The sequence below is a fragment of the Battus philenor genome, unplaced genomic scaffold (assembly GCF_028537555.1).
Source record: "Battus philenor isolate CCGP_79_NKW_IND1 unplaced genomic scaffold, ilBatPhil1.0.hap1 SCAF_8, whole genome shotgun sequence".
Lineage (NCBI taxonomy): Eukaryota > Metazoa > Arthropoda > Insecta > Lepidoptera > Papilionidae > Battus > Battus philenor.
In genome coordinates, this window is record NW_027181748.1 from 10,186,587 (window position 1) to 10,258,675 (window position 72,089).

The 72,089-nt window shown below is 31.7% G+C and overlaps 2 protein-coding genes across 2 annotated transcripts; one reads left to right on the plus strand and one right to left on the minus strand.

The window, feature by feature from the left end:
- Positions 1-28,104: 28,104 nt before the first annotated feature.
- Positions 28,105-30,810, plus strand: LOC137931758 (uncharacterized). Its single transcript, XM_068775255.1, has 5 exons — positions 28,105-28,318; positions 28,942-29,136; positions 29,281-29,416; positions 30,005-30,137; positions 30,456-30,810. Exons 1-5 carry the CDS (start codon positions 28,181-28,183, stop codon positions 30,625-30,627), a joined length of 774 nt encoding a protein of 257 aa, XP_068631356.1. The 5' UTR covers positions 28,105-28,180; the 3' UTR covers positions 30,628-30,810.
- A 1,579-nt stretch (positions 30,811-32,389) lies between these two features.
- RabX4 (RAS oncogene family member RabX4) lies at positions 32,390-38,280 on the minus strand. Its single transcript, XM_068774972.1, has 5 exons — positions 38,109-38,280; positions 37,241-37,440; positions 35,283-35,375; positions 34,656-34,769; positions 32,390-34,108 (listed from the first exon to the last, which is right to left on the minus strand). The coding sequence occupies exons 1-5, from the start codon at positions 38,230-38,232 to the stop codon at positions 34,025-34,027; spliced, it is 615 nt and encodes a 204-aa protein (XP_068631073.1). The 5' UTR covers positions 38,233-38,280; the 3' UTR covers positions 32,390-34,024.
- Between the last annotated feature and the right edge of the window lie 33,809 nt (positions 38,281-72,089).

Sequence of the window (72,089 nt, forward strand, 5' to 3'; positions counted from 1 at the left end):
ACAAAAAACATAGTAGTAGGACTATTTTCAAATGCAATGTGGTGCTATACAGTTGTGGATGCTAACTCAACGACCAATACCAAGGCTCCTGTGAGAACACACGAATTTAATTACTAGTTTTAAACTTTTTTATTTATCTATCGCCTAATGAGGTCTACGACAGTACATGCATACCTAGAATAAACTTATTCACTCTAGTCTTGAAGACTTCTAAGTCATAGATGGCTGGAAACAATGAAGCCGGTACGTTGTTTCACTCTTTGGCTGATCGCACTACAAAATGTTACTTTTACTTTGCGAAACGCTTAGTGCAAGTTAAAGAGATTTCAACTGTGTACATATTTCAAACTGTACGCGTTAAGTGTTTCAAAGCTAGAACTGTAATTTGGTTATACCAACAGGCAATTAAGGTAAGTCAAGTAAAAAAGAACACAGGGTACTGTCATACGGAAATCCTATACAAAAACAAGTTTACAGATGCTAATCTAGTATCCCTCACTACTTAGTATCATGACCGTGTTTTTGGGAAAATTTTCGCGCGCTTTGTTACGCCATACAGGGTGATCTACAGCGATATTACTTCGGCTACTGAGGTATCCAGCGTTGTTCGGCCCCGACCAGACCAGTGTATGGACCTACGGCCTCGTGGTAATCGCCTATTCACTTTGAATTTGACAGAGAGTTTTTTTCTTATTTTATTACGTGAGCAGAGATAAATAGATTGTAATAACTACGGAACCCTTAATCCACAAGTAATGCGTAATTGAATCACTAACGTGAACCTGTTTTAAAGGCGTTGTTGGTAGTACATATGAGTCACAGTCATTTCTTCGGTCGTAACCGTTATAAAACATTATCAGAATAGATGACAAACTCACGTACCACCTTACCTCTTATATCTACCTTGACAATAATTAACAGAATCTAGTTTCACTATAATCAGAAAATATCTGGCTGTCTGATTTTCTGCTTGCAATGTGTCTTTCAGCCAACATAAACATATCGTGCAGAGCCTTGCCTTAATCTTCCGTAGGTCGAGAGGGTAAATAACACTTACGCGCACACAGCATCACATCTGTCAACGAAATGACTACTAATATTTTGGAGTACTTTAATTTTTTTAAAACAATATTGAAGACTATTTATTTTGCTAGCAGCAATACGTTGCATCACTACTTGATCGTCTACCGCAATAAAAATACATTGGAGCAGTGTAGCCAATAAACTAATCTTACTTACTTATGAGTCAAAGATTGTAAACATGTTAAATTTTTCCTAACGAAGTTCAATCCGCAACTTTAACAAAAACCAACAATTGCACTTGTAAATGAGGTTATATATCATAAATGAATCGTTAATTTATAAAGGTTCAAGATCCCGGCTAATTATCATTAATAATTCATGCCTTTATTACATCGCTTTCAGCGGTTGGCTTGCGTGATTGAGTGAAAATACAGCGACTTATAAAATATATAAGAAAATAGACGATTATTTATTTAGTATCATGAATTCAGTTATTTATCACAAAATAAGTTTTAAATGTTATTTCATCATTATTATAATGTCAGCTGATAGGTGTCCATTTTAAGGCACAGGCTTACCCTAAAAGTCACCACAATGATTGTGACCATGACTATATCTGTCCTACTGGATATACGAACGCTGTGTCTACCGGCTAATTGTCACTACTCAAAAACTATTTGTCCCCAATAGCCGTCGGTTGCACGAATGATATGCCCCGCCCCATGCCACTGCAAATGAGCAAGTCTTACAGCTACATTTGACTACGGTTTTTCTATGGGTCTCCTCAATTCTAAATCGATCTCGGAGCGAAGCTTCAAACATAGCCCTTTCCATAATATCACACAGTATTTCGATATTAATCTTGTACGATAAATAGTAAAAACAGCTTGGAATCTGATATTAATATTGCTGTAGAAGACTGTAGAGAGGGAGAAAAAAAGAGACTAGAAGCTGTCCAACCGCAGCCGGAGACATGGATACCCTGGGAGGTTAAACACCCCATCCTCCAACGCCCATAAGAACTTGGCGATCGTGATGATACAACTTTTAGCTACACACATGAGGGACTCCAGTTAAGACGTTGAGGCGTATAGAAGGACTTTGCCACGAGACAAAAAAGGTTTCGAACTTCATAAATTAACATGGTAAGTAAATTCTCTCTTACTTAGCTTTCTCAATAGACATAATTTATTCATATGTAATATTAATTTTAATTTAAGGGTCATTTTATTGCAATAATCTTTGTACTAAATGTTTTAAAACGATTTTCTAAAATATAAAGGAGTTAAGGTATGGCATCAGATTAAATTTCAATTTTGTCACGATAAAAGGTAATTTCGTAAGATTGATCAATTTGAGCGACTCGGAACATTTTATATTCACGCTTTAATAAAATTCTCGTTGAAACGGCAGGTTTGATCAAGTTTTTAGGGAAAAAATACGTTACAACCAGTCACAAAGTTAGGTTTTTATGCCGTAAATGCCTTGTACTCTATTTAATAACTATTCACCAGTCGGCAAAAATTTCTTAGAAAATATTATTTTTATGCCAAGATATGTGGTGAAGATGGATGGTAAATTTTAAACAATGCGACACAAAGAAAAATAATTTTAATAACTTCCTTTGAAATAAAACTGACATTTAAAATTATATTAAGTGATTAGATTGGGAAGACAACGCAATAATTTTTACAGCAACTAATTGAAATGCTTATTAGTTACACACATGAACACATGGACCAACATACATTGACATACATTTGTGTAAATGTACATATTATTTTCATTGTTTTAGGTTTTAATTTATTTTATTCTCGGTATCGGTATTATTTTTTTAAACATTTTTCATGTGTTTAATTTAAATACACAGATGAGATTCCGACCTCTGTTACACAAGTCTACGTAGCAAAAAAATCAAGAGACAGCACAAATTTCGTTCAAAAATATTTATAAAGGCTTTATGTATCAATAAATTATCGTTAATCATAACAGAGTCCACTTTGTAGACATCTCTTGCTATGGTATTGTTGTTTCCATGAAGACGCCGTAACATATATGCGGGTCATCAAACAATAAAGAAAGCGATTGAATGCACAGTCATTTACTTTGTTTTTCACAGCGAAGGTTACAGTTGCCTTTAATCTCCTTCTGGATCTCCTCTAACAGTTCAAACGTCTATATCATGACACATCGCATTAGCACAATGTTTTACAGATGATAATAAACTAAAACTGCTGCTAACTTTTAAGTTCATCCCACTTATATGCGGACCATAGACTTTTCATAAGCATTTTTTATAATATAACTTTATAATAAACAGTATAAATCACTCTTAATTATGATTTTTTTTTCTTAACAGAAGAAAAAGGACTTAATACAATAACAACCCATTAAACGGTTTGCCAAATTACCAAACAATAGGGCTTACAATGATATTGCATATTCATATTGAATATCTTCAATATCTGTTGAATAATTTTATTTATAACCGGTATTGAATATTTATCAGCGCAAACTTCGAGATATTTTCTATAAATCAGATACGTTTATTTAAAGACGGTATTGTATTCAAACGCAAAACAAAAATATACATATTTTGCTATAATTATTTAAAATATTAATGGCCTTTGAGGCCGAAGTTCTCGGGTTGCGACCACAAGTCGATAGAAGCGACGTGAATAGGCGCCTCCTCACCAAGTGAATGTACTTAATGAATAATGATGAATAACGTCAAAGATGTTTTGAAATTTCAAACGAATTATGCTATCTTAAATTGTTATTATCATCATATCAATCGATAGGCGCCCACTGCAAGGCAGAGGCCCTATCCAAAGATCGACACAATAACTAGTCTCAATCTACCAGCGTCCAGCGACTACCTGCGACCTTTTCCTATGTGGTCGTTCCATCTAGTGGGAGCCTACCCGCGTCGTGTCTACTGGCATGTGGTCACTACCGGAAAACCTTTCGACCCCAACGGCCATCGGTTTTTGCCACTTCAGAAGAGCGATTCTTCGAGCTACATCAGCGATCGTGAAACTACTACTAACTAACGTAAAACTTTACACATTTATCCACCTTAACTTTTATTTACTTTAACGACCACCTCATACCTCGGAGATACTATTATATGTAGCAAGATAATAGTGACATCATTAAATTGTGGCACGCTCCTTAGCAATATGTAATAAATATTGTTTTTTAAAATTCAGAGAAGACTCCTTCGTAGATTCTATAGGTAAGTGCCTTCAACTGGTTGATGTGAACACGGCTTTATCTTAACTTAACTATGATCTTATTGGTTAAAACATGCGACTAAGCTTAGTGAATTAATTTATCATTTAGGATAATTGAACATGATCGGAATTATGGAAACCTTCCTTTAGAGCAATGTAGGCGTGTATTTACGCTTTCTAGGTCGCGGGAAGTTGGTGGGTGTAAGTAGTGCACATCCAGGTATCGTGGCGATCTTTAAAGGTGATCTATACCTTGCAGTATGCGTCTATCTGCTGAGGTGATGATGATGAAGCTTAAAAAAATAATGAGTCAAAAATAATTATCTTAACATGGATTGATTTTAGTACAAATGCCTTACTTTACTCGTATTTTTAAGTTTCGCTTTGTTATACGTATTCTAACGCCATATCTTAGCATTACGTACGCCTCCTCTAATGTTCCTGATATTTTGTGGTATTAGAATATTATAATTCACAGACTACCGTTATTATTAAAGATCTTTCAGTCTATAAATAAATCTATGAAAAATAGGGCAATAATTCATATTTATAATACAATTGCAACGTATTCACATTATATATAGGAAAACATAATTTCATTGTTTAAACACAATTCCAACATCAATTATAATGTTAATTGTAAATTGTCCACATATTTTCAAACATTCTTTAATATGTACAGACCTAAAATATAGCATAATTCACAACAAATAATCAAAATTTATATACAGATAAGTTTTTTCTTGATCAATATATATAAATAAATATACAGGTCTTTAATGACCTAATTAGAAGCTTACACGTAAGATTTTTCTAATTGAGATTATGCTCAATAATCCTGAATGGTAAACTAATCTAATTAGTTTCGTAAGAGAGAAAAATAGTTCTATACATTTCGTAGTGATTGGTCTTTGTAAATGATATTTACTACGACATGTACTATTTTATTAATTACGATGTACTATTTAATTAATCGTAATTAAGATACAATGGAGTTAATGATACACTACTTTAACGTACTACGGCTAAAATTGTGATGATGAAATAATAGTTAATAGATGCGAAGTGTCAGCGAAATTGAGTTATATTTCTCGAAGACAACTAAATAAATTTTGAGGTTTTCTTCTTACGTTTCTGATGTTTTAAAGTCAAGAGTTTGTCATACCGGTATTTACAATACATTTTACATTTTCCTACATTTAAAATTTTCTTTGGTATGTACTGGAGGTTCAATTGCTCTTAAAGCCCGGTGATAGATGTACGTTAAATTGATATAGATACAGTGCCCGCCTGATCTGGTTCCTGCCTTGTAAGCCATGGTCTGGACACCCACGGTAAAGCTAAGAGGAACCTACATAGCCGACGCGAAATTAAGGGCTGACCTGTGGCCGCTGCTATATGTAAGCTTGAAAAGGCCACTTCGAAACCAAGCAGGAGAGTTACGGTGAGAGTTTCTATGCTTAGGTAGTGGAGGCGGAGTCCCGGAAGAAGAGCAATGTCGATGTTACTATGCGATGCACTCCCTACTCTCTGCGAATAAGTGAGGCGGGCTATAAACATCCTCCTTGACCCATTTGTCATTTGAAATGGAGACAAAAACCAAATTTTTCACAAAAGGGTTGAGAAAGGTACTTCTAAGAACTCGCTCTCTTTATCCCCTTGGCGTCTGTGTCTTCCACTCAAGGGAGTCCGTTCCCCACATTAAGTGGATGGGCAGAGAAGTAAGGTGCACTAAATTCCGGGACATTTTTACTTAGAAGGAATAAGACTTTTTCTCGCACAATTCGTGGCTTCGTAGTTGACCGTTGCTGGTGAAAGTAGTTCCCAGGGGATGGAGGAATATCGTACGGGTTTTAGTCGGTACAAGTCTCATGTAACCATTTTGTGTAATATTTATAGTTTATTTTTTCTCTCGTTCTCCCCTATCTCCTTTAGTGACATCATTCTTTTAATTTCTTTACGCCTTTTTCTGCCTTCTTAAGATCATTGATCCGATTTTCTAACATACTTCACATGATATTACATACTCGTTCATTTTTAGTTTCAACCTTTTCATCACCTTTCATCATTCACCTCACTTATCAAATATCATAAGTCATAATCTTTTTTATCATAATTTACTTAGTGTTTAAACTATTTTTACTAATTAAATTTACACACACACATGCATATATATATATATATATATATATATATATATATATATATATAAATACTTATCACAGTTGATATTAGATTTAATTTTATTTATTCTAATTGTTTTGTTTACAATTTTACTTTCTTTTTATCTTTTACAGTTACCATTTTTTATTTAATATTTATAGATTACAGGAATGTTGCAGACTGAAATTAGAAATATGAATAATGGAATGTTTGAATTAATCTCATAAATAGCTGCACACAGGGGAAGATTGAAAGCGAATTCACAATTACTTTGTATTGGTAAATAGGAGTTTTGATACCGCTTTGAAACTATTGCATCGAATGCTTTGATCAGCCGAGAACATTCGATTAATACTAGCCGCAATGAAAACAAATCTCTTCTTCATCGCCTTTGCATAAATTATTAACAAATGAAGAAATAGTAAAATGTATAATTTTGGCTCTGTTATATGGAAGCATTAACATTATTAATCGAATTCAAAGTATCTGCCAGCACTAACATAAAGATCTACACAGATAAACATTTGAATTTTAGAAATATATTACGGAATAACATGTCTAGGAACGGAAATAACCAATACAGAATTATTTGTGAAGCTACTGGAAAATATGGCTAAAATGGGCTACAGAGAGTGATTCGCATAGAAAAACATCTTATTTCCCTAGAGTAATTTTATCGCGCACCCAACTGAAAAGATTTATGTATATTTTTAGGCCACTAATATCTCCTTAAAACCATATTTCTTTCAGTGTAAATTTTTACGTTTGTTTTATTGTTATTACTCGTATTTTTGTATAGTTACAAAAACGACGTAGGTACAAAAGATTGTTTCTGTAGTTATAGGTGTAAAAGGTTTTAAGAGGTGAATGTGTCGCTTTTGCTAGCCCTGATTCCCTATCCAAAAATCTCAGTCTCAGAAATAATAAATAACTTATTTATAATAAAGTAAGAAAAAGCGTTTACAAATTTGTATTTGCTATTACTAATATTAAAATCAGTTATTGTTTGCTATCTGTCCTTCCAGACGTTGTACAGCCAGACGTTATTGGTCTGTCGCGTTCCAATATTTAATATCTTAGATATTTAAGACTTTTTGGTACATTATATTAATTTTTAGTTTTATATAATATATGTTATATTTATTTTTGTTACTTTGTTATTTTGGTATTTATGGGGAATATGCTTTGTTTGCATCGTATAATTTGAACTACTACACATCTAGAAGTTATTAAGTCTGAGTTTCAGATGACGTAAACAGTGACAAAGAGATCAATCGCCAAATCCTACCGACCGGGCAGCATTCGGGAAACTTCGAATCTTTTTGTCGTCTATGTGGTACGTTTGGTGGCTTAAGATAAAGGTCTACAACTAGTGTGCCAGTAAAACGTGATCTCTCACTTCGAGCCTCATTAGCAATTTCATAATCACTGGAGAAGACATAGAGAAAGTTATGCTCAGTATTTCTCTACGAAAATTCAGCAATGACCAGTAGACGAATTAAAGCAACCGAAATAGAACATCGGATCGGCATATTTTATAGGCAATGAGTAGGTCATATAGCGCGTAATTGGCAGCTGAAGCTTTACGGTTTTTTTGTTTTTTTGTTTTTTTTTATATATTTGTAACACAATAAAGTTTCATTACGGATAATGACTCTTTATTGTGTAGTACTATTTCTTAAAAAAAAAATAAGCGTTGGTTCTTTAAAATTTAATAAATATTCAAGGTCCGTGATTTTTTACTCTTGTGTCCTGTGAACCAAAATAATTAAGACATTAAAGAGATTTAATTTTTATTTTATTGTATTATAAGAAACCATTAAAGAATTTTAGGAGATTTAATTCGTTTGCATGACCTGAAAAAGCGTTATAAAATATCAATTAACACAATTATCTCCGAATGTAAAATACTAATAAATATTTTTAAGGTAAAACTTTAAATAAAATATACTAATAAAAAGAAATTTCCTTAAAAAAAGTCACGACACGAGTTTTGCGGAGAGACAAATTGCTTAGAATAAAGGTTAGGGTGGGTTTTCATATCCCGGAAATTACATTCGACCGCTTCCATCATCATTGAACAAGGTTTTTAAACGGCTTATTAACTGAAGAGGGATTTTCTTTTACATACGAATAAACACATTTTCTTAGGTAGGTAATCATAAAATATAAAAGTCCGTTTAATTAAATATCAAGAGAGTCGTATGACATAAAACCTAAAATGAATTCTAAAAATTTGTAATGAATATTTAAATAATATTTTCTGAGTAATATAAAGATAGTTTTTACAAGAATAAATTAATAATATAAGATATAAAATACAAAGATAGAAATACATTCTATAACAACATAAAATAAAACATTTCGTTTATAATTATCGACTACTTAACAATCTCCCACCCACAAATGATGGTAAATCTCTAATTACACAACTTTGTAAATTGTATTTTACTAACTGGCTTCATAAAAACATGAAATATATTTGTGTTATAAAAGGCATTAGTTCTTCAAAAAATTAAAGTTACTAAGAAAATATCATGAAGAACAGTAAAATAAATAAAAAAAAAACCACGAAGTAGACCAATGCGGTGCGCAGACCAAGTTTAGAGGCTCTAGACATGTCTCTTATCGAAGCACACCTGAATATCAGGAGACGAGGTCATGAGTAGTTGAGGTCAAGATCCTACTAACCTAACCGACTGAAAAGAAAGTAGATAAAATTAAAAATAGTATAGCATAATTAAAAACAAGAATACTAAATGAAACATAATTTTATTTTCCAGAATAAATTTAAAAACTCCATTAATTTTCGTCTGTAATTCCCACCTGGATTACGATCGTCGGTAACCGTACTTATGTAAATAATTTAGGTCGTAATAAATACACTGCAAAGCTGCAGGTAACTCGAAACCGTTACGCGTACAATAAGTATTTTGGATACAAGATGTTATAAAATAATTTATTTTTAACGTTGTTTATTTTTAATGTTTGCGACTTCCTTCTTTATATCAAAGATAATTATGATATTATTTAGTTTTGTAAAATACTGCCTGTCCACTATTTACAATTTATAATGAATATTAATGATGTTTTAAAAGGTCGTCAACCCGCTTGGGGTTGAATTTTGTGATTTCTATATGGCGAAAGAAATATTCTAACCAAATTACAAGTCTCTACGACTAGTAATTACAGAGATACCGTAAATATCCCGTATATAATTTAGAAAACTCTTATATATATTATATGATGTGAATATTCGTAAAAAAAAAATCGAATAAAAAAATTATTTAAAGCAAAAATTTTAATAAAATTCTTTTATGAATTTATACTTCATTTTAAAATTCTACATGAACCACCTCTGCAGGCAGATTCTATTGTTAAAAGCTTAAGGAGGCTGTAAAGCGAGAAGTCTTTTGTGATCACAGAGGATCCGTCGGCCACTCGTGACTTTAAATGACTAAGATCACCTTTACGATACAGAAAATATATTTATTTCCGTATATTGAAACTTATATTCTTCTTTAAGACTTTTACGAAGACTGGAGGATACACTTTTATATCCGTATGAAAATTGTACTTGGTTTCGACGAAGATTTATTTATTTCGAACTAATATTACAAATATTAATTGTAGATTCATCGTATATTTTCTTTAATTTGTTATGGAATATCAAAACACTGCCTTTAAATTTGTACCAAGTTTTAAAAACATATTTTTTAAAATAATCATCCGTTTACTAATCTCAAATGTAAAAATTTGATAACGGTTATCATAGTACACGGGGCCAGCTACCAAATTACAATCACGTGACGTTGTAGGACTAAAAGATGTTGAAGATAGGTGGTACCTTTCACCGAGCTATAGCACTACGTAGTGAGGAGGAGCAGTAGAATGTCACAAGGAATCCCCTGAAATAGGGAAGACTAACGAGGGGCCTGTAGGTATAAAAAACAATGTATCCACAGATTTTAATGAGTTTTGATGATTCATTAGTGATTTAATCTCAGATCGCCTTACTTGATACAACGGGGAAATGATATTTATTTTAAAAACCTTGCGTTCCCGACAAAGCTTTGTATATATATTATTAGTATAATAGAGTACTGAATAATCCCCGAAGTTTTTGTTAATTTTTTACGCATTTGCAGTCATCGTTTCAATCGAACGCTAAATTAGCTGTTTCATAAGTTTAATGATCGAGTCATAAATACAAAAACCTACTTGCTTGATAAAAAAGGCCTCTTGTACCATTACCAGGCGCGAAATTAAAATTACATTTGCCATGATATATTACGTCATCCTTTTGTTCATTATATGTATTTTGGTTCTTTAAGTACATATCACCGTCTTATTGTTCTAAAACACTAATTTTCACGCATTGGCATGGCAGCTGATATTGTAACCGCAGTGTTACTAAACCTAACAATCTTTCGTCCAAGAGACTGCCCGTCCATTTCATTCAATGAATTAAAATACATCCATTTCTTTAAAAACAAAACACAAGCAAAAAATTGTTGTAAATAAAAACACATTTCATATGTCAAATTGCATTTTCCTACGGCCCCGTAAATATTAATACAAATTTCTCATATTAAAACCTACAAATTTACTTTACTAATAATTAGTTAAATTTTATTCACGGATGCATAGTAGGACATTTAGAAGTATATTTTGATAAATGTATGGTCATTCTACAATAAAGATAGTACTTTCGATCGGGAACATCATTTAAATGTAGTAATGTGTCAACATTACGAATAATAACGGATGTCCGGTAGCAAAATTCTGATTTTAAATTCAATTTTTTTATAGTTGTTTACAAGCTTGGGATCAGAAAAAATAATAGCGTTAGTTTATAACTTCTGCGTGTTTTTTAATCATGATGTTGCATTGGATCGGAAAACAATAAACGTTTATAACCGAAGCGTATTTAAAAGTCAATGATTCGTATGCAAATGAGCGTCGACAGTTTTGTTCTCGATACAATATTCAACGGTAAAATCTGATTCTTTCATGAATTCGGGGGTTCAATAAATACAACAGCTATTATTGGTTGCCCTGAAGACAGAACCCGCGACTAAACATCTGCAGCAACTTCATAGTCCCAAAGTGCGGTCCGCTTTATTCAGCTATGGAATCATTCGGCCATAGTATTTTTGAAAATCGACTGATATTCCACGCCATTATTAAGAAAACATCCTGTCTTTAGCTTACGTACATGGTTTCGACAAGATGATGCCATACTTCACACGGCAAAAGAAATTATGGCGCTCCTTCGTGATTTCTTATCTAAAAAATTGATAAGTCATTTTGGTACATTTTGGTAGCCTCCTATGTCACCGATTCTCAAGCCCGTGGACTTTTTTTGTTGGGGTATCTGAAGGGTAAAGTCTACGAAATGAACCGAGCGACAATCTCGGCGCTTGAAGGAAATATTGTTTACAAGGTTAGTGCACAATCACTTCTGCAGCGAATGGCAAGTGATATTTGGGCCAGATTCCAAAATTCGCGCGCCCGTCGTGATGGTCAGAGTTTTGACGATATCATTTTTAGGAAATTAAAACCGCCGAATTTTTCTCAAGTTTTATTCAAATTAATGAAAATTTTAATTTGAAATCGCAACCAGCTTCCAAATACTCCTTACAATACTTGATATAGTAAAAACATGGAGGACCACCTAACAATGTGCGTTACGGTTTGTTTGAACAATTATCTATAGTTAAAACGCAATATTAACTCTACTAATACCCTAATCTGTTTAAATTAGCGATTTTGAGCATTTATGTATAATTGTCAAGATTTAATTAAGTACATTTCCAATCAATTAATTATTCAATAATTGTTTTCCCTCGGAGAATTTATCACTCCATTTTACGAGTATATACCGTTATAAATAAAGTATTAAAGTAAATTTTACAGATCAAGTTGCATTAAAAAATTTAATTAAAACATTTAACTAAGATTTCAATGTTTGCGTTGTTCTTTAATGTCAATGTTGAATATAAACTACGAATCATAATCATTATTTTAACTGTAGGATTTCCATTGCGAGACGTGGGCCTCTGGTTTAGATTTCCAATAATAACAACACATTGATATTTTAAGAATTCTGTTAAATCTTGTTAAATATAACCTTCCTAATTAAAATTTTTGTCATATAACAATGATGATATTAAGTAAATGCTATGAATATTTTATTGTAAAAAAGAAAACTCATAAAATTCATTCGCAATAAATATGAGGTAGAGGTTATTAGCTGCGAAGGTGTTTAGACGTTTCCTCTTAATGAACCCTGCGCTGAAAGATCGACGGTGACAAAGAATTTAATTTTGAGACAATATCCTTGTAACACGTTAAAACGCCTGGTGAGTATGATCGCTTCTATTGTCTTCTACAATTCCAGCACATTTATTTATTGCTGTAATGAAAATTAAATGACTTTTTAATGACTTATTAAAAAAAAACTTACATTATAACATAATAATCTCCGATCCAGGATTTTAAATCACTGTTGATGTTAATATTTTTTGTATTAAAAAGGAAGCAGAAAAAGAGCTCTTATATTTATACTAGTACATACAAGATGATTGATTATACTTTTGATGATTGGGTAAAAGGTTTTAAGAGGGTGAAGGTAAAACTTTTCTGGTGTAAATTAATATACTGTGTACCATCTCCAAAAATCAATGGTTTGCGAATTAAACAACGTAATGCTTAAAAGTTTCCAAAATCAAGATTACTACATATTAAAAACAAATACTGTTTATTATCTGTCCCTAAAGAATAAGAACTGCTACAAGAAGAAAAATAATAATAATGACTCATCAGATAAAGAGAATGTTAGAAAATCAATTGAAAGACTTAAGATATCAAGACAACAGCAAATACTTGAAGTGCTTCAGAGATTTTACCTCTTTTTAAATCTCTGTAAGTCACGGCTTTGCAGCAGCTATGTCAGACACTTTTGGAAACTGGATATGATGTCGGCTAGGTGTTTGTTCGTATTGTGTTATAACTTTTATGTTGCGCTTTAATTTTTTTTTAACTTTTAACGAATTTTGATATCTTTTACTATGAAAAATTCATATAGTTGAAGTCATGTAATCTTTTATGAAAAAAAATTAACTATTAGATCTTATAATTCATATAGGTACTGTAACAAAATGCAGTTAAATTATAGTTATAATATGCAGCAATATTTTTGAAAACCCACAACAGGTGAACAAGTAAAAAATATCTTTATTGATAATTCACTCTCTAAACGTAACATGTATATAAAATTGTTTAGTTTTTAAGTATTATCAGGCCGGTTTCCTAAGAAAGTCTTTATAGAAAATAAAGCTGTTGTTTGAAATAATAACATTTATTGATGAGAAATAACAATGTAATTATATGTTTATTAAAATATGTCTCACATAAATTATTGGCAAATGGGTTTGTCGTTGGTAATTATGTGAAACAGTATATTTTCAGTAAGAAGTTAAGCCTGTTATCGCATTTAGGAATATCGTAGCGCATAAAACGTTGGAGTAATGCCGAAGATTTAGAGAGGGTCATATATTTATCGAGGTAACGGCCTTTAAACAATACAAATAATCGAGAGGCGTGAAACAAAGATATTTTTATACTGTACTAAGATAAGTGTTTTGTAGAGATTTAGGTCTTATATGCCTTATTCTTCTAACAGTATTAATAAGCTAAAGTTAATATAAATTATAAAATTAATCTAAAGATTTTTTTAATAAAGATAGCACCAAAACGTCTTTCTCACTTCGGGCTTCATTGACTAATTCACATTCTCTCAACTAGCTATGAAGAGAGCTAGCCCGGGATTTCTCTAGATCATGGTTGTAGAGACTTATTAAGACTAGGGGCCATTCGGACAAATCATGAACTGATGGCAGGCCGGCCGCCAGAAGTATAGGTAATTAAAGTTTTTTGGTTTTATTCTGGAAGAGAATTCAATATTTTTCGAATGTACGAGAGTATTATTTTTGCTGTCGGCGGGCCACCAGTATTCGACCGACGGGCCGCGGTCTGTGCATCTATGCTCTAGAGGGTCGAATCAAGAATGAGAAGATTCTTCTACGAGTAGCCCGCATAGACCTGCGGATTAGCAAATTGAAATCGCAGTGAGCGGGCCACAAATGGGCACTGAAGCCTTAAAGTTCTGAAGAATCGACCTCGACTTAGCATGACATGCGTAGACCGTCCACGCATAGGGCGAACGATCGTTCTTGTTAAAATAGTCGTTAGACGCTGCATGCCGCTGCCAACTGGTCCTATGCGAAATCTAATTCAACGACTGGAATTATGAAAAATAATGATGATTACTTACGACCTATGCTTTTTCACTTATTTTTATAATACTTTATACTTACGAGTATTATATATAGATCATAAATTAGCGCTTACTCCTTGACCTTATAAACTGTGAAGTGAAATGGTCTGCTGTTTAGTATTACTATTAATTTCAATGGAGCATGGCCCATGCGGAATAATTTAAAAAAAATCTAATTTTAAATTATTTCCGAAGAATTGTAACAGCGGTTCGAATAAAAACAAATAGGTTTGTTCGCATAATGGACGTGGCTGGATCCTATATCTTTGGAATTACATCCGACCCCTTATACGATCGTTGGTTCTGTCCGATTAGTGAAAAGGGCGAACACTTTTTCACCGAATTCTTTGCGTAGGAAATGGATTAACATAAAACAGACGAAATACTTGATTCATTAAAATGTAATGTTAAGTGAAATGTTTGTCTAATAATTAAAAGTATAAGTAATTTATGTATTGGTTGTAAATTTTAATTTAGTAAATGAAAAGGGCACTATAACTTAAGCGGAAAGATTACCAATAATTTAAATATTTAACAGCAGAAATCTAAATAAATTCTGGAACAGAGATTTCGAATAGATGCGCATATCTATTTGCACAGCAGGATGTCCAATCACGAGGTGAACAGACAACTTTGTTCAGGTCGTCGGAAGACGCTTACATGATGAATGAGAGCTGCTCTCTGGTAATGCTCTTATTGGATATCTAAGGGAGAGGCCTATGTCCAGCGGTGGGAGTCCTAAGGTTGAAATGACGAAAATGATGATGTAATAAATCTTAGCGAACGCAATTTTAGTGCTGCGCGCTTCTTTAGCAACACGCATCTTATAATTCATACTGTTACTCATCAATATATTATAAAAGCTTTATTATAGTCAAACAGATAGATTTTTAAATTCTAACTTTTTCAAACCGATTGATAAAAATATATATGCAATAAAAAAAACTATACTTACGAAAGGAAATATATAGGTAAGCCTATTTCCAACAAAAAAAAAGTTAGCGTTGTGGATCTGTTATAGGTTCGTCGAACTAAGGGGAATGACGATGAAATCAATCAAGGCGTGAAGGCGTTCCATTGTATCATCCAAGTCATTTTAATTCAATATAAAATCTAAGTTCGATTTCATATAAAAATAAATATAAGTTAAAACAATTCTATTGTAGAAAGCAAACAATGGAACGCATTGAGCAACAGGATTATGTGATATAATTACACTTGCATCTGCATATACGGGTAGCATTTGCATGCGTTGTTTTCACGGTTGTTTTCATACGCTGCATACTAATGACTGCAAATGCATATGAGTTGCTAATACAACAGATGTACGTATTAATCTGATCACCATTAATAATTTGACAACACATATGTATTTACATATATACAAAGTAAACTGTGTCAATAACTCAAATTATAAGACAGAATAATACAATTTGTTTGGGAGCAGAAGTATAAACACCTATGTAAATTTAATTAAATATTAGTACACCAATACGCAAAACAAATGCTCGCGCCTGAATGATTTGACATAAAAGTATTGTGGCCGCAGTGAGCAGTAATATGAAGCATCAACGCTACAGAAACTTAATCTCCACATTTATTATTGTATATTTTTGAAAATCTCTACATATTTATCTGTCTATTCTAATTACTATCCACTTGTAATCATTTACAGTGAACGTCTGTAGATTAAGAAGTTAAGTTTGTGAAAAATGCCTAAAAGCCCAATTTGAAAGAAACTAGAATAATATTGAGCTCTCGTGTGATAATATCCTTCAAATTAAAGCTACTAAGGTTCCATGCGTGCCCCTGTCTGATAAGAGCTTACAAAAAACCCATCCAAGTTTTGTGGTCACACATATATATTATTTATTTTAGTAATTATTGGCTCTTCTGTTGTATTATTAATAAATATAAAATTAAATATTAATTCAATATTAGACTACAACATGTAGTCATAAGCGTAATAATTAAAACAAACTATATAAGAACCAAATAGCTGCACCGAATATAAATATCGCCGCACATAGCACATGGACAAGTTTCTTCACATTCTTTCCTGGCAACCATAAGTTGAACAGCGTTCATATTTATAAATGTTACACAACATTATAAGTAAATATACCGCAAAAAATAATTCAATATATATATGAAAGCGCAGGAGGGCAATCATCAGAATCCTTATCAGGTGAGTACCACGCTCACGTGGGAGTTTATGAGAATTTTAAAATTAAAGTCATCTTGCATATGATTAAAAATTATTGCTGTGTATTCTTTATAATCTCTCTCTTTGCACAATCAGATAATTATAAAGTAGGAAATCAGAATGACTTGTACGATATTGAGCTATTCTTCACTGGCGTGGTGCGCTGGCAACCCTTCGTTCAAAATATGTCCCGATCGAAGATGGCCGCCGCGCTACCATAGACACGACGTTTCGCTAGTGACTGATAAGTCACCCTTGACTTTGACTTTGACAGCACGACGTCGCGACTGCGCCGTGATATAAATAAATGGACTTTTGACAATGACATTTGTGATGTTCGTATTTTAAAATGGCTGCATAAACAAGCTGACAGCACATATATGGTCTGGGTCATCTTGGTGTAAAGTGAAGTAATATCTATTTCTACCATATATCGTGATAAAGGTGACTACATAAATATTTATCAACGAACTTACCTGAAACAAAAATATACTTTTTCCAAATCAGCGGTATACCTAAATTTGTACAATTCGGAAATGTTTTAATATGCATTAATTTAAACAACAAGTCCCAATATTGTTGTTTGATTAGCACATAACAAAGTTATGATTTTCTGAATTATCAAGAGAATCGATACGACCCTTCGGATTTTATAGGCAATCTAGCCCACAATCCCGTACAACTTTAAAGGATTATATAGTCTGTTGAATTATTACATACAACTAACCCTTGCCGCGTAAATGTCTAAGGAATACGTCAATGACGCATTGATTTATTGTTGGATCTGTGCAAATTTACAATCGCTGAAACAGACATTACTATTTTCATCGGGATTCAATTTAGGGCAAGTAGGTAGTTAGAAGATATAAAAAAAAAACTTTTTTTATTGGAGAAAATTTTTACTAGAGGAACAAAGGTGGAGAGGAATCATGTTTATATAGGATATTACATTGAAATGTAACAGGCCAATGAATATTGACAGTGCTAAGTCTGCAGGGACAGACAGTCAAAAATAAATAATTTGAATATCAAACCGAATTTTGAAGACACTTTTTCTTACTACCTTATCATTTCGCCATTTATTATTTTTGAAACCATTTATTTATGATAGCATATACATTAATTGACTCTAAGTGTGCAACAATCGTCTCTAAAGATTTTACATCAGTAACAAATCACCCTACATGTTATAATACTATTTTCTGCTGTCTGACATTAATCACTCGAAACCTATCCTTAACAGATAGGTCAAGTATAGAAAGTCAGTGAAACGTTTAAATAACAATGATTTTATATGGCAAAAAAATATTCAAATGAGTAAGCACATTTGATATATTTGGTTTTACCGCGTAAATTATTTTATCATGTAGCACTAATAAATATTTAATCTATATAATGACAACTTTTAAAATTTTAATAATTTCAGAGTTCGGTTAGCAAATACACAGAAGTGATTACGAATTCGTAATTTAGTATGAGATATTTTTTAACAAAAACATTAAGAACAGCGCAGTTACAGTTACGAATAATATATTAAAGGTTTACAATCTACGCCAAATCAAATAATGAGAAGTCGACATTAAAATTAAGGATAAAAATCAAGGTTTGTATCACTTGCAAATAATAAAACAAAAAGAATTAATTTAAGAGAAACAATTTCCTTTTCACTCCCTAAGGAATTCATATTGATTCAGGTTACAACAGTAAGAGAACCGTGAAATTATTGGCTGTCTATTTGTTCAGGAAAAATAAAACGCTTTAAATCGGAGAAGAAACCTTTAACTTTATCATACTTAGAGTATAATGTTATTAGAAAATAATGTCTTTAAATTAATTATTAACACTGGGAAACCAGCCTTGCTGCTTAATTAGTTAATATTATTAATTTACTTCACTCGACCTCATCTACGTAAAAGTCTAATAAAAAAATCACTAAGGTAAGTGTTTCATAGTCACTAATATTATCATTCATCGTCATTATTTCAGACTTACGACGTCCACTATAGGACATAAACATAAACTTAGCCTCGCAGATCTTAAAGTTGTCTAAAATAAAATATATACATAAACTTAGGAATATTCATTGCATTTATTAATAATCTTTAGGTAATTTGCGATATTAAAAATAATGGAAAACAATTCCGTACTGAAACGAAGCAGAAAAGTCATTGGTCGGTGTTATTTTATTTTCCTTCAACAGATTATACGTAAATAATTTATACAAATTATTATAAATACAATAATAATTTGTCGACTATACCTAAGTTGTTTTCATAAACAAATAATAAAATTAAAATCTAAGTATAATCTGTTGTTCAGTAAATTACAACGTCATGTTGAGAATGCTCAATAAAAAACGAAATTACTTATAACTTACAAAAATTACTACTTTTTTCTGTTTGGACGTCCTACGGATGAAATGATAATGATGATGATGATTGCAATTAAATTTTGATGACAAAATGAGAAAGTTAGGTGATGCGAATTAATAAAACTTTTTAATAACAAACACGACAATGCCGCAATGTGGCATTACGATTCTTGGACCTTGGCATCCAGGATATTTGGAAATTTGTGAGAGGTTGCTATGTCGTACAATTATGAGCGCTACGAATCTTATTATACATTAACGGATGACGTTAAGACAAAACTTCTTAATTTCCCCAGAATAAATAAACGATAAAAAAACTCAAAGAAATCTTTCTTCAAGAAAACATTTATATCTGATTGTAATTTATTTAAAAAATAATAATAATATGTCTTGAAATTATGCCGCCATATTGTATTTCATTTCCAGATAATTTTTAATAAATACAACAATGAAACATTTACATAGCCGTATTTTAAATTCCAAATTTAAATACTCAATACAGCGCAAGAGCGATCGTCATGGCGATCAATAAAGGAAGCCTATACCTTGCAGTGGAGATCTATCATAACATGATGATAATTTTAAACTTCTAAAATTAATAAGTTTAAAATAACCGCTATTACAATTAGTAAAAAATGGTATCACGTATTTGTATTCTTAATATTGCTTTTTGATAAAAGAACAGCGTTCACAACTTGTGTATGACCAGTAACGCATATTTAAAAATAAAATCCTCATTGTATATGAAATAATGTGTTTTATTCATAAAATTATGTCACATTTATAACTCAAATAAACATCATTTAAAAAGTATTTTAAAGCTAATGTCACTCTTAATGAAATCACGATGGAGTGCTAATTAAAAGAGATTAACAAACTTAAAAAAAGCTTTATTTCATTAAGTACCTGATAATATCAAATTTCAATTTTCTTCTAAAGGAAAAAGGTCATCGTTAAATTTTGTAGCTTCAAGACTTGGGTGAGGACCGCATATTATCGATATTTCCACGATAAAACTCTCGTTAAGGCGGTTGGTTTGAGTAAAACTTTGTATCTAGGATATTCAATTAGGTAGATTATTTGGCAATCATGCTTACTCGATTAGCTATTAGATAAAAAAGTTAAAGTTATCCACAACAAAGCCTGCTCTAATAAACTTATTTTTAAAAATAAATTATTCATGAAACCTTTTTTGTAGCAAAGCTTGTATTTCTGATGACAAAGAGAAATAAGAAATATTGTATTATAATTGAAGTGGCGCCACAGATACATAGCGTCTATGAAGGCAGGGAGAGCATCTCGGTATTGCTTTAGTAACCAGTGCTAGAATGCGAGCGTATTTTTATTAATATTTTTAAACTGTAATATACAAATATCGTACCAAAAAAAATGAATAAATTACATTAGAAAAATATATAAATGTCTTTTTACATTCTTCTGTAATTGTACAATGCAATATAATAGTTTAACTACAACACAAAAATAAAAATGTATTTTTTTTTCAAAAATTACAAAATAAAACCTGTTAGTATCATAAAAAATTTACATAATAAAAATTAGTTTTTACTAGCAGAGGCCGATGAACCAGAGAATTAGTTCTTTACCATACGTGCAAATATCGTTTATATTACAACTTTAAATTTCTAAGATTGTTCTAGAATAAAGTATTTTTTTAAAACCTCAGACTACTAACGACGAATTTTAGATTAAACAAAACTTTAAGATTAAATTCTTCTCATACCTTTGAAATGCAATGCAAATTCCATAATCCTTTTGATTTCTTGTTAGAAGCATTTTGATTGTTGCTATACTAGCTGATCTTGCAAACGTTGTTTTGCCATGTATGTTATTTCTAGGAAACATTAGAAAACAAATAAAAAATAAGGGTTGATCGTAGAGTGATGAAAATTTGGGGTTGTATGTATTTTTGTATGCTGTATGATAAAAAATTTAAAAAAAAAATGTCTAAAAAATAGAAAAAAAATTTAGGGGTGGACCACCCTTAACATTTAGGGGGATGAAAAATAGATGTTGTCCGATTCTTCACCCTGACCGATACGCACGCTAAGATTGACGAAAATCGGTCTAGCCGTTTCGGAGGAGTTCAATCAGGCACACCGTGACACGGGAATTTTATATATTAGATTTGGCTAAAGATGGAATACAATTTCAAAATAAATGGATTAGTATTTGCAGAAACATTGTGTGTAAAATCTCTGTTTATATACATATACAGGTTATGAATACCACTGAAGTGACACTGAATAAAACCAAATCTTTCAATCAACTATTAATAACTAAGTGATATAATTGATCTAGTTTGTTATTTTATAATCTTTAATCTCTTTAGTTAATGAATTTCGGAATAAAGTGTAAATATAATTAATATAATAAAGAATTGTCGTGTCTGCCCATAGACACCGATTGCAAGGTTTAGTCCTTCCCCAAAAATATTTATAGGGAGATATACCATAATCACCACGCTTGGCAGCCGGGTTGGAGATCGCAATGCGGTATAATTGTATGCTCCTGCTCACCCTCAGGAAACTTGTTAGTGAGCAGTGGCAACGATATATACAATTAATGCATATAAATTATAATTTTTTATCTAAGATCTTATCCCATGAATCGAACCCGCGACCTACGATCGTGAACTTCAGTCTGCTACCGCTGGGCTACCATTGCTTAGAAAGCTTAAAAAGATTAAATCCACATTATTCCAAAAAAAAGTTTTTGGATCACCATTGCCAATAAATCAGCACGTGGAGTATAGTGATCGATACATGTCATTCACATGATTGTGAGTCCCATTACACTCGGCTTCAGTTCCAAAGCCCTAAAGTGCAATGAGATTTCATTATCTCGTCCATATAAGCCACAAGTCACAATTTTAAAGAAAACTATTTTATATATTTCACTTGACTTATTTTACATGTATTTTTGTTAAATATAAATAGGCGCAATAAGTGGGTTTTATATTTAAAGGGATTGAGATTTGATATTTTGTAAGGCAAAATATGAACCCGCTCTTTGTAAAATTTAAGGAAAAATCATTTCAAGTTCACATTGGACCCACTTGACAAACTATATTTTATTACCCTCTCAAAAGTAAGTGGACCCTTGTGTCCAGTTAAAAGACATATATTTCTTCCACATTATTTTATCTTGAGAAAAATGCTTTACTTATTAGATAAAAAAATATATTTTAGATATTTTTGTCAGAGTCAAGCAATTAACTTAATTTAAAATTATAATTTTTTAAATACTAGTCGATCTGAAGTGTTTGTAAATTATTGGTATGACACATTAGACACAGCCAAGTAAGAAGTTTTAAATTTTAATACATTCAATTTAAAATTCAATATAAAAAATTTAATAAGCGAAAGAGTGTTCTTCGTCAAATGTCAAGAAACACTGTTCCTAAGTCATCGACAGACGCTTCCATTATCACTTCTCGTGATTAAAATGAAACCATCGTCAGTAATTGGATTTCTGACTTTCTATGCTCTCCACTCTCGCCCATATCCCCTCGACAGGTAGTAAGAGCGACTGCCTAATGAAGAGACGTTATTACAAAAATTTAAGGGTCAGCTAAAATTATTTCTACGGAATATGAAGAATTATTAATATTATAGACAACAAATTTAATAAGTAATTATAAATTTGTTGTCTATATTATTTTATAAGTATAATTTTTTAAGTTAGGAAAACTATAAAAATTGGCTACAGGTTTACATGTTGCTTGGTTGGCTTAAAGAAGTTAATGCGTTATGTATTTATCATTTGCTGTCGATTAATGTATGGTACACTTTATTCTAAAATCAACGGTTTCCGAAATAATAAATAACGTAATGATAACACAAAAAAAGCGTTTTTAAAATTCTGCTCACTACATATGAACGTTTATTTCATTTACTAGTTATCCCAGCAGACTGCACTGACAAAAGCTATGGGCCTATCGCATTCCAGTAGTTTCAAAGTGATTGCCTTATAAACAGAATTAAGAATAGGTATGAAAACTTTGAAGCTTTTTGCTTACAAATGATCTGTACATTTACTCATTTAATAACCAATTATCTTGTGTAGATAACCATAGTGTAGTATGTACCATAGTGTACGAAATAAAGACTTAAACATTCAGTGATTAGTTACTGTTAACTTACGAAGCATTTTAATTCATACATAAAGACGTTAACTATTTTTCAATAGCCTTAAATCCATAAACAATAACCCTGTACAGTATCTAACGTAACTCTTAGGCAAAAGTTTCACTCGATTTGAGAAATGGTAGTTTCCCTTATATTTCACATATGCCACTATAAAGCTCTACCGTAAACATGTCATGTTAAGTCGGTGTCAGTGCTGAAACAATAGAAATCTACCTAACAACTTATGTGAGCAAACTGACATCCATTCGACTAACCTATTGTTTTACTTCGCTATGATTTATCCTACGAACAACTTGTATTCAATTGTTCTTCAGTTTCTATTGAGTTCACAGTATGTTTGTTAATGCGATTAAAATAAAATGTAAAACGCTTTTGTCTTTTCGTATGTATTTAGAACTAGACATAGTTACCTTTTGTTTGAAATAGAAAGCGACAAAAATTATATACTTTTTTAGTATTATTTATTAAATATTCTTGCAATGGAAAAAAATATCCAAGATCAGGAGAAAGATATTTCGAAATCACTAAAAACTAGACTTATGAAAAAGAGTTAATAGAAAACAGAGAGGTTTCTGATAATGTAGTGTTATCGAAAAATACAATGCTAGTCCAGCCGGAAGAACGGAGATTTGCGATCGTAGATCGCTGGTTCGGTGCCGGGAAGGAATCTTATATAATTCACACTCAGTGTATTAATTATACGGAATTGCCACTGTTCGCAAACAAGTTTACAGAGGACGGGCAGTAGTGTCCTCTGCGTACGATAATACCACATTGCTATCGCCAAACCGCCTGCCAGGCGTGGCGATTGTGAAATATGCCACCATAAATATCTTTGGGCCTATGCCCACGCCTATGGCATTGCAGTGGGTGTCTATAGGCTGAAACAATGACAACGACGATGAGATAAAAATTTTAAATATGCACATTTTTAATGAACATCCTTTTAAACTTCCTTGTACTTATATGCGTTCTTAGCTGACCTGTAGTTAAAAAAAGTAATAATCCTGCCAAATTTTCAGTCTCTTAACTTTAAACTTAAGTAAGTATGGTTTAATTAAAGTTTATGGAAGACGTTTTAAAACGATAAATCAGCGCTGTACTCACGTTTTATTCTCTGCGAGTTAAATATCAGGTATTACATAGTAAACAATTTCCAAGAAACGTCTCTTGTAAATTGTTTACTATCAAATTTTGTTTAGGTTATGCGGAAAGAAGACGACACTATAGAGAGACGCCCCAGCGACCATTATTCTGCTCGCTATGTGGTCGGCGACCTGCCACTTTAACTTACCAATCCAATCTATTTTACACAAATCCAGTTAGCAGGTCATCAAAAATCTGAATTTGGTACTATCGGTACTAAAGTGCAATTTTAGTGCTACATTTTCCTCTTGCAAAAACGGGAACAAAGCGAGCTACTTGAAAGCGTGCAAAAGGCTCCGGTAGCGCTTGGATTAAGGACCGACCAAGCATTACCAGTTCTTAGTGATCGCTTTGATTTTTTTAGCTAGAAAATATTTGAACACTAATGATTATTATATTTTTATACATAAAATTCATTTTTTTTCTTTTTGATACTGACTAATTTATATATTAAAAAATTAAAAAAAAAAACAAAACATTTATGAACATTCTTCATATATATACTAATACCAATATTAGGACACAGTAAAATAATGTAAACCGATTATATGTATTCTTCCTAATGGTAATAAAGTATAGACTGATATTGTCTTTAAAAATCATTATATTAAAACTTTTTAGTAAAATCAAAACATTAGCATTCCTAACACGTTCCTTGCCAAACACAAACTTAAGCCACAAAACCAAAGCTATTTTTAACGCAGTTTTTTTTTAATACGTACAAAATAAAACGCAAATATTAAATAATTCCACGGAATTATGATTTCTTCAAAAAATATTTGCAATTTCATTTCTTCTATCTTTTCTTTATACATTCTTCTTTTACTTTCTACTATCTCCTTGTAATCTAATATTTATACGAAAATTATTGTACAAAGCGTAAATGAATTTGAAAATAAGCTGCAAATTGTCTTAGCATCCGACTTTCTAATACACTTATTTGTTTGATTCACCCAATAAGCAACGTTGCACTTATGCCAGAGCAAACATTTATATAGAATCGAAATTCTGCAATTAGGTGAACACTATTGTCTTACCTCGTTAAAGCTGAGAGTTCCTTCAATGTTGTAGGAAATCACAAAGTCATTGTATGTGAAAGATTACCATAAACTAAACGACATGTCGCGTTTCGTTAGTATCAGTTTCAAAACAATGAAAACCCGCGTAACAACCTGTGAAAGGAAGTCGACGCCTGTTTGCAAGCTTTTGTTTCACGTCCCTATGACATCTCATCCGTAAGAGTTATGCGAAAATATACATTTTCAAAAAGTTATTGTTTATCAGAGCTAACTTCAGTTTGTTCAAAGGAAGTTCTGTTTCTTCTTGGTAAAATGTAAAGAAATTTATAATCTTTATTCTTTGAGTTTTTACTGCATACATTTAGTTTCGCGTTTATTAGAACTATGTCGAATATCGTCATAAAGTATTTAAGAACAGAGAGCAAAAATATCGTTTTTTTTAACCGTGAATTTAGGTTATTACCTAAGTTGATGATGACGAGAAACAATGAAATCAATTATAATTTTTTACACCCCGCTTTTCTTCAATAATTTTCTAGTTTTTTTTTTTATATTTTAATACCGCTCTAAGTTTATTTTTTATCAATTATTTATGTTTGATTATAACTTGTATGTTCCACTTTATACGAAACTAGCCATTTTTAGTGACACGACCCCATTGCTGTAGAAAACTGGGGACTTCTGTTTAAAATGTTGGTCGACAATGACTAAAACCCATTCAAATCTTAAGGGACAACGTCAGGACTGTAAGGTATTAGTCTAAATGCATCAACATATCTCAACAAATATCTTTCAATATTTACTGACAAACCAGTAGAGCCAGCGTAGATAGGCCCTCGACTAGATGGTCCGACGACAAAGCTAATGTTGTGAGAAGTCCCTAAATACGAACAATGCAAGACCAGTCATCGTGGCAAACTTTGGGGGTGGCCTATACCTTGCAGTGGGCGTCTTTAAACTGATAATATGATGATTTACTGAATTACTGAAGATGTGAATAATCTAGCGTAACGAAGATGAAAATCAATGTTTATTTCAATCAATTCCAGAGGTTTTTTTTTCTCTAATCTTTCCTTGAACTTTATCAACCGTTGGAAGAATAGTTCTAAAACGATGAATTTTCGCAGCAGTGAAATCTGATAATAAACGATGTCAGCATCGACTAAATATGCGTTAATCAGGGATTCGTTAGAAATCTAAGTTGGGATTCTAAGGGGGTCTCTATTCAACAGTGGATGTACTCCGGCTAAAATGATAATCATGATGATGACACATATCATTACGTTTATTCCCGTAACCTCGTTCAAAACTGGAGTTTTATCTGTAGCTGGTTTAAAATTGGTTACGATTACTGATATTTCAATTAACTTCACCCCTAACAAGACAGCCGAAGTGAACTCCATTTTTAACACTAAAAATCCCTGACTGAAAATAGTTCAGCAATTTTTGTACTACCTTAACTGGCATTGCATTAAGTCTATCCTAAATTAAAGTACGATCATATTAATACATTTGTATTCATAACAAAGTAGATTAGGTCGTGCAGAAGTTACACTTCGATCGTTTAAACATCGTGCTTTTTGTACCATTATTTAAATTTATATTAAATACTCATATTACACATATTCACCTCGGGGATTTTTAAATAAAATCCATTAATCGCTATTCCAAACGTACGTAATCTGCTTGATTAAGAAAAGCATTTGTAAATAATGTGTACAAATAAAAAGATTATTCACTTCGTAATGTTCTTTTCGGTGTCAATCAACATAAGTAATGAGCGACGATAGAAGGACGACATATAAGTCGTGATTGATGAATGTCTCTACATTTCTTTCGAGCTTAGGTATGCTATTAAGTATATTGGCTATTCGCGAAAAATGTTCTTAATGATAAGAACAATTAGTTATTGTCATATTAAAAGTGTGTTATTGAAAACACTAAGATACTTCATACATTTAGTACCTAAAAAAATATTTCATATTTTGTCTCAACAGGAACTAAAACAAAATAAATATAATTATTTATCGTTTGAAGTAATTCCAAAATAAAAGGTAATTGTTTACATGTCATTGCGAAGTCAGATAAAGCGTAGTGTATGTATGTTCTTAAATATAAATGTATAATAAAAGTAAGAGATACAATATGTACACTAAGGTAGTATAATAAGCACACAAACTATGTGACATTCAAAAAGTTTTAATTATTCGTAAGAGATTTTATAACAATAGTAATTTTATTATATTACACTTTTATAATAGTTCGGCATTGTAGTCTAAATAGTTTTCTTGGAATTTAAAAATGTTTATCAATAAAAGTGGAACACGCAACGCATAATTGGAAGTATAAAATTTAGTCCTTTGCCTTTTTTTACAGAGCAGAAGATCTGTCAATTGTGATATTTATGACATCATCGATATTATGCTTTTTTGATGAAGACAATTTTTAATAAAAGCTATTTACGAATAAGAAGTAATAAATTGATGTTTAATAAAAATCATCAAAAATGTGGAAGACATTACAGGACAGTCCACCATTCTTTCTACAATTAACACAGACTAAAACTTATGAAATATCAATTACTGATTACATTACGCTGTATTCGTTAGATCTTTCAGAAAAAGAATTTATATCAATTTTGAAGGTCAGTTTTTCCCTTTATTAAATAATTTATTTTTCTATATTTGTGGAACAGAATTGATATATTATTCTTACAACCGCATTTCTGTAAGCAAACCAGTTTAAAACATGCAAGATATGTCAGATGCTATACAGGCAATCAAGAGAGCAAGAGTCCACATTGCAAACTATGTGATAAATGTGTAAATTTTCTGTTGTTAACTATGTCTGCAAAAACAGTATCTTTATCTTTTCAGCTCATGGATTCCCACTGGAAGACATAGTCAGCCCCCAAAGATTGCTGCCATGATAGGTCGTGTGCTGCCCTCGCCCAGCGACTTTCTCCTTATGGTGCTCTACCCAGGCCACATCTACGGCTCATGGTCGTCACTCTTACAGTATAATACTCTATTATTGATTGGCTGACAAATAAGTCATACTTTGTGAGTCCATGATCTCCATTCCCCTTACCTTGAGGCCCCAATAGCTATCTGTGTGTGCCAGTGTGAGGGAGAAACCTCATTAATATGCCTGTTTCCTCATTCCTGATTTCATTTTAAAGAGAAATCATAATCATGGCTGTTGCCATTGCCTAAATATATTTTTAATTTATACTGCTTTTATGTATAGGAATAATTTCTTCAACAGGAAAGTAATCCTAAATTGCTAAAATCTGATAAAGATTTCATTGATGAAGCCAAAAATATGCTAGAGAACCTAGAAGAATTGAAAGAATTGTCATTATGTAAAGAAGACTGTTATATAAAAGTTAATATAATGAGTAAAATGTTTGATTACCCATTCAATTTAAAGTTAGTGCTACCTGAAGCAGCTAAAGAAATTGTGAGTATTGAATTATATTTCAATAACAGTACAAGTGTTGTCTATAACATTAATTGTTGTTTATGTAATAAAACTTAGTATATATTTTTTATGAACTTGTATATTTGCTCTTCATAACACCTCAAAAGTATTCATGTATTTCAGTTCTTTAAAAAAATTACACAGCCTCTTCTAAGAAAAGTTAGCGAACTTAAAAATATTGAACAGAATTTGCGACAATTGGTAAAGAGTAAAGATGATGAAATCCTTACATATAAAATGAATGGTGGTAGGATACAAAGTGGGTATTTAATTTACTTTTTCACTAATTCTATAATTTATAATAATTACTAAATAAGAAAAGCCATGGCAAATTCTCTGTCATATCACTTGCCTCACGCCTTACATCTAATGAATTTTCTGAGTAACAGGGATGTTGAAGTAGTTAATGTGTTTTTAAAACTACTGTCCACTTGGAATAATGATATATTCAATAACAGGCTCTTTGTATAAAGCTAATTTAAAAATACACAGGGGATACATGCACTCATCAATTCTTTTTTCGAAATTTTAAACTATTTAATTTTTCCAAAATAAACTGTGCAGGTAGCCTAAAATAAAAGTTAATACCTAAATCAATACTGAGGAGAATAAAACATAGAGAGGAAAATGTTTTAAATGTTGGAACTACCAAATTTAATAGAGGTCCTGTAAAATTTATTTTCTACTTATCAAGCCAAATCAAGATACCAAAAATAAAAAATTAACTATTTTTTAATTAATTTAAATATTATTAAAAAATAATTTATTTTCTTATTTTATTCATTATTAAAAATGCCAGTCCTATAATCAAGCTTATGTTGTAAAATCCTGACATGTTGTATTTCAGAGTATGAGAGAACACCAGTTTTTAATGAAGAAGAACACTTAAAAAATCATAAGGTTTTTCAAAACGCTGAGTTACCTGAAGAATTGCCTGCTTTACTAGAGAACAAACAAGACAAAGGAAATAAATCTGAAATGTAAGTAATGTAATTGACAATTAGGGAAACTAAAACTATGCTATTTTTATACTCCTCAATAATAATATGCATTTTCAAAAACCAGTATACAGGTTCATACAGGTTGGTATACAGTGTACACCATATATCTATAACCAAACACCTAGGATAAGTAGATTTTATTTAAGCATGTTGTGAACTTTCTAGATAATGTTGATTAAATTAATTTAATTTTTTGGTAGTAAGTGTGTTTTAATGCTGTTGGTTTAAAATATAAATTTAATGTCAAAAACAAATTAAATAATCTTTATCTAATGCTTAAAATTAAATTTATTTCAGGAATCAAGAAGTGACTGAAACTAAAGAGGTGATCAAACAAGAACCTTCTTTTATAGAAGAGCATCATAGTTTATTTGGGGATCAAGAAAGTGAAAATAAACTAAATCTTAAAAGGGAACATCAAAACTCCGAAACTGTGCTGAAAAAAAGGAAAAAGAAGTTGAATTTATAACAGAAGCCACAGTGGTTGACGTGACGGAGCAACTTATAAGATGTTTTGTGAAAGTACTTAAATATTTCTAATGCTAAAACATATATATCTAATCTTATTGAAAGATAATCTTTGTCATACATTTTATGTTTTTGTTTAAAAAAGAAATTGTAAAATTTGCCAAAACTAATTATATATGGTATACGGATCAAAAAATGGATTACATGTCATATGAAAGAATGTGATAAGATAATTACATTTGGTCGATATTGTGGGAAATTATTAAAATCTATATTTTTAATTCTAAATAAATTATTTATGTATATGTATATACTCATGATGTATACAAGTGATTTGAATAAATGTATATTGTAAAAACTATGTAAGTAAGTATGTCTTAAAATTATTTATAAAAATATGTGATTTGTGGTACCTAGGCATAAAATGTTCATTTACTTCATGTTATTGTTATTATAAAGCTGCATAAATATTTTTAACAAAATGACTTCTTGTTCTGTTGGCTGTTGTTGTTGTCTGTCAAAAAATTGTCGATATTATATCACAGTATTGATAGTCATAGTATGATTTTTTTTTTATTATAATAATATATACCAATTGAGTTTTTTTAAACTAATAATTTTATATTGACTGACTATAACCCTTTAGAGCGCTTTATGTAGCGCTTATTGAGCGTATTATGTAGTTAATGACAACAATTTTTCATATAGTGTAATATCATTAATTTCTTCATCAATAATTTTATTTTATTCTGTTTTAAATAAGTAATTTAATATTTTTCAGTAGCCCATAATTTCGTTTATTTTTATTTTCTACTTATAATAAAATTTTAATAATAATATATATGGTATTAGTTGTTGGATATTGCATTTAAAATATAATTGATAAACATAAATAGATAGATATTACAGGTGGAATGTTAAAGGATATCATTAATAATGTTTTTTTTTTTGCAACTTAAGGTTTTGCTTTAGTACCAATAATATATTTCGACGATTTGAGGCTACTTGAACCTCTGCTCCTCAGGATCCAGAGCTGTTACCACTCACAAAGGTCGCTTGGATGTACTTTTCTTGAAGTGAGGAGACGCCGACCCTGAGAGGGGAGCTCGACTTACATCGTTACCTGTTACGTGCCTAACATATTGACTCAAAATTGAAACTCATTGTTGGCAATTCAGTTTCTTTAGGTTTTAGGTGGCGGAGCACAGAGGGCGCTTAACCTAAACGTCTACAGTTACTAAACTCGAGGAATAACTGCAACAAGGAATGGGTGCCTCGTTTCAATCTTTTACAAGTTGTTTTACCAAATCGAGGAGTCATTTTAGTTTGTTTAGGGGGACGCTTCCAGAAAGACTGGCAAGGGACCTCGGCTTAGGGACAGCCCAACGTGATAAGCTTTTCTTTTGGGATAAACGGTTGATTATAATATAACACAGCCTTTGTATGCATGTATAATGCAACTGTCATTTTTATTAAATGATTCGAATGATTCGAATTTCAAAAAGCAATAGTTAATTTATTAATGTAATTATTTTACTTACTAATTTTCCCATGCCCTCTTCGCGAACTTGGTGAACGTTACGAACGGTTTCGTAAATTCTCGGTGAAAGGAATATTCCTACCAAATTTCAAGCCTGAGCTTTATGATTTCAAGTATATCCTGATTATATTAAACATATTATATTGTATCTTTATATAGGAATGATACCAAATTATTTGTTATTTTAACGGATACAGCCGTTACGCTAAGAAAAAAAAGCATCAACGTGAAAATTTCATTTTATTTAGACCATTTAACCTTTACCGTGATACTTAATAGTAATAAATGCATTAGAAACCCCCTCACCTCAGTTATTATTATAAGTACGAGTTTGAGCCCATGACAATTTTGAATTGCCTCAAACATTTTTATTTGCACCTATGAACATGGCAACATAAACGAGTGCATTTTACATTAGATGAAGCATTAGATGTAAATGCTTATTCCTAAAATGGTAAGTTATAAAATTATGCTATCCGACGTTCATCTTTTTTGCCCAATATACTTCAGAGTGTTTGTTTCGTCTATAAATAGCGTAGTGCAGAAACTAGAAATGCTTAACTTAATTTCGGAGCAAGTAACTACAAAACTAGAGATGGTTTACTGTTATTGTGCAAGTTAAACCACCAAGGTAGAAGTACTTGTAATCGAATTATGCAAAATTGGCATTAATTACTTGTTTGTTAGCTATTTTGTATTCTAATTGATTAACAAAAAGGATAGTTCATTGATGCTGCGCACAAATTCTGACTTCCTCTAACGTACTAAGGTGCTCATGGACATAATCATTGTTAGTGAATCGTGAAAAATGTCTACATCGTAATTAATGCTGGTTTTGCACTCTCCGATATTAGACGGTTTTAACTTAATTCTTCTAAAAATTAACACAATTTTTGACGATTCGTTCTTATCTTGATAAGTACCATTAAAACTATTTTAATTGATCTAACAAAATCTTATTGTTAATTTGCTTGTATGTTTCGTAGTAACTTGCAGTGAAACAGTCAATTTTATGTTCACATCTTAGATATACTTTAAGTGAAAGCTTTATTAAAAAACAAGCAGACCGAATCTACAATACGCAGTGGCTTTTAACATACTCGTTCCAATTGTATCTAAGATGTCCACAATATTACATAACTATTAGGTATGTATATCCCAAGCATATTTACAACAGACTTCGTGTTACCAATTATTTTCAAACACATTCTCAATATCTGGTTATAATGGCGATGCAAATATTGAACCTAGGTTTGTGTCGTCGTAATATAAATTAAAATTATTTTGATTTTTTATGTGCATATCACTAGTCCGAATTTCTTGATAAATGAATTAATTTTTTTCTCATGAAATATGATAATTGCTAAAAATTACAATTTATTATCAATATAACTTTTTTTACCATTATAACGAGATTTACATTTTCACTGTACTTTTAAAACTGAATATGCATAAAATGCATCGTAATTAATTATTTAAATAATTGTAATGATCCTTCTACGTGTAAAGCATCCTCAAATCTCCTACTTTTATTAAGGTTTTACTCGATTGTTTTTAGTATTTACGAAAAAAATCACGATTGATATTCGATCAATACGGCCTTGTAAATACCAAAAGATTCTTTTCGCATTGATGGAGCCGATTTCAATGTATTACTACATATAAATGTTCCCCTGTAATCCTCCTAGTTACACCTCGAAACAAAGGTACAGGTTTCCTGTACATTCCTTGAATAACGTAACTAATTAAATTATTAATATCCGTCATCTTCAAATGATCGTATTGAACATTTAAAATTACACCCATCAACAGGTCTGTTGTAATTTGCATGGATTCGCTAATTTTATACATAAAAAGGCTAACAGCTACACTTTGACACATCGGATTCCGAATCTGAAGGCTTGATAACGTTGTCCCTCTCCTTAAGTTCGAACGCATCCGCCTGTGAATGTTCAAGTTATTTTAGTAAAATATTTTAGGGCTAGCTGTGAATCTACAACTATAATATAAAACCCACAACGGCAGATTAAATACACAAATATTACTATGAAAGTTTCGATTTAAGGCGTGATTTTCAAAACATATTTAAATTTATTATTTCAACTTTAAGACCTCCACTGTTGGGTTGTATCCAGTATCTTACAACTTTTACCAGGTCGTCTGCCCAATTTGTAGGTCACCGCGATTCGTTTGTCAGCCCGCAGTCTCCATGCTACCTTGAGGTTCTGGCTCACGGGCCCAGCGGCCGTCTGTTCTGCGCGCTAATTGGCCTGCCATTTCAACTTGCCGATTCGCTGGACTATATCGGTAACGATTATTAATTATCGGATCTCTTCATTGCTGATTCGAGCAGATAGAAAAATCCTGAGCATAGCCTACTATATTACTTGGTGAGCAGCTGTGAGTTATGAACTTTTTTTTTTCATTAATTCGTCTTCCTTAAAACTAAAAAATACGGTTTTCATCAAAAAAATGTTTAACACATTTACCTTTGTCTCTCTATATTCTCGTATTTTTCGGGCTAAAGTTATGAATGCTTCCTCTATGTTTATGTTATTCTTACAAGATACTTCAAAGAATGGCATATCAAAATCATCAGCAATCTGAAAGATAATGTTAGAGAAAAGAATGTTCTTTTTATTAAATAAAAATGCTTGGTAAAAAATAAATCTGTTATTATTTGTGTACTTAATTAATTTATATTATGTCTCGCGTTAGATAATATATTTTTGGAAGCGAGATTTAAAGTTTACAAAAGGTGTTATTAAGTGATAACACTGTTTATGAAATAAAAATTTAAAAAACGAATACATTCATGATCAAGATATCTACCGAGAAATATTGGAAACTGTAACTACACTGAAACTATAACCGTTCTTATATGTCGTTTTAAATAATCAAGTAACTTATTGTTGACTAGCTTCCCTTATTTTTTCCTTATACTGTGACTCATTCGTGTCACACTTCAATTCGTGGGCAAAGTTGCGAATTGCGCATTTTTATTGATTGCAATATCTTCTGCTTGTTAATGTTCTTAATGATTAACTAATTATTATATTTAAATTACCCGTAAAAGAACAAAAAAAAAACGATTTATGATACTTTTTTATAGTTACCTTCTGACCTCTCTCCTTAGGAACAGCGCGGTGGTTCTCGTGCACGTCGCATTTATTGCCAACTAATACCTTTATTACATCTGGCGACGCGTACTGTAAAAATTAAATATGAAAATTATACCTGTCATCTGAATATATCGTTTTTAAATGGTGATGTATGAGTTTTATCACCATTTTTGTAACAATGAACAAGGTATATCGTTATCATCATCATTTTAACCGCAGGATGTCCATTGTTGGAAATTGTCTCTCCTATAAATTTTCAAAGGGACCGGTTGGAAGTGGCACCTATCATTTTCCGTCGACCTACAAGGTCAATTAGGCCTTCTGTCCACCTTGTAGGTGAGCGTTCTACGCTGCGATTGCTGGTCTATCTCCATTACTCCGGGCCCCAGAGACCATCTTTTCTACGCGGGACGTGCCACTTCACCTTTCCAATCCACAGGGCGATGTCGGTTAAATTCATTCATCTACGGATCTCCTTATACGTGGTTCGATCTCGTAAAGAAATTTTGAGCATGGCCTTCTCCATTGCTCGTTAAACTAGTATAAGACTGCCAATTGAGTTGCCGAAGTGAGTGATTTGAAATTCGATATTAGCAGCCGTCAAATCTCGAGGGTTTGAAAACGATCGAATCGGAACGGTGCATCAAGAGACAACTGTGGATCCCCTCATTACTCTGGACTCTAGTAAGTCCACGGTGTATATTCGTAGTAACAATTAAAAAGTAATACCAGAGCTTAGCAGCCTTTATATCCTGTAAAATATATAAAGCAATAGCTCGAGTGTTGATTCCCTCAGGAAAGCATAGTCTTAATTACAATTGAGACGTATATGCTTAAACAAAAACTATACATGTCTACGGGCAACCACCCTTTGTCATTTCAAAAAAAATACTATTATTCTTTTCTTGCTGAAAAAGTCCGTTCTTTTAAAATGATTTAGTCAATATTTGATAACCTTCGTATTTCCACTAGAGAATTTTCATTTACCTATATTTTCATATAAAGAAAATTACATATCTCGAATTATTTCAATATTTGAAAGTTGTCTTACAAATTTTGATCTTAATTTACGTAACGGTAGAACTATGGCAGAAATTTAAAGGTATAACGCCTGTGATAAAAATGAAATAATATTTCAATCATAAAGTTTCGAATGAGTTTGCTATTTCGTTTCGTAAATTAAAATTTTTCTCTTGCTACATAACTGAATATTTCAATATAATTGATTTATTAATTAATCCTATGATTACGTATAGATAAAATTGTGTAATTTTTTAAAACCTTTTTTTTGATTATTTTAAATATTTTAGATAATATTTCTTAAAAGCGATATGAAAAGTTATTTTCTCTCTATGGCTTGATTACAATAAATGAGTCTGGTAGCAAAATTATTAGACGTGTTCATTGTCATTACTAGATGATATACCGCTAGCTGTGGGCGCGAGTATCAGAATGATAGATGTTTGCCTTCGTGAGCTGTATTCCTTCCTGTACCTGTTGACATTATAGGTTATGACTCCGTCTATTATTTAACTATTGCTTTTTAGTAAACAAATTAACCCATTTTATTAAAGCTAGTTTCATGTTTAAAAACAATATTGTAACGAAAATGTACATTGTATAATCATAAAAAATATGGATAAAAATTCGCTAATTCAAAATTTTAATTTCAATATACTCGTATTTAGTTACAAATTATAAGTAACGTCGAAGTAGTATACCGCCTGGGTTTCGAATCATGCGAGGACTCTAAGGAGCAGCCGTCTAAGCGAATGAACTTTGAACTTGACAGCCACACAATCCGTTAGTATCTAATTTGACGATTATAGCCCGGGATTCTCGTGGGAGCCCTGGAGTTTAGTATTTTGAAAAGGTTTTAGCTAACAATGTGTAAATGGCGAAACGGCATATATGTAAAAAATGCTAGCCATGTTATTAAAACAAATGTTTACCTCCTGGATATTCCTTAACCAATAAGATAAATGGTTAAACGATTCAAGATTCGTTATGTCGTACATGAGTATTATACCCATAGCGCCACGGTAATAAGCTGTGGTCAAGGTCCGAAATCTTTCTTGTCCAGCAGTATCCCATATTTGAAGCTTGATAGGCACGCCGTCCAAGTTAATGATTTTTTGTTTGAAATCTATTCCTGTAAATTAAGAAATAATCTGTTTTAGATCCAAAAAGAAAATCACTATATACTAGATTGTCTAGACAAAAGTTTGATATACTTTAGTATAGCAAGATTCGCTAGTATGCATCCAATGTGATTCGAGGTTATGATAGACAAAAAATGTTACCTTGAAGTCTATACCAATTACGCTATCTGACAGAGCGAAACTGAAAAATTTACTTTAAAAATCCGTTACAAGTAATGACATCATTTTGGTAGAATATAAAATTGATAAATAATATGTTTGTATGTAAAATATGAAAACAACTGCTAGAATTTAATAACACATTGAAACAAATAAATTGTATCACGAAAAAGAAAAAAAATGTGGTTAACTATGTTTTAAATTTTAATTTTTATGATGTTTTATATAAGATGGATCTTACAAAAAGCAATTTAAATAAGGAACTGCAAATAGTACGAACTTGGCATTTATAGGCAAATAAAACATTTAATGTCTCCGCAAGAAAACTGTTGAGTATAATATTTAATGTGGGGTTTTACATCACACGTTCCATTGTTCAATACGATATTTCCGCAGTAGGAACTACATTTCTAGATCCGTTATGAACAGGAGGCAGCTTAAACACAGCATCACCTAACTAACAAAGGCTCGTAAAATCAAAAGTAAATATTGTACTTACCTATTGTGGATATGTATATGTCGTAATATCTCTCGTCGCAGTATCGGTGCACTATACAAGTTTTACCAACGTTAGAATCGCCTAAAACCAGCAATTTATAGGTAGCTGAGAAATCCAAAGCCATGATTGTTGTTTACTTTGTTAGAACGCGGGTGGTAGCTGAAAACATCGGTCGAACTGTCAAAGTGAGAAAAATCAATGACGGTCACTGCGCATGTGCGGGTTCACCCTTCTCTTGCAACAAGTAACTGTGTAGCTAAAACAACATTTATAAATATCTGTATTAACGTTCTCATTCTGCTATGGCTGAAAAACTCATATATTTTTTATTATTTTTTTAAAATATTGACCACTGTTGTCTTATTTCTAGCTTAGTAAATGTAAACTCGTATTTATATACGTAATGCAAATTCTGAACTCATTAACTTTTTTACTTCTAAATTACATTGTATCCATTTAGTAAAAATATGTATTCACAAAAGTGTTTTTATTAAACTTTTTACATTTCTTTAATTTCACTTAAAAATAAGTCTTATAACAATGCAAAAGGGTCTACAATTGTTGCACGTTTGTATTGGACATTTTTAGTACTAGGCAATTTCTTCGACTTTAATAACAGGAAATTTAATGTTATGAGTACAATGCAAAATTAAGAAGAGATTGTTTGAAAATTGTTTTGAATAAACAAATCTTATACTGGTGTATACTTCCTACCTCCCCTATTTTTCTTCAATAGTTTTTGTTACAATTTATTAATAAAGAGCTATATATAGCTTATGCGTCAAATAGGTTTAAATAAATCAAGGTGTCATTTTTTTCGTGTAGAAATTTCATTGATCTGTATTTTATCTCTTCACTGATACGCAATGAATCTCATGGTAAGAATTGTAAAAAACTTAGGCTTTATAAAGAATACTGCTATGTTCAAAATAAAAAAAAAACTGTTTTATGCCTCATTTTAATATTGTCTTATGTATATATATGATATAGGGTATGATTGGTATGTATAAAAACTTTAAAGGGGTGAATATGTAACATATTTGTCAGCAAAAAGTTTTAAAATTTTTACGCCTGTTTCCAATCAACCTGTATAAAGTGATAACTCTGAAACCTTCTTTGAATGCGATAGAACTATAACTTTTGACAGGCAAGTGCAGATTGTAAAATATAATTAATTTGAATATATAGTTGTTCGGAATTTGAAATCGCTTTTTTATTATAGGTACTATCATTACGTTATCTATTATTTCAAACTATAGATATTTGGATTGAGTGTACTATACAACAATTAACAGTGGATCAGCTACATATTTACGCCGTCAAAGCATTTAACAGCAATAACCCTGTTTACTGTTGCAGAAAATTAACAAAATGAAGATGTGGTCCAAATAATTAACTTAAAAAAAAACAAAGATTCCTTAACTGTATTGTCACGAATATTTAATAAAAGTAATTCTGTCTCAAGACGTGTGAAGGCAAATAAAGAAATATCACTATTGTTCAGTTTAGATCAGTTGTCGATACTGCACCTTCCGGGCGTTGTAGGCGTTGTTTATTAAGATTTCCATTTATTTCGCTTAAATCCTTGCCCATATCGGGCCCATTCATCTCGGTGGTCCCACAGTACTCGTATGCAATGGCATGTTTTTGTATTGAAACGCGCCGGAGATCGCCGGTACTGTTATCGGCTCTTTGTGCGGTTTACTTTTGTTTTCGACTATTTTCTCAGATCAAGGTTATTATGTAAAGACGGCAATGCTCACTTGGTAAAATAAATTATTCATTAAAATTTATTAAACGTTTATACTGTTGATTTTGGCTCGTGATATAAAAAAAAACATCTCAGGGTCGTCTAACATCTCAGCCTGTCATAAGAGAATTTCACTAATCTATTTTAAATATTTTGGTCAATGATTTGTTATTATCACAGATAGAATTAGACCTTAATTTTTTTAAATTCAAGGTTTCCAAAAATATTTTATCCACAGGATTTTTTATGATAAGCGGATAAAACTTACACGCAATCATTATAAAGTAATGCTTTATAAAATAACATTTAAATTATAACACATAAATCATTATAAGAAATTTTAAACGCACTGAAACGTTTCAATTTCGATCAGTAAGCCGCAAGCCTCATGTGAGTGACAAATATCATAGCAGTTAATGTAATTAAGATATATGGTAGATTTTGCAGAGATTGAAAATGTATCGAATGCAGTTATTTAGAAGGCAGTCTTGTTTGTTTAGAAGATCTGCATTCAGATCTCAGTAAATGGTTAACGTAAAAAAAATATTCACAGCTGCTTATTCACAGTGTTTCAGCACCTTGGCCAGAAAAGGGAGAATAAATACAGGTCGGAAGTGTTTCACGATAGATGGATGGATACTTTTGGAAGAATAATGATGAAAGCTTTTCGTCATATGGAGGGGAAAACACCAGCTTCGGGAGGTACTAGTGTGGAATGGAACGTAAGAGCATGTGTGAATAGGATCGTAAGATAGTGCGAGATGTGAGAAAGGGAGGGAAAGAGATGAGAGTTGAACGACGAAGGAGTGTGCGCAGTTTGGATTAGGATTTCTTTTTTAAAATAAATATTTGTGCCCCACGAAAGGCTTTAAAATTAAACCCCTGCATCCTGATTACCACATTCATAATGTGGGAAATGGAAGAAAGAACATAATCCAAGATCCAATACAAGACAAACACTATGATACGTCTGCTAATGTGGCAGGATGGCTTCTGTAACCCTAATGGATACTTGGCTAGCAACGGAGTTATCTTTTCTACGACGTGATCTTGAGACGACCTACGTCTGCAGTTTTTATATAGATGATACCATCTTGTGTCCAGCACGCACGCATGCCAAAATGTTGTCGCCTTCTCGCAAAAACTAACTGTCGAGCTCTTGTTAGGAATCCCTTCACACTTACCGCCGTACCCTTGAGTTTGGTCTTCGCTCTCCAAACTTTTGGACCTCACAGTAAGGTCAGAACCCCTTTGAGATAAGCCGCTGATGCTTTTTGCCTTTGTACTAAAGTCTATGGCAGACAATGAAGTTGGAGTCTGACATATCTGATAACCCCATCGGCTTCGTCATGTCGTTGAGTGAGAGATGATACGACAATCTTCGCTCTCTACCTAAGGGACTCCCAGGAATAGGAGCGCTTTGCACCTGTGTTTGAATTCAAAGGAATCGCCCATGTGGGAAACTTCCAATATTTACTGACGGATTAGTTTAAACATGCTGAATGCTCACGTAAAGTCCGGAACTCCTCAGCAACTCGTGCAACCGTGTCCTTGGCAACGCCGCCTGATTGCATCTTCAAAGCTCGCCTCGAGCCTTTCTTGCACATACTGGATGTCTGCCAAGTGCTGCAAACGATAGTGTACGCGCTCTGTATCTGATTATACATAAATTTATAAAATTTATGATGGTTAGTACAAAAATTCTATTTTATACCTGCTTTTAATGAACCTATTAAGTATAAAATTTATGAATGTATCTAATGTAAATAACTTATATGTGTAAGACCTTCAATTGGAAAGCTATTTCACTCGGTATACCAATTACAGGGAAAGGCTTGACATATTGATATGTTTAAAGAAAGGGTTAGCGCAGGTTAACCGTTGATGACCCACGATAGAAGGTTACCGAGCTCATCACGGATATTGATCCTGGACGTAACGGGTACACGAGTTTTGTTTTAAAGCTGTAATGTGTAAAGCTAAAGGTAAGGTATAAGTATGTACGAGGTGATTAGTTATAGATTTAAAAGCTTTAAAGGGTGAATGCAAAGCTAGCTGAGTTGACGCTTAGTTTCTCACTAAAGTTTAATTTTGCTAGCAATTTAGGACAATCAAAATTATTTTTAATACATCGTATATGAACAACATGTCTGTTCACTGTCGCCTATTGTATGTATTGTATTCTAGTGTATTTATTTTGTGTTAATGAACAGACCGCATTCGTAAATTGTGAAATATTCCTTGTAATTAAGAAACTTGCTAAATTTTATTTGAACATCTTTAAGATAGTTTTAATAATTTAAGGGTCGCCAAATTATATTAGAAAATTGTAAAGGCAATTTATGTCATTAAAGTGCACAGAATTACGTATCACAAATCCTAATAACATTTAGCTTTGCTAATAATGTGGTTAATGTGTGTACTGGTGCAGAGTTTTTATCATGAATAATACCCAAGTCCCTGACTTATAAAATAAAGACTATAAAAAAGTAGCTATGACTTCATTGCATATACAGCAATTATAGTTAATGTGTAGTTTTTATTTTTTTCTAATAAATTCAATTTTTAACACCTCAAAAAAGTTAATGTTGTGCAGTAGAGAAGATAACAATGTTCCTTGTAATAATACCAGAAGGTATTAGCCTACAACACCATCTGCTTAAACCCTTATTCAAAATCAGATGAAAATAGCTGTGGCTACGATAGAGGAACTAATTTAAATATAACGAACTTCAACATAACAAAACATACTTACTAACGTAATAACTAACTTAAACATAACACGAGTGTGAATGTAAGATTTTGTCATATATGATAGAAAATGAATAGATGATTATGTAAAGATCGATAGAAGAGAATGACAATAAAGAGAAATGTGAAAAAAATGTTAAAGACAAAAAAAGTTCTATTCCCAAAAATTAGATATGGTGTACAAGAAGTCCCCAATAATAGGGGCCATAAAATAAAAAGAAAACATAATGAAGAACTTTATTAAGTAAAAAATCAATTTCTCGCACTGAAACAAATGATAAACACCTGGCTTTGTTGGGTCTGACGCATACACCCACGCGACTTATAAAAAAAGTAGAGTGTAATGCAAAAGAAATTGCTTAACGCGAAATTCCCTCAAATGCGTCACTGTTAGGTAACGATCAGCCGGATCTCAGCGCTCATTAAACGAAAAAAGATCATATCTCGGACAATAGAGGACTCGGCGACCGAAAGTGATAGTCCAATAGATATTAAAGTAAGATGACGCTCGAGAACGATCCAAAACTGACCAGTCACTCTTACTCATTCCGAACTGCCTCTCTGATTCATTAGCGATTGTTCTAATATTTGTAGACAATTTGAAATTAACAAATTACTACATCAACTTTTACTTTTTAGCTTCCATATTGGTTAGCAATTTTTTATTGTTGCAAACATTGCCTAGCTTAATCAATTTAGTAAAGTGACAGCTTAAAACTTTAGAAAACTGATAGTATGCAACTTTAGAGACAATGAAAAAAAATATATTCTTTCGAATAGGTTTTACATACTATTATTAGTTTCAATTATCTATAAATACTACTATTGCCAAGTTCGTGACGTTGGTTCTATCTAGAAGAATCTAGCAAGAAACTCAATAGTTGCTCTTTTAATGTCAATTTTACATTTTTTTCTATTACAAATCGTTTATTTGTCACGTGAAAATCGACATGGCGCAAATCTCGAGCATGTTTATCTCCTACATAATACAATAATGCGTTTTATTAATCAATCTTGCCTCAACACACGCTTTGATTTGTTTTTAGATATTTATTGTAATGTGCGCGGCAATGCCTATAATTGCCTGAGGACAAGACAGAAGGTGGCGCAAAACCCACGTGACATATTTGAGAACATACAGACGGCTTGACGTTTGTCTAATTCCCCCAGTCTACCACTCACATACCTCAAGAGATGGCTCACTTGCACACACTACACTAAACTTACTATATTAACTTATTTTTTAGTATTATCATAATAAATATATAGTTTCTGTAAGTACGCTTGCATCCTAGTGTCAGATTAATTTTCGTTGCCTTTTTTTTTTTCAATGAGCAGGTGATTACTTTTTAAACTAAATCTAAACTTTTTTAAGTTATTTTAAATTAAAAGCATAACTATAAATGACATGTTTTTATATATATTTTAGTAACGAAATAAATACATAATTAATGTTTGACTTCGTGATATTTAGTACTAAAATTACCAAATAAAATCAAAAAGATGTTAAGTACAATGGAAATAGATTACTGCAAAATTCATTTGTGACAATATTCTTACTATATGGTCTTTTAAATGGGACATGTATATTTAAAAATTAAACTAATTATTTACAAAGAGTAAATGTTAACGCCTTTTTAATTTTCAAAGCTTACTAACTTATTCTCTAGTCATGCTTTTTTTGAAAACGCCCTTTCCCTCATTAAAAAAGTTATGGGACATACTTCAATCTTTTGAGAAGTGACATTGGTTTGAATAAATGAATTAACCTAATCCTGATCAAAATTATGTACACATGATTTTGTTTACTTGAATAATAAGAAATAAATGTGAAAGGTTATAATTTAGGTGAAATATTTATTTACATTATCAACGCAAGGTCCTCTCAAGATTCTTGGAAAATAAAAACAAGCAACATTTTAAAATACTGTCTTTTATAAAAATATATATTCTTGCAATCCGGTAATACGCAGTACATTAATTACGACGAATAACAGTCTTACACGAGAAGTCTAGTATATACTGCAGTCACCAATATTTCACAGTTCGTCGCAGTGCGTAATAAATATCTTAGCAATGGACATTAATGAGCACTAATAGCGATGATCTTAAGAGGATTTCACATTTACACAAGTGAAAAAGTTCAACTTAAATATCAATTCATTTTGTTTCTTATACTTTGATATGTTTCAAGTCTCCACTCATACAGTAATTATAAAATGATTCTTGGTACTATTATGAGAATAATTAAATCGTATTTATGTTCCTTTATCGGCGTTTTTAAGAATTTCATACAACTCATAAATTCAAAATTAATATTATTCCTCGATTATTATGAACATATTGAACGTAGATCCGTAGATTTGACAAGTTGAAGTAGCAATGTGTGCGTGTAAGGTTCCGGAGTGGAGACCATGGACCAGCAAGCGCAATGTAGAACCTCCACCATACGGTGGACACAAGACCTCGTCCAGGTCGTCGGAAAACGCTGGACACAGACCGCTTCCTACCGGTCTATTGAAAGCCTATCGAGGAAGCCTATTGAAGGCCTATCGTTCAATTGTGGACGCGCTTCGGCGGTAATAATGACGATGAAGATGATTAAATATATGACTCTTGTATTTTATTTTATTTATCTTGTCTATTACTTACTGTACGAGCATTTAAGTGATATATATTTTTTTAACTATACATATAAATCTTATGCTAATATTTTTATTTACATCCATATTTATAGCTAAACGCCTGTTTATTAATTAAAACTAAAATGAATTGCTATAATTTTATTCTCACAAAATTAAAAACGAAACTATTCACATTGGTTTAAACATTATTGTTTAATACTGGAAGGCGCTCTTTGACAAAGCAATATTTGTTAGTCCATTGGCGCAATACACTTCATATTATATCTTATGTTTTATGACAGATGCTGTTAACTATATTATTGTATGGGTTTGTACACGTCCAATTTATGTAATATCTACGCATCGCTACGTTGCATTTAATTAAAAGTCTTTATACAAGTTGGCACATAGTTAATATGAAATCAATTGTACAATAAGTCTTCAATAATCAAAATATATACGACTATAATACAAATCAATAGTACGTCGACGTTAATTGCATTGTCAGTTGTATGTCCAAGATTTAAATGTCTTCTGTCATCAAATCCTTTACTTTCACGCCGTCTCGTTTAATTAATTCCGCGGTATTTATTATAAAGGCGAGTGGCCATTTCTTTGTACAATGGAGAGTGTTTGCGCGGTACCGTGGAGGTCGAGCCTGAGGTCACTTCGGGTTCACACACGGGTTCCGGGAACGCGAGTGACAAGCGTCTGTATTGTTCGCAAATTGTTGCTCACAAGGTTCCCTGTTAAATGTCAATTTGGTCGGCGCCGGCGCCGTCATTCTTGCCACTTTAAGCATCGATTCTTACGCGCAGACGACAGAATGCTCTAAATTCGACCGTATTTTTAACCGAGAACAAAAGTATAAACTTGTTTGAAAACATTTTAATATTTTAGGCTGGTCAACCAACAAGTTGTAAGTCATTAAAAACTGTTTACTTACATTAATTAAATTGCGATATTACCTGAAATAAATACATTTGAAGATACAATCGATAATGATATTACAAACTTATTACGTTCAATAATTTATTTACGTCTGTCTACAAATCACAACATTTGAACATAATATAAAATTGTACATTCTCATTAAACTGCGATTTTATTTGAAATACCTTTGTATTAGATGTACTCAATAATGATATACCAAATCCTTTAAAATATTTTTGATATTTAAGTTTTTTAAACTTATAGGTACAAACAAAACTTCAGTCTGCCAAGTTTCTTGCTGAACCTTTTGATCTTTTTTTGGTGTAAATCTAAACTTCAGATGACCTCAGTTCGGGCGGATAATTTATTATTTGCTTAATGGTAAATAAAATAACATTGAGTAGTGGTCGTCTAGCATAAAAGGATTGAGACTTGCGATCGTCCGTCGGGTTTTCAATACCCGAGAAAATAATTGGATAGTTTAAAGTTTGTGTATAAATTTTATAGGATTGAGCGTCCTTGGCGTACCATAATACTCCGTTAGGATCACTGGCCCACCTGCCACGCGTGGCAATTATGGTATATCCCCCATAGATATCTTTGGCGGAGTGTATTCAGTGGACGCCTATGAGCTGAAAAGTCTAAATATTTAATATTATTATCACTCCTAAACTCTTAATGTACTAAATAGATATCGCACGTAAGTACATATACATACAAGAATAAATTTAAAATAAAGTAACTGTTTATTAGTTAAAATTAGTTACTGTAAGTATGACGGCTGCAAAATAAAAATAAATTATGGGTTCTTAGATTTTTTTATCAACGTATTTGCTATCTTTCCAAAATAAATTAAAGAAAACTGTTGTGTATGCTTTGCAGTATTTTATAAAAAAAATTCAATATATGATGTAATGGTTCTATAGTAAACATCGCTCGAAGCAAACGTTTGTACCAGGCGTTATAAGCTAATAAATATTTCACTATACACTGCCACTTAAGTGCTCCAATTTACCTTTGAACTCTGTTTTTCCTGTAGTGCAATTCATGCGCTGCGAATTTAAGTGGTCCATAATTTAATAGCACATATCTTTAAAAGATCTAACCAACCGTATATCAAAGTCAGAGAGAGCGACTCAATAGGAAATGTAATGAATGCTAGTACACATGAGTTGCATTGAGGAAGCGTTCCTGGGTCATTGAAAATCGTAATACTGGAAGAGACATTCAAATTATGTAACTAGACGCTTACAAAATTATTTCTTTGTACGTGCGTTAATATTGGATATTTATTGACGAGGAAATATTTGCATTTGTCAGCTTATGAACCACTATTTACTTTATCGAATTGCATTTCTATTTTAAGTGATATTATTTAGCATAAAAAGACACATACATACTTTACTTTTTTATGTATAATTTTATTAAAAAATTAGTATATGATACATATACAATACAGTTACAATAAGTTTCAAATACGAAAATTATTTTAACGAATTGGAATCTTAATTGTTAAGTTCTCTCTTCTATACACAAACTATACAAGCAGTACCGGACATTCTTTCAATAAATTCTATGGTATCACATCGTATAGTTATGTGCTAACTACATGATTAAAAATTTCTGTTTATGTATACTGAAAATTATCTGGTTTTAAGAGTAAAGTTCTTTAGTCTTTTGGCGTTCAGTATGGTTGCAATACGATATTATTCATGTGTACATTTTTGTCAACTCCTTAATCACATTCGTCTTTTACAGTTTTTTTTAGTTACATTGGTTTAGTTTGTGATCGATTCTTTAAATTAGATTATGGAAATAACAATAAAAATATAATACATGAAACCAACATATTTATATAATAATACAAAAGTAGCCAGTAGTACCCTTTATTGGAAAGTTATTGAACATTTTTCTAGCAAATATCGCATTCGCTCTTACAATTTTACTTAATTTTACATTAGAAAAATCCCAAAATAAAATCACAAGGTGTAATACTACCTGTAAATGTTGAATTTGACAGAAACAAAACACGCCCGCAATAGCGAAATACGGGGTTATTCGGTGGGGACAATAATTTTGGTTTAACAAAACCATTATTACGTCGCAATTAAAAAATATGAGTTACAAAAAAAAACAACAACTACATAATTTTACATTTTCATGCTTCATGTTAAAACATGTTGCTTAGATTTAAAATTCTATTTACTGTCATCATATCAACATATCTAATAAATAATAAAATTAAAATATATGAGCTTAAATTAAAAAAAAAATACAATTACAATCTGTCTATTTAAGCAAGTAACGCACGGTATATCGGTTGCGGTAGTGCAGTATAATTAAGTTCTATCATAAATAGTTACTGTTCACTCATGAGAACTTTATAATAACAGTTAATATTACGAACATTAGCGAAATGGTCATCAAAATACGCGAGATTAAAACCTGTCGTCAGATACTTAACCTTTACAAAATAAGCACCACACGAAGTATTACTAATCACCGATCTCTGTAGATTCATTAATCACATTGGAGATATTTTTATCTGTTAAAATGTTGTAAGATAAGTAAATTTAACTGCATCGGATACCAATTTATTAATAGATAAGATAAAACTATGTTTGTAAATTTAAAAACATAAAATATTAGGGAACGAATGCAGTAGTAATATTACATAGCTAGTTCTGTTCAATAACTTCGTTGCAATTTTCTCGTCTACCTGGCTGAGTTCCATCGTCTTCTAGTATAGTACCGTGATATCCTTTTGCCACGTATTTGTATCGTCCGTTTTTTATTTTAATTCTAATTTATGTTTGTACTGTTTATTTGTAATTGTTTAACAAGCTGAGCTGTGGTAACGTCGCGTGTGTTCTATTCCCGGGATACAATCTTAAATAATTTACACTTTGTACATGAATTATATAGTAATTCACACTTTGTGCATTTATTATATATATGCCTATCGTAATACCCCACTACCATCGCTAATACACCTGTCAATCGTGGCGATTATGAGGCCTGTACCTTTCTGTAGGGATTTTGTGGGTTGAAATAAATTGCAATAGGACAGTTACGTTCCATGTCTATGAAAATTTTGGTATCTGTAATAGCTCTTAGCAATAAATAACTATATCGACTTTGTAAGATCCTAACTATATATGGCTTGGTACGCCCAGTTTAAATTTAAATTAAAATTGAAAAATGCTAAATCAAGCCGCATACGTATTCAACTTCTTTTTCGTAAGCTATTTTTACTTTAAATAATTTAAATGACACTTTTTAAAACAAGTTATAAAGTTCATACTGCGTAATATGTTGCACAATCGATTCTCAAAAAATTAATACAATGTACAGAATATAGTGAAAAATAAGAGAAAGTAATGCAAAAAAATGTCAAGAAAGAGAAATGGCCGAGCACACGGAAATGTCAACAGTAACATTAAATATCGTTTGCGTGTTGCAATCTGCCAACTATCGACCAAAGACATCTTTATAGATTATCAGCAACATGAATCTCAAATCGAGTTTTCAATGTGAGATAAGATTGTAAGGTTTTACTTGTCAAGTATGAGATCAGTCTAAGCGGTGCTTACGTTTGAAGTTCTAAACTTTGGTAGCTAATTGAGGTTATGATTTACCTTTGATTGCCTGTACGTATTAATTGTTGCAATTAAATAGATGCGCATAATACGCCACGAAGTGACCTTCTTTTATTTATATCAGAGTTATCTCAAAGTACTGTTTGAAATTTTGGGAAAGCTTTGTAAACAAAAACTTATGTTTACACAGTCGGTTTACAGAATTTTTAAAAGTTTTCCACTTCTCTCAAGATGATTGGTTATAGGTGCAATAGCTTAAAAGGGCTTAATGTATAGATTATTTACCGTCAAAATACCTGTGGAACATCCTATCCAAAAATCAATGCATACAAAATTAACAACTTTATAATGTTAAGTAAGAAAAAGCGTTTTTAAAATTCGAAATACTACATTTTAAAATTATTAATTGTTTATTAAATAGTATCTTTTCCTGGAGACTTTGTACAGCTAGAAGTTATTGGGATGTCGCTTTCCAATAGAAAAAAATAGATTATATTTATATTACTTTATACACGGTTATTAGAAATAAACACTCTTTTTTAAACATTTTACTGACAATAGAGCTATACATACAGTATTTTACATACATATACATTATGATTTTTGCAAAAAAGAATCGTCGACGTCTAGACAGTATGAACAGTATGTAACATATATAAAAATTTACAGCAAAACTGAACTTTTTAAAATTAAATATTATATAATATTTAGTTCCTGATATACATATATAATAAATTACAAACACATATCAGAGATTTAAATGTCCTTTACGTTTAAAGAAAAAGATTTAAAAAATTTTGCAAGAAAAATGTTATAACACCTAAAATGAATCCTTAAGGTAAATTATTAATTTAGTATTTTATTACAACAAAAAAATATTATGCTATTAAAACGGGACATAATTTAATGTTTCTACATATGTGTAACATCAATATTCCACAATAATAATATTTAAATTTAAAGGATTGACATTTTCATTTCATAATTAATAATATGACTTTTTAATTTTGATGCTCTTGGTTTTTTTGTTTGTAAACTTTATCTCATCCAAACGTTTTAATTTCATCCGATGAGCAAGTCCTATTGATATGACGGTTAGTTCGTTGAACGTCATATCAAAATTTAATTGACCGTATAATAGAAGTCGATACAATATTGACATTGGCATCTTAAAAGAGGTCATTGAACGCCAAATTAAAATTGACAGAACATACATGAAAAAAATAAACCACATCAAACCATTTACTTAGATGTTTGTACTTCAAAATTAAAAATATTAGATGAAAAACATTGAAAAACTTATCTATAGGTTACTTTGAACTTTCTTAAATTTAACCAATCCATTCATAGACCGTATGGTATGGTATAGCACAGTCCATATTGTCCATATTTACAGCCACTTTTAAAAGAGACCTGTAGCCATAAGGGAGCGAATTAAACATTTTTAAGTCGTACTAAAAAAGTCTCAAATAATAAAATATATTTGGAAATAATACACAAAGTGAAACATCGATCATCGACAAAACGATCAATAATATTTATTGATCAGGATATATAGCTAATAAGTTATCATTATTTTTTTAAATACATCAGCCGAAAACAAATATTAGTTATTATTTAATTTATTTCCAGGAAACATAATGAGAGAGAAGAAGAATAAATGGACTAGAATATTCATAGGGTGGTATCCGTGAGACTCCAGAAGAGGTAGAGGTAGACAAAATAAGAGATGGGAATTTCACAAACATAGCGTGTCCTATATGGATGCGCATAGCAAAACAGAACGGAAAAGAAAGCTTTAAAGGAGGCCTTTGTGAAAATATAAGTTGAAAGAGTTTTTAAAGTTATTTTGAGCAATGTAGGCAATTTCATGTTTTATAGTATTTTTATCTAAGTCAGTTAAAAAAATCCATTAAATAGTAATAAGTTTTATTTAATAATTTATATTGTACATCTTTTAACTTAGCACATACATACGTTCCGTTGTACGTAATGTATTCGTATTTATACTACACAATTTAAATCATGTCCATGTTTTTTTAGTGGCCATTCGACAAATAAATTTATTGTCCAATAGATGGAGTTTTACCTTTGCAAATTTACAACCTATTGCTTAGCCTTTCCTCGGGGCTAATAATGCGTTATGTCCGTCGCGGACTGCTCTCTACGTAGTACTAAAATTGGATTTTTATGAGCTTAGATTTTTACTCCGAGACAGTAAAACTTGTGATATATAGTCTCGCAAACATAAGTCAACTCGGGCGGATAATAAATATAAAATTATTTGAGGACTCGAAAAGTTGCAACAAGTTCTCGAAATTAATATTAGCGTTGGCTAATTTAAAATACTTAAAAGGTCATTACACAACCATTACTTAAGATAAGCACATTATACATCGGATCACGTAATAAAACAAACATGACGGTACCCACAGTCTGATTAATGGCTATAAATCTTAGTGGGTTCGCAATAAGGAGACAAACGGTTTTCGCAATACTTAACGTAACACGGATAATTAGTAAACGCACGATCTATCCTACTTTCGTGGTGTCTTCTGATCGCGTTCATCGATCATACTAAGATTTCGATCTTATCTGTTTATCAATTAAGAACCGAGGGGATAACTATCAAGAATAACCTAAATCGTTTCACATTGTGCAGCGTTGAGATAAAATCTCTAAAATATCAAAAATTTTCAACGATCATATTCTCAAGCTTTAAATATAATCGCTTGAAATGACATCCTTAAGAAATTTGTCGTAAGCAGAGCTCAGTCGTTCGCATGTTCACCTAAATACATTTGCGATATGCCTTACTTGTAAAGAAGAACACGCATACCTGCACAGTACAATATTTGCGTTTTTGTTCGGAATTTTTTTTAAAGTATGTCGCTTTATGCGCCGTTGCGGCTGATTATGTCATCAAACATTGGCCGTCCGCCGCCGAAAATCCGTTTCGAGATCCGCTACACACAAATACGATGTGTTAAATACTTTTCAGTTTTATCACTTTCTACGTATACTTTCAGATATACTTACAAGCACTGTTTATTTTAATCAAATTAGCGTAAGAAAGTTTTTTTTCGGTGCCTTTCCTATGGCTATTTTTGTGCTGACCTTGCGATGTCTACGAAATCTTCTATTAGTATTACAATTATTACTATATTATTTCAATAATAACAAGCATTAAAGTGAATATAATTTATTTTTTTAACAACAGCTCAACTAAATATAAGCAGTGGTAGCCCAACGGTAGAGAACTGAGACTTGCGATCGTAGGTCGCGGGTTCGATTCCCGGGTTGCAATCTTACATAACTCACACTTAGTGCATTAATTATATGAGTTGTCCATTGCTCACAAACAAGTTTCTATAGAATAAGCCACATCGTCTTCGTACCGTAATACCATACCGCGATCACCAATTCGCTTGCCAAGCGTAGACACTATTATGGTATATCAGTAGGAAAGAGAAATAAGCTTTGCAATGGGTGTCTAAAGGTTGAAAAGAAGAATAAATTAAACACAGTACATCCGGCATTTGATTTGGCACGCAGGAAAAATCTTTTGTCAGTAATATTAGCCACTAATTAGTAAACTATTAAAGCATCGCATACAATAAAGACAATTCTCTACGAAATTAAAACCAGCCGATTTTTCTCTTCAGTCGTATTCTTGTGTCTGATATTCCAAACAATATTTTATTTTATAATCATATCTCCAAAAATATAATACAAGAGATAATAAAAAGAAACTTTAAGAATATTGTACAAAACAATGTTTACCTTAAATCTGAAAAGACAGCATATCGTAAAAAAATTTCGACAAGCAAATAATTTTTAGATATAAGAAACTATTAAACTATAAAATAATTAAAAAAAAACAATCAAAAATCATGCTTCGATACAAAATAACATTCAATTAAAAAGTAATATCCAGACAAACACTATTAGATAAAATTCACCTTGGATACAAATTCCGCGTATTATACATTTTAACTATAACATATTTTGTATAAATATTAAGTTCGGGCAAAGTCCTTTAACTTTTTAAATTACGTACACGAGTATAAGGAAAAAGAGTTGTTATTATAAATGTTCAACCACACACAACTTATTACTTTCATTTTAATTTATCTTCGCACTCATTATCTATCAACGTTTATATTTTTATATCAGTAAATATATCATAGACATTGTCTATAATATGAATCATTATTGGAAAAGAAAGTTCTTTAAATAAATCTTCTAAAAGTCTTGTTACACGTAATTATAAGTGAAATAGCTGTTTAGTAACGGTATTTATTATATCTTATAAAGGGTACTAGTAACTATTAATTAGTTTTTATTCAAAGTCATAACGTATGTTTTATTATTATGCTATATATTTTCAAGCTATTTAATCAAAGCTATTAAATAAGAGCTATATAAATAACACAGCTACATAAAGTTCCGTTATATTTTCATCATTACATAAACACAGTTTTTGACTTGCATTGAATTTTAAAACTTTTGGTAAAGTTGCGTTAAGTAAACTGGTAAACTTCTGGTCAATGACACGCCAACCGCAACAAAAAATATTTGCACGAGGAAATGTTTTTAAGCCTTCAACATAATGTCAATTTAAATACCTCTCACACAATACATGCACCTCTCAAAACTGCTCTTAATATTGCGAACAACAACGAACTTCAACAGAGCCGTAATTTTAACTGGTAATGTATGACATAAGGGGTATTTATTTTAACTAACATGATAGCGGTGTTTTATATTATAATTATTAACAAATTTTTACTCGTACAAATAATATGGTTATAATAAAGAATAAAAATAGATTAAGAAATTAAAACATGTTTCAATAAATTCCTGTCCTGATTTAGTATTTTATACTTTTATTGGATTTAAGATTGCATTTATTGCCACTTGGTTTTATTCCGTTAGATACTTAAAAATGTCACGAGACTCGCGAACAGTTGAGTACAAAAATAAATTTATTTTTATTGGTAATAAATTTCGTGTTTTCCTACCATTATTGGTGGTCTTTACCTGTTCACCACTGCAAACCGCATACTATATTTTTATACACAAATAAAATAAGACCGAAGCATAAATAAGATAGGAAACCTTTTTATTCAAAACGATGTGTATTATAATAATATAAACCTCATTTACCTTATCATTAATTATGACAATGAAATACATTAACAAGAGATTAATTTAACAAGAAACCCAAGGTAATGTGGAATTCTTTGCGAGTTAAGAATATTTGGTGGATATAATAACCGGGTTTCAGATTGTGTTTACGGATCAAACATTTTGCACTGGTATTCAGGTCATTGCAAGGTTATATAGCGTTGAATAATCCCCTGAACAAACCTTATAGATAGGCCAGTTCGGCCTTATTGTTTTAGTGCAGAAATGAAGCAATAGACAATGAAACTAGTTATGAATGAAGTGAATTGTATATATATATAAAAGATCAAGTGAGTTAATTTGTTCGTGACTTTATCTGTCAATCACAGATCAGACTGGTATAGATCTACTAGTGAATAATAAATAACAATGGTGCTAATTTTTTGCTAAACACAATAGTAACAAAAGGTCAAGGTCAGTCACGGCTGTCGAAGTAAAAAAACTGTATGTATTAAATTAAAAAATAATAATGAGCCGTTAGCAACTTTTTTTTAAATCATCAAAATTAAATTTGGAAAAAAAAAATGATGATGAAATTTAAAAAAAAGAATACAGTCTGTTATAGAAATTTTCGATGAAAATAAACATACTAAAATTTAGTAATCTTAATAAAATAAATTACACGATATAGATATACATGATCGGATACCATATACGAAATACGTGGGAAGGTATACATGACCACACGAAAAGAAATCGTCAGTGGGCGTCAAAAAGCAGCTCATTCAAATGCAAAATTAATTTTCAAAGAAAACTTGGGCTCTTTGTGCGGGATGAAATATATCTCTAACACAAGCGACGGTAAGAACTCCGGCTTACCGACTTACTTTGACGTTGATGCTTTAAAGTAAAAAGTTAGGTTAAGTTTATTTCTTAATCGCAGACATTGCGTATATTTTTAAAATTACCTTTTGAGTAACTGAACACGTTATAAATATATTTAGAAAATATTCAGTTATAAATATATTTAGAAAACATACATCTTACAAACGATTTTTTTAGATACAATTGTTAGAATGCTCAATACTTGCAATATAAATAATATCCACCAGAACTTCATAAACCTTTATTAAATCTCATTGTTACTTCTTTAAAACTATCTGTAATTCTGCGATACAATGTACAAGAGCGTTAATAACTGTTTATATAGTTTGGTTATTACTTTTTAATCTTCTAAAATTAATAGGAATATTTATTTAGTGGGTCTACTAAAAAAAAGATTTTACGAAATTCTACCCGCCACGTTAGCCCCTCTTGGGTTGAAGCATTCATTAAAAATGAATATTTTCAGACTATACCTTTAAAAGAATTAAAAAATTCCAGGATATTACTTTTGCGTGTTAAAAATTGCCATTAATTGTTTTTATAAAATTACACCCATAAAAGTAACAACGACGAAAATAAACAACGAAACGGATAGAAGATGGCTAATTTTAATATAAAACTGTGGTTCATCCTAAACGAAAATTCATTTTAACAATATTGCCGACAAAGATTTTTTTTGAAGGGTAAATAAGTTGGTAAGAATGAACGAATATTCAATAAAATAAAAAATATGGATTGCCTGACTAGTTCAGTGACCTAAACAAATTCGTTTATGGCTAAAACTCGTTCACAACGAATTTACATAAATCGTTTGTGGTTTTATCATCATTTTTTGTCAAGCAAAACATTCCCAATAAACATATGCACAATGTCCACTTTTAGCAAATAATAATATTTCATCTCTCAAGATATCATTACCATTTACTCAAACAGTGATAATCCATGTAGGCGCCTTCAGCCCACACTGGACTCATTCGATAATGGGATTGCCACTTCTTACCTTTATTATATCGAACTGAGTATAATATAAAAGCCGCGTATGTGGCAAGAAAATTTAAAATAAACATCTTTTGCAATAATTTGGGTTAAGCCTTTGATATTTCCGTTATTTTATTTAAAACAGCGATATTTGCGTATTCATAAAAAATATCACTGGATGTATAGCACTGTATACAAAATACAAAACACAGTTAAATGATTTGGTTTACTCTAATATTTTCCATTAAAAATAAACGAAAACTCGAACAACCCAAATTTTGTTTTGGAAAAGCTTCATGGGTACACTCAGGTGTACGCATATATTTAATAAAGTTTCACAGCATTTCTTAGACCTTTCTTTTCTTAATTTTAAATCTAAATTTAAGGTATGATAATAATTAAATATTATCAAAGAATTCAAGAGTTTTTAGTTGATTGTTATATGGAACTTGGTACGTTGACTCCTGTACATGGCTTGTATTATAATGTGTAACATCTGACAATGTTAAATTTCATTTAAATAGATCAAATGATGTGTTTCTAACCAAATCTTATTAGTAAATCTAAATCCCGTGCCGGCGGTAGCTTGCTACTTATAATGTTAAAATAATAGACAATTCAAAACTGTGTGATCTACACTACACACCTACTTAAATAAAGATATTTTCAATTTTGAATTTAAAAAAAAATGTATTTTAAAAGGTAACTCGTACCAGCCCTAACTACTATGGTTCTAACAGTGGTACGTACAATCACGAAGTTTCTGACAAACAACATATGTAAACAACCTAAGCGACTGTATTGTAACAGTATAACCTGATTTACAGCTTTTTGTTTTTTATGCCATAAAGTAACAAGACGAACTGGGCATTCAATCTTATGATTAGTTGTACCCATAAATAGAACAATATTGTGCTACTGTAGAAATATAAAATCATACGTAGCATCGTTTTACCGTACTGAGAAGAAACAACGATTCATTATCCCAGTAATTTTATTAGCTATGGAGCTCTTGAAACCGGAACATCGAATGATTTTGTTGTATTGTTGTCTGAACATAGCAATGATTTTGGTGCTGAGTATGATCGTAAACTGAATTCCGCGTCGCACAAACTCCAGTAGATTATAATTTGTGATAAATACAGGGTGTTCCATAAATCATTGTCTGGCTAAAAATAGGTAAATTTCTCAACAATGAAATACATATGTACATAAAAACCGAAAGCAGAGAGATCGATTTAAAAACGTCTCATAGTCAATCTAAGCAATGTAATATTTTAACTACTCCATAGATACTTTTTCCATTTAATATAATATTGAATGAAAAAGGTAAAAGGTGACATACATTTCACGAACAACATGCATACCCAAAAACGGAAAACAATTTTTAAAACTTAATATACTATATAAATAATTATAAGCTATGTATAAAGTATTTAATAATTTTATTCGGAAAACCAAAAAAAAGAAAATTATATATAAGATTAGTCATCATCACCAACATATCAGCATAAAAGATCATCACGATGACCAGTCTTGAGCTGCCTGCATCCAGCGATTATTTAACGATTTCGGTTCACCTAATGGCCCACGCCAGGTCTACCGGATTGTGATCGGCTAGCGGCCTACGTTTGCACGAGCGATGCCACACCTTCCGCCACTTCAGATGTGCAATTCTTAGAGCTATTTACTTTCTGATTCAATCCCGCGTCGCAACTCCGAGCATACCCCTCACCATTGCTCTGAAGGTTACCACCACGTCTCACGTCAAATAAGATTATTTTTGGATTAAATATCGTACTCTACAATGTATCCACGGACAACTGAAAGTATTAGGTATAAAATACATAGACATACACCGTATATTCATAACGTAAACAAAATGGTTTTAATTTTATTCTATGAAACATTATAAAAAGAAAAGTAGGAAATATCTTCTTTCTTTTATTAATTTATTATTTTCTCCGCGGTTTGAATAGACTCTGTGGCTCCAAGTTTAGTCATGGAGCCCAACTAGCGGCTGCTGTATAGTCTATTAATGCTGATGAAATACTAACATGTTTTTTTTTAAATTTTGCATTAACATTTTTTTGTGTGCAAATGTCAAAACGTGCAGGGCATTCACCTGATGTGGCCTTGTATAAAATACTACACTTCTACAAGAGTGTGGTGTTACACAAAATATTTATTGCAATATTCAGTACACAATTAATTTGCTTTGATAATAAAATGAGACGACCTCTAGTAATATTGCTAATTGCTAATTAGTAGAGAAAAACACGACTAGTTCTTTTTGATTCATGAATAGATAACTACAAAACTACCGCATCCGTTGCACCGTGCCTTGGGCATACGTGGCGAGGTGGGGACTGAGGAAATTATATCTTTCCTCTGTCATACCACTGCGTACCAAAGGTATAGTACAAAGGTTTCGGTAACAATATAATTATTTTTAACAAAAGAGAAATTTTTTTCAAAAAAAAACATATCACGACAGTAGTTGTGTAATGCAATAATTAATACATCGGTTCAAATTAAATTTACACCGGTAGAGGTTATTTGCTCATTTTATTTTACTGAGTCTATATATAAATTACTTGACAGACGGGCATATTTGTAGAAGTCTATTAATATTTTGAATGAAAAAAAATTAAAATTAATAAATGAATCCTCTAAAAAATTACAAGTGTTCTTTTACCAAAACCTGTAAAAAATATTATATATACGTGGTAAATACGCCTTGCATATCTAAATTTTAAGCCATACTATGATTGTTATTTTCAAAAGTAAATTTAAATAAATTTTATTTCGAAAAATTTGTTAATTGCGTTGATTTGTCAAAAAAAGTTGTATCATTTCGCTAATCGTTCCAACGTCTATGTATTTCGTGACTTTATAATAAATCTAAAATTGCTTTAATTTCGTAGTAATAACAGAGCTTTATAAACAATGAATCACAAATGAAACTAACGAAATATCGCTTAGGAATGTTTAATAAAAAAACAAATGCAATCGTTTTACAAACAAAAGTGAAACATCCGTGTGGTTACGTCACTCGATCGTCATCTGAATCGAACTCATCGGTATAACGGAGTACTGTCAAGGTGCAAGTTGCGTAAGAGCATCCGTTCGGTGTCATTGACATTACGGATGTGACGTCTGCGATCAAGGGTCTCGAGAATTTCGGCAGTGAGAGTTGACTCGTTGATCTTTGGGCGAGAATAAAAAACTGACTTATTACCCATGTAACCCAATTTCAAATAACACATCAGTCAATTATTTATCGTTTATAGCAATTTGAACTCGACATCGAGAAGAATGTATGAATCACTTACAAATATTTTTCCTATTTCTTTGATGCTCGCATAATTAGTCAGGTTTTTCCAGTATAGTAAAGGTTAGACGATCTATTTAAAATCTGTGAATTGCAGAAAGAATTAAAATTGCTTCCGGAGCATTTATGCTTCACGTAGATCAAACCTTAATTATATTTAGCTGTCTCCCGCCGGCTTCTTGAATTTAATTAACGCCTCCCAACCCTCTTTGTAGATAGAATTTTGTAAAATAAGTTCTTAGCTTACCTTTACGTAGCAAAATAAATATTTCTAACATTTTTTTTATTTTTGCTCTATGGTTCCAGAGATATCCTGATGAGTCAGTGCATGGGTAGAAATCTCTTAGATGTTTAAATACATACTTACATATGATGCATACGTGCATTGAGCAGCGCTAGCCTAGTGGTAGAGGACGGAGTCTTGTGATCATAGGTTCGATTCTCAAAATACAATCTTAAGTAATTCACACTTTGTGCATTAATTACATAGGATTGCCAATGTTTACAAGTAAGTTTCCGGGGTTTGGGCAGTAGCGTTCTCTGCATAACATAGCATGGCGATTATGGTACATCTCCCCTTAAATGATGCGCCTATAAACTAAAATGACGATTACATAGATATATGTATAGAAGATAAAGCCGCTAATATAACTGAAACGTTTTCAAATTATCATTTGTAGAACAATGATAATTTAGTTTAAAACCGTAGACTTTGTCTATTAAATAACTGGCTAAAATTAAGATATTACGTTCATGCTAATGATTTGTTTTGCCTTAAGGCACAAGTCACTGGAATTCTAGCTGCAGCAAGTAACTGTATCATGACAGGACAATAAACAATTTATTAGGAGGGAGACGATATGAATATTATTGTGATATTTAGTGATGATATATTCAAAGTATTTGTATGTAAATTCTGATAAATTTGTTTGTCTGAGTCATCAAATTCTCTGAAAACAAATAGTTGAATAACTAGTATTCAATTAAAGTGAAATTATTTATGTAATTTTTTATAAAACATGTGTAATGATACATAAAGTAACCAAATAAAGTTATAATTTTTATTTAATCAGATCGTTGTTTCCTCCATGATTTGAATAAAAAACTAACTTCAATAGCCCAAGAGACGAGTACGGAACCAAGGCGAGTTACAGAGACCACAAATATTAACGCAAATGTTGCCATTATTTTCTAATCCACTTTACTTAGTACATGCGGTGAATTGTATATGTTCTAAGCCAGTTTACAGTAATTGCTTCTCGATAAATAAACGTAAATACTATTAAATATAATAATATCAAATGCCTTATTCCGAACACAAAAAAAGGTATAAAACTTTCTATTACGTTTGCAAGAACCATTTCGTGACAGAAAATAATTTTAAATCTATTTCACAGAAAAACCTAAGTAAAACAAGAACACTTGTCTTTAAATCAAATCATAACTGATGAAGGATGCTTAAAGCGGAATACGCTCGCTTTTTACAGTCACAGTAGGCACAGACTTAGTAATTTCGCTTGTTATAATTGTTATATGTTTGACGCTAAAGTTTGAATGATCCAACAATAGGGTTACATAATATTACGAATAAGATGATGCTCTATTCTCAAAAATCATATTGGAGACATATAGCGCTTTTTTCCTCCCTATTTATTGATCCTGATTATAACGGTTACTTTTTAAATATAGGTGGGTTCCATGATGCTTTAATGATAAACTGTATGCTTACTATACAAGTTTAAATGCTCCTTAAATGGTGTTCTTAGAAAGAAATTTTAGTGAATAATTCGTTAATACGGAAAATGAGAGAGTATTTTCTAATTTTGAAATACATAGTCAAATAATTCCCTTTTTTTCCTGTAGTTTTTCTTCATTAAACAAAATTTTGTTCGTATAAAAGTGGCCTTATAAGATCGGTTTTCAACATTTCTGATTATGTGACAAAACATATGACAAGACCTATTAATTAATTTGTTTTTAGAATAAATGCAACAGGAAAACAATTTTTAAAAAGAAATTTTAATTTTTCACTTTGTTAGTTATTTTATCTGATTTTACTTGTAAAGAATCTTCAGAGTAATGAAATTAAAATAAATACTTCAAATACTTAAGAAAACACACCCAATTCAAAATATGGTAACAGATGAATCTACATTGAGCAAGCATCAACGTCCGCCAAGTATTCATAACAATTGTGGCAGACCGTAACACCTAACGTATTAACTTCTGGAACTGTACCAATTTACGCCAACGAAACGTCAAAATCCGCAATACACTTGTATAAAATATTGCTATTTCCACATCCAATCTGCAACTATCGCAAATTGTATCGATCTTGAATGACTAACGGTGTCGGCGCGTTATGCAATCATTTTTGTATGAATTTGACTGGTTCCAGAACCTGATTTTATGATTTATGGGGCTGGCAAACGGTGTGTCGTGACGGTCTAATCATATCGAGTTAAATGGCTAATGGACACTAATGGAAATAATCAGAGGAGAGCATCAGACGAGTTGTGTCTACCGCCACTCCGGAGAAAGTGACAAGTTTCTTGCCATTTTATTTAAGGCTAAGCTATTTGACGAAATACCATAATCCATTCGCAGGAGTAACATTAACATCTACATTTATAAATATGGTAAGAGCTGCCTCATTAACCCGATAAAGTTATCTTCATTACTTTTTAAGAAATGTGATGAATTATTAGACTTTCGAATTACTTTTCACAAAATATATTATAATGTAATGGCACAGTTATAATAATCATTTATTAATACACTAGCTAACTTAACTGAATAATCGTTTCGAGACTTAATAAACAAATAAAAAATTCTTTTACAGACAGTGCTTATTTTAATGTTTTTTCTAGTGCGTAAATAAATTATTTTGAGTTTTCCATGACTGGAACAAGCAATGTACAAATAAAAAAATTGTTTTCAAGTTATACACTTAACGATTACCCTTGCAATTTATTTAACGATATTGCAAATACAAGCTACGTTGGAAATTTTACTATTGTCGGTAAAATATACAAAAAATGTTTTCAGATTTCACACCAGAATGAATGAAAGTAATTACATACAGTAATTTATTACTAGTTTACTGAACTTTTCATTTTAACATAATTGGTCTGAACTCTCATCTCAATGTAATGTGTATGGGCGACAATACTGTTATCAATGCTCCCAGATACACTCGGCGCCAAATGATGTATTCTCCCAAAGTTCGAAATCTTATTGTTTTCATGCATTGTACGATTTTATTGCGCTTCGGCGTGCACTTATCTTTTGAAAACTAGAGGTTGATGACTCCGATAAAATCAGTGAAAAGAGACCTTTTCTTGTAACCTTAACTACAATCGCTCTCTGTGTACCGAAGGTTATCCATTCGAACACATGCTCGAGGACCCATGAGTCGCAATTTAACATTTAATGCTATACAAACTCGGTAAATTACAAATTAAATCTGAATGTTTTACACGGTTATTTTTAACTCTAGCGCTTTATTTATTCATCTACCTTTATTTAAACTAAATTTATTTCAAAGGAAGGTAGAAATAAATGTCTTTCCCTTAATTGTAATTTAATGTGGAGATAAAACCGAGGGCACATTACACATTTGCTGTTCTATAAGTGCACGTACTATAAATCGTCAACGAGCACTACACGTTTTATCACAATAAAGCAACTCATGTTTTTAACCTAAAAATGTTTTTTCCGATCACATTTCTTTACCTTTTTAGTGACGTATGATAGTTGTTTGCTTATTTGCATTTACAGTTTATCCGGATTTTAGGTGGTCCCACGTTATATGTGGTACACGTTATATGTGGTATAACCGAACATATAATTTTACTTATACATTGTTAAAATTCACAATTTAAAAAAAAAACATAATTTTACAGGTTAAGCCCTATAACAGTTTAGGGCGTAACAACAAACATTTCGTATTAATTTAGTAAAACGTTTCTGCACAGGTTTCTAAAATAATTGCTAACTAAACTAATTTATATACATTTTTTCACAATCATAAGCTTTAATAAACTTATCTATTTGAAATCGAATGTAAACATTTATTACTTATACTAAAATTAACATTAGAACTTGATTTGATTTAGCTTAACGCGCTGTTTCCGACGTTAATTGACAGTTGGTTGAGTAGTTAATTAATAAATTGCAACAAATCATGAGACAAACACGCCTTAAATACGCGCATATCATAAAATATAATGAGATGTATTCCTTCGCAACACTCGAACTACTTTTGCTGGATGTTAAGAAAACGATCTTTTACGTGTTACGCAACGGACGGGTCACATTTCGTGATCGATGTCTTTGGGATAAGGTTTCGGTAATTAGACAATATTAACATTTTGTGTGAGGTAACTAGCGGCACAGTCGGTCTTGCCGCGTACTGCGCAAGAGTTGCGCGGCTGCGTATTGATAAACAAATTAAACTGTAATCGCGAGAATGACATTCGTAATGAAAACTACTTTCGAATTGTTTTTACAATGACGAGTTACCGATGAACATTTAAACATATAAAAGATAAAAATCTTCTTCCTTTCAAACATGAGTACGTAAAACTATTCACATTACTCACATATTTTATTGTTTTATTCTTTATTGCGGTGATTAAAACTATTTAATTCACTTTTTAATTCTACCTCTATTTCCTATAATTTAAATAAAAATACTCTAAACGACCAAAGAATCCTTGTTTTCACTTTCACACTTTTATTACAACTTTTTATTTCTTGAATTATCTTTCAGAACATCTTCGATTATGATTAAGTTTAACTAAGTTTTAGGCATTTGAAGGAATAATTAAAGGTAAAGAAATATTGGCGCAAGCTTAACAACCGACTACCATGACTCGACGACAGTATACTCGTAGATTGAAAGTGTAAAAAAACTTCAAAGATGTGATTGTACAGATTATTTGCAGTCAATTAATGTATTACATATCAAAAGTTAACGGTTTTTTAAAAGTAAATATAGTAAAGGTAATATAAAAAGAAAAAAGGTTTTCAAAATTCAAATATTTTTTATGGTCGGTCTAAAATATAGAATGATTACTTAACACGGGTTATTGGCTAAAATAGGTGAAAAAGGCTGAATGTACAGCTGAAAAATCAGCTGTACATTCAGCCTATTTAAGCCTTTTTTATTAAATCAAGTGTCGCGAATTTTACAGTACGATTTTAAATATAAAAAAGGTTTCTGTGTGGGCGCGAATAAAAAATGTTCATTAAGAAATAAATAAGAAAAAGCTACTATTAAAATTAATGACGCATTCGATGTTTTCACCATTTTCGCTTGTTCGTGATGCGTTGTTATCTTTAAACGAATAGGAGAGAGTATCTGCATACCACTTAAGGGCTCCCGGGTTCAAGTCCGATTGGCCGCATGTTTCTTTAAGTGATGCTTGTATTTGAGTTTTAAATGTTTTAAAATTATCGTCTTGTTTTTATCAGTAAAACGTTGATAGATTTCGTCAGTTTTACTTATGTTATTTCGTTTTAAATCAATTATCTGTCGTTTTATCAAATATTTACATAGATAAAACGAGTTTAGCATTATATTATGCATTTAAAAAAGTATATATGAAATGTATAGATTGCATATATATAATTTTAGTTAATGCTATTTGTATGACATGTACATTTTTGGTTTATTGTATATGAAACGCAATAGATTTTTTAAATACACATACCGGGTTAAAATGATACATCATGTTGTAGGCGAGAAGTATTATATAAACTCTGTATATGAAAATAAAACTTATGAAAGGTATTAACGATATTATGAAAGTGTCAAAAAAATTTCATAGAATTTTCTTGTGGGCTCTTGTCAAATCAAGGCGCGCTTGTATCAACCTTATTTTGTACTAATTTGTATATTACAATGAAAGTATTCACTTTTAATCTAATAGAATATAAATGTGGGAAACCCTGTTCCCGGTAAGAGCAAGAGCTACTAGAGTTTGTAATCATTATTATCATTCTTTCAACTAAAAGATGTCCACAGCTGGATATAGGCCTCTCCTATACATTTACAATAGAACCAGGGCTTGCCTGCAGTGGCTTTTAACCGCCTTAAAGAAGGCGTCTGTTCATTTTGTGGGTAGACATCGTATGCTGCCTTTGTCGGTCCGCGTTTTTGACTCCAAAACCTTAAGGCCCCATTGGCCGTACCCACTGACACTTCTACTTGACAATAAGCTGGACTACATCGGCTACTTTCGTTCGCCTACGGATCATCTTGTCCTAGATTCGATCTCTTAGAGAAAACATGAGCATTCTTCTCTCCGTGGCTCTTATATTACAAATGTGCAGATTAAATTTAATGTCAAATAGCCCATATGGCCTTTAAAAAGTATGTTCAGCAAATAAAGTAAACTTTCGCTAGATTTAAGTATATTAAAAATATATTTTTAATTATTTGTAAAAAAAAAACGATCACGGGACTTATATTGTACTTGTTACGTAAGTAAGTACAAATTGTTATGTAACGGCTGATTGATGCAAAAAAAGAGGGTTTCATGTTTTACTAATGTTTACCCATTCCAATTGTTTCTACATTTACAAAGTGAAATTATAATATCACAATAGAACATTTTAATTGTTTATTATTACACGATTCTTAAATATTTGTTTACAAACGTCCATTTAGATAAATATCGATGACCTAAATATAAAATACAAGTAATATAATAACAATATTTTTATGGTGTCTCATAAAGTTTTATAGTGTGTTATAATTGTATGGTCAAAATGTTTTGGTAACAAAAACGTACATAAAATGCTACTGTCGAAATATATTTAACGATAATTCTTTTCCAAACCATACGACTGGTAGCCCGAAATAATATCGTAATAAAAAGTACCGGTTATTAGTTTAATAACAGAAGTTTATTTCTAAAATCGTAAAATCATCGATAACTATATAAACAGATACTGTAGTTTTGAGCAAGCCCATCAAGGACATAGAATTAAATATAATTTAAATAGATATTATGCAATTAGAGAAGTCAAATCGTCATAATCATTTTAGACGTATGATGTACACTGCTAGACATAGGTCTCCCCATTTATTTCCGGTAGGACCGAAAGAATAGTAAAATTTAAAATGAAATTTCTAACGATAAATTTCTAAAAATGTCTAACGTCAGATTATTCCAAAAAAATTATAAATATTGCATTAACTCAAAACAAGAACATCTGAGCTAGGAGAGAGTACGTATTCCACTGCGCATGTCAAAAGGTTTGTGCATGTCGCGTTTCTTTTGGATTTTTGGTTTTAAAATATGCTCGATTTAAGTTATATCCCGTCATACTATAAACAGTGGCCATATTATATAATTTATGCAAAACGTACACTACATTTTGTAAGGGAATTTCAACCCGTGATCTACAATCGTACGTCACAATCCTTAATCGCTAGTGTACTAGAGGACGACGGAGGCAGACAAACATCAAACTATCTGTTGTCTAATATCTTGTGTGCGTTTTGCCATTTCCATCTCACTGTGAACATACAACTAAAAATGACTAGCATTTCCGCGCAAGCATTACTTTAGCAATTTCATGTTTTTTTCCACAGTTCATCAGAACCCTGAACCGAATGTATTTTCAATTAAAAATATTATCGAGCTGGTGTTATTGTGTCTCCTTTTTTTCGTAGAGAAGCCCCTTTATACCCAAATATTTTATTTGTGGTTAACAAAAACTTTGTTTAATATTTACATATGTGTATTTAGTAAATGCTTCTATATTAACCAATGTATAAAATGATATACATCAGTATATAAATAGTGAAACTGTTAAATAATTACTAAAAGAACAATAGAATTATCTCATACTTAATTTTTGCTGAAATTTTTCGGTATAAGACCGTCTTCAATCCTTGACAGACGTTTATAAGAAATACGTGATATAATAGTCCGTGAAGGGTACATGGGTACATTCATAATTTGTGTAATAATACGATGATGTGTATTATGTGATAGGTCCGATATCTGTCAAAACGTTTTGACAGGCTTCCGCCAAGTAAACTGACGGTGCCGTGAGTGGCGAATATGCCATTCATTAATTGCATCTGACAGTACATTACCGGTTCGACTTTCATTTGTTATACAAGATATTATTTGCATAATGCATACACTATGACATTTTTAATAAAGACGTCAAATTAAAAATGAATGTCTCTATCAGACGGCTCGTACGGTCGCGGCGACATAGAGCGTGCAAATGCACTTGAAATATTATTAGCGTGGATGCGTCGGCAGAAAACGAAAAATTTGCTTGAAATATGAATAACGTCTGCGCTGCCTCGACCGGTTTTATTTCGAGCACTTTTGTCTCTATCTGTCTCCGCAAACATGCGCAAAGGGATTGCGGCGCGCCGGCAAAAGGGCCAAAAGTTATGTTATTGCAAAACGAAATGGCTTTATAAATTCCGAGATGTTTCTCACTTGACAACCGCTTCTCGTTTCTTGTTCTACGTGAAGTTATGCTTTCCATTGCTCGTGTAATTCAACGAGATTTTATTGCTGCGCTCATTAATTCTCTTATGCAAACACCTTTTAAATACTCAATGGAGATAGAAGTAAGGTATGTGTTAATTTTGTAGATGTGCAAAATTTTCTATATGCCTCTATGTAAATAAATAGACTTGTATTTTCAATATCTCACCGCCGTTATTTTGTAATGATCTTGTGGTGATCCGTTAGATATATTCAAGACGGCCCTAAAAGGTAACAAGACTTCTCCTGTTATTAAGTCGATTATACGTTGAGAGAATCGAATGATTGCATTTAGCATGTCGTTTATTCTATTAATGGCTGCTTATTTTTAATTTAACGATATTTCGCTAAGGTTACTACTATAACACATAAATACTAAACAGTCTATACGATAGAGATTAATTTAATGTGGTCAATTTTATATATATTTTTTTTTAATGGGGTGATTCAATATCATCATTAATATAATTTTTGGTCACATTTTAAGTTAAATGTGACCAAAAGTTTAATGATAGAAAATCTTCGTAATTTTTTTTTTTCATTACTATCTCTTAGCAAAGTATTTTGATCTAAAATCAAAATTACATATGTACGTTAAAATCAATAGATAAAATCTTGCTTAACACTCACGAATAGGAAATATTTCTTAAAATAAAAGCACATGGCGGGTTAATAGTCGAGTTCACAATGAGCACAAGGCGTGACAAGATAAAATCTTGTGAATCCCGTCTGTGGGACTGGAATTGAATAAATATCACATTGAAAACGGCCTGAATAGCCCTTGGAATAGTCTTGTGCGCAATTATACTCAAAACGCGGCCTGTGTTCGCACGTAGGTGTAGGTAAATGCTCGAATAAAAGAACTACGTGATGTCCGATTGTGTCCAGGGGTACTTTGATAAATTACTGTGATGTATGTAATTTTGCACCTCCTTGAATGCGCAATTCTCGCCTCGGTAATGAGATGTTTTCTCGAGGCAATGCTCGTTATTTCAATTCGATCGCTCTTTTCTAAGACGCGTCTTGAAATTACATCGACGCCCAAACTGCAACGGGATCATATATTTTATTAAAATATGTTGTATATTTTATTTTTATCCACCATTTATAAATAACAAGTATTCGTTTAATTTTTAATAATCATCGAGGACACTTTCTGTTCGTTCATGGACAAGCTTTGAAAGATGAATTCATTTTCCCTCTTAACGAAGCATAAATTATATTTGACATATTTTAAAACTTATTAATTTAGACAATATTTTTTATTGTTCGTTTTATTTTTCAATGTACTTATACAAATGTATATATATTTTTATATATACATTTATTACTGTAATTACTGTGTTTTTTTGTATTTTTAAATAAGAAACATTAGTAGGTATATCCACACCTATTTTTCTGCAAAAGTGATTCCTACCTATGGTTGTTAAAGATAGTGTTTGCTATAAGATCGTCTTTGGTTATATTAGTTAATATAGTTTAGATTATGTAGTTAAGTCTGCGTCCTTGTATATAAATGGTTTTTACGTTGCGAGTGATTATTATGTTGCGTGAATCATCTAAACTTGTCCTACTCTACGCTATTGATATATTCAAACGGCCCGCCCATAACTATATCTTACTCGAAACCACATTTGCTTTCAACATCTCGTAATATGAATTAGCTAAGTAATTAAACTTTTGCGCATTCGAACTGGAACAGAATGCCAACGCTGATTTATTTACGTATAAATGATGAGTGAATTCACTTATATTTGAATTAACGGTGTTTGTTTAGTGTTTGTTACCTAGTATTATATATGAACTATTTCTGCTGAATTCTTCTCGAATCCAAGGCCTTTCCGTCTTCGTCTTAATCGAAGATTAAAACTAGGATATATTCATAGGTCATAATTTACAATGCTCTTCAAAAGGCACGTTTGTACACCAATGAAAAGTTGTTTTGTTCTATTTAGGCTATGAAACAACAACGGTTGCGTTTTTCCTTCATCTCCATTTTGTACTTTATTATCCAGTAACCGTCTATTTAACCGCCTAGGTCTTTCGCAAATATTTAGAGAAAAGGCATTTCGTTGTATTTCTGATTTAAGAAAAATGTGTAATCAATCTTTCAGTTCTACGTATCTCTTGTTCCGAGAAATACACCACATTAAAAATATATAAGTCCAAAAACAAACGCCACAGACGTAAAGTAAATACGAACAATCGCAGGGGGTTTTTAAAGTCACTGTTAAATGTATTCAATACGGTTTTAATGGAGTTTTTCATTCTCGTATTATTACTCTTAAGCTGCTCTACATCGTAGTTATATTTGATAAACTGCATAAAAATAAAGTCGTTTCAGTCAGTCAGTATCTATAAATCTCCATTTACTATAGTTTTGCTTCCTTGTAATGTTCCAACCTTTGAAACACAGACGTAATCTCAAGAGAGAGTATGAGAGTCGAGTGCGGATAAGTTATTATTCATATTTCATATTTTTGGTCTTCAGACATGCTGGTTTTGTTATAAGTTTTCCATCATCGTTAGTGACCAGTAATATTTTAATATGGCTCTCGGTAATTAAAGCCAAAAACTGATATCGCAAGCCATTCTTTTAATACTGGACTGCAAGTGCTTCTTTTTATAAAAAGTTGTCAAATATCTCCCTTCCGCCTTTTTGTCTTTTGAATTTCGCGGCTATGTACAAAGCGCTACAGAGCTCGTATCTGGCAATACTATACATAATTTGAAAGGTCTTGACATAACCTACAAAACGACGCTATGCATGATTAGTTTGGATATTGCGTTCAACAGTTATAGACGTGTAAACATGGAGTTCACTAACGCCGAAATTCGCTATATTTTAAAGTTTTCCTTCATTAAAGGCAAATCCGCTAGAGAAACGTTCCGTGAGATTAATGGTGTTTTGGGGGATGGTACTCTATCACTTCGAACCGCGGAGGAATGGTTTCGACGATTCAGAGCCGGCGAAAACGACACCATGGATAAGCCAGCCGGCGGAAGACCTATGACGACAAATACCGATCAAATCATGGACTACATCGAGTTAGACCGGCATGTGGCATCTCGTGACATCGTCCAGGAGATGGGAGTTAGTCACCAAACCATTTTAAACCATCTGCAGAAGGCTGGATACAAAAAAAAGCTTGATGTTTGGGTGCCGCATGATTTGACGCAAAAAAACCTTCTGGACCGAATCAACGCCTGCGATATGCTGCTGAAACGGAACGAACTCGACACATTCTTGAAGCGGATGGTGACTGGCGACGAAAAATTGATCACATACGACAATATCAAGCGAAAACGGTCGTGGTCGAAGGCCGGCGAATCGTCCCAAACAGTGGCCAAGCCGGGATTGACGGCCAGGAAGGTTTTGCTGTGTGTTTGGTGGGATTGGAAGGGAATCATCCACTATGAGCTGCTCCCATATGGCCAGACGCTTAATTCTACCATCTACTGCGAACAA

Excerpts from the sequence above, each read along its gene's own strand:
- LOC137931758 (XM_068775255.1), top strand. The coding sequence starts at position 28,181 with ATGTGGAAGACATTACAGGACAGTCCACCATTCTTTCTACAATTAACA. Across the intron at positions 28,319-28,941 it reads AATTTATATCAATTTTGAAG|GAAAGTAATCCTAAATTGCT; the intron begins GTCAGTTTTTCC and ends TTTCTTCAACAG. Across the intron at positions 29,137-29,280 it reads CTGAAGCAGCTAAAGAAATT|TTCTTTAAAAAAATTACACA; the intron begins GTGAGTATTGAA and ends CATGTATTTCAG.
- RabX4 (XM_068774972.1), bottom strand. The coding sequence starts at position 38,232 with ATGGCTTTGGATTTCTCAGCTACCTATAAATTGCTGGTTTTAGGCGAT. Across the intron at positions 35,376-37,240 it reads GGTTAAGGAATATCCAGGAG|TACGCGTCGCCAGATGTAAT; the intron begins GTAAACATTTGT and ends TAATTTTTACAG. Across the intron at positions 34,770-35,282 it reads CTAAGGAGAGAGGTCAGAAG|ATTGCTGATGATTTTGATAT; the intron begins GTAACTATAAAA and ends ATTATCTTTCAG.